The following is a 72,089-nucleotide window of genomic DNA, read 5'->3' as shown; positions in this document are numbered from 1 at the left end:
CCTACAGAGCAACACTAAATTCCTAAACATTTCCTAAGTACTAAAAGAAGTCGATAAAGACTCCAGTCTTCAAGCTCGAGCGCAAGCCCAAAGTCTACAACATGGGACTCTCATAAGTTATTTTATGTTGAGTTGAATTAACATAGTCCAAGTTGCCTATTTACTAAGTGTCAATTCGATGATAATAGTGAAATCACGGCAATAAAGTTGTAATGCCCTACTACCTTAGATTCGTTCCCATGTTATTTATTAATGTGCAATTAGCTCACTAATTGAGGTTTTAGGTTAAACATTGTGATTAAATTGAAATAGAGACTCACTTGACAACATTAGTTATAAAAGATTTGGACATTAATTAAAATCATAAAAGTTATACATTTGGGATCCCAAAATACTATTTGAAAATGTTGTACAACTCAAAATGGGAATTCAGTCGACCTAGGTGACAAAATAAATCATTACAACATATTTCTCAAAATAACCCTGGTCATGGCAGCTAGGTAGGTCGAACAAGTACACACATCTCCATGCTCTCCAACTCATGGTTGATCGACCTTTCCCTTGCTCTTACCTGCACCATAGAACACCCGTGAGTCGAAGCCCAGCAAGAAAACTCAACGCATAACATATACAATTCAGTTCACTAATTAAATAGTTCAAATAGTCAACAAATTAAACATGTAGCGGCCTAAGTCAACCCAAGTGCTTTACCACGCCCTCAGTTCGCAGTCTTCACCGAGAGGGTGGTAACAGCACCCTAGAGGGTCTTGCCGTAGTGGCTTGCACTCAGCGTGCTTAACGTCAATCTTGGCCTTTGTCGTTCTCGGTCTTTGTCGTTCTCAGCCTTCACCTTTCTCATACTCTTGCCGTTCTCGGCCCTTTGTCGTTCTTGGCCTTCGCCGTACATTCATAACCATGCACAACATAGCATAATATTTACAAATATTCACACATACATTAGACAGAAATATAGGGGCCATGCCCTAAAACATAAAGAATAGGGTCATGCCCTGCTCTACAAGCACCAACAATTTTCTTACATGTATCCCAAGCTGACATATTAACGCGATCCCGAGCACGATCCTCTAATCCGAGCTTTGACATAAACCTAGTCACAATGCATCCTTAATAACAATCCATAAAGCCCTGAACCAAATAAGAACTTCAGACTATTATCCTAGCCTCCAGGATCTCGAATCCTACTAAATCGGGCAGTAGGATCCTTCTCGAGCCCTAAGATTTGGGTTCCCAAGCTTAAAACCCCACATTGGCCATAATTTCCTATTGGCTCCATAGTGCCTCCAATTAGAGTCGCAGGACCCCATCAATTAGGGTCATGGTCCTCTCTAAGTCAGAGAGCCAAGCCTGAATTTTCCTAGACATGTGTCGCGGCGCGCCCTAGAGGGCCGCAACACTAAGGGGATTCAGCAAACCCCCAAGGCCCCTGAGTTCATGCATATTTAATTCACCTAAACATGCATTTCTAATCACATAATCATTTAATCCACATAATAAAATAATTAAATCAATTATTGCTCTCCTGGCACGCTAATCAAGGCACTAAGACTTATTAACAAATTTGGGACGTTACAACTATCCCCTGCGTACAAAAATTTCATCCAGAAAATTTACCTGAATAACTTGAAATATCGGTCTCGCACCTCAGCCTCAAGCTCCAAAGTTGCCTCTTCCACTTTGTTGTTCCTCCACAACAATTTTACTAAGTCAATGGTCTTGTTCCGCAAGACTTTATCTTTCCGGTCTAGAATCTGAATTGGCTATTCCTCATAAGACAAATGTTGATCCAGCTCCAGGTTCTCATAGCTTAGCACATGCGTAGAATTCGATACATACTTCCAGAGTCTTGACACATGAAATACATTGTGAACCCCTGATAAGGCTAGAGGCATAGCCAATCTGTAAGCTACCTCCCCAACTCATTCCAGAATCTCAAAGGGGCCAACGAACATCGGGCTTAACTTGCCCCTCACTCCAAATTGTTTCACCCCTCTCAAGGGAGAAACTCTGAGAAACACAGGATCACCGACTTGAAACTATACACTCCTGTGTCTCAAGTCTGAGTAACTCTTTTGTCGACTCTGGGAGGCAAATTCAAGCTCTAATCTTCTCAATTGCCTCATTGGTCCTCTGAAAAGCCTTAGGACCTAAATACTTTCTATCACCCGTCTCATCCCAATGGATGGGCGATATGCACTTCCTCCCATATAACATTTCATACGGAGCCACTACGATAGTTGCTTGATAGAAGTTATTGTATGAAAACTCAATCAAATGGAGATACTTACTCCAAGATCCCCCAAAATCCAGCACACAGGCTTGTAGCATGTCCTTCAGTATTTGAATTGTCCTCTTAGACTGTCCATCCGTCTGAGGATGATAAGCGGTACTAAACTGTAACTGTGTACCCATAGCCTTCTGCAGTCTCTCCACAAACTTGGAGGTGAAGGTGGGGTCCCTGTCGCATACTATAGGCCTAAAAGCCCCATGGAGTCGCACAATGTCCTACACATACAACTCAACATACTATTCCACTATATAAGTTGTCTTAACATACAAAAAGTGGGTAGATTTGGTATACCTATCCACAATCACCCACACAGAATCATACTGTCCTGCAGTCTTCGGTAATCCAACCACAAATTCCATGGTGATATCCTCCCACTTCCACTCTGGAATCCCTAAAGGCTATAGCAACCCTGCTGGCCTTTGATGCTCAGACTTCACCTGCTGACAGTCAAAAACTTGGCCACATAATCTACTACATCCCTCTTCATCCCCAGCAACCAATACAAGGTTCTCAAGTCTTGGTACATCTTCATCATACCTTGATGTAAGGAATAGATAGTGGTATGGGACTCATCTAAAATCTCTCGTCAGATACTGAAATCCATCATAATGCAAATCCGACCCTTGTACCTCAGTAAACCCATCTATGAAATAGAAAATTCCTTAGCCACTCTGCCTAAGACATCCTCTGTATGCTTCTTTAATCGCGGATCCTCCTTCTACGCTTCCTTGATCCTCTCAAGGAGCATGGATTGAAGTGTAATATTGGCTAGCTAACCAACTACCAATTCAATTCATGCTCTGGTCATCTCCTCAGTCAACCTTTTTGACATCTGCCTCGAATTGAATAACTGCCTGGCCCTTCCGACTCAATGCGTCGGCCACCACATTAGCCTTCCCAGGATGGTATAGAATGTCGCAGTCATAATCCTTTACCAATTCCAGCCAACGCCTCTAGCACATATTCAGATCCTTCTAATCGAAGAAGTACTTTAAACTTTTATGGTCGGTGTATATTTCGCACTTCTCTCCATACAGATAATGCCTCCAAACCTTTAGTGCAAATACCACCGCCGCCAATTCCAGATCATGAGTGGGATACCTCTGCTCGACTCCTTCAGATGTCTCGACGCATAGGCTATCACCTTTCCAGCTTGCATCAATACACATCCCAAACCCTGCCTCGAAGCGTCACAGTAGACTACAAACTTCTCATTGTCTGACGACAAACTCAATGCTGGAGCGGTGACCAGTCATCGGTTCAACTCCTTGAAACTGTTCTCGCATCTATCTATCCTGACATACTTGGTCTTCTTATGCATCATCTCAGTCAATGGTGTGGCTATTCTGTAGAATCCCTCAAGGAACCGCTGATAGTACCCTATTAATCCCAAGAAACTCCTAGCCTCTGGTACACTACTCGGCCTGGGCCAATCTCTTACTGCCTCAATCTTGCTTGGGTCAACCAGAATCCCCTCCTTACTCACAACATGTCCCATAAATGTTACTTGGGGTAACCAAAACTCATATTTACTGAACTTAGCATATAGCCTATGCTCTCTCAACCATTGTAGTACCAGGCGAAGATGCTACTCGTGCTTTGTCTCTGATTGGGAGTACACTAGTGTATTGTCGATGAATACGATAACAAAATTATCCAAATAATCCTTGAAGGCCTTATTCAATAAGTCCATAAAGGCTTCTAGGGCATTGGTTAATCCAAAGGACACGACCAAGAATTCATAATGTCCTCCTCTCGTGTGGAATGAGATCTTTGGTATGCCCTCCTCTCTAATCCTTAACTGGTGGTAGCCGAACCGAAGGTCAATCTTTGAGATCACTGTCTTCCCCTGTAGCTGGTCAAACAAGTCATCAATCCTAGGCAGTGGGTACTTGTTCTTAATGGTCAACTTGTTCAGTTCTCTATAATCGATGCACATCCTTAAGGATCCATCCTTCTTCTTGACGAACAACACTAGAGCACCCCATGGTGAAAAATTGGGTCTGATGAATCCTAAATCCAATAACTCCTACAGCTGAATCTTCAATTCTTTCAAGAGCCATTCTATAAAGGTGTCCTAGATACTGGCTCCACCCTTGGTGCCAACTCTATGACGAACTCGATCTCCTGGTGTGGTGGCAACCCGGGCAGGTCTGCTAGAAACATATCATGAAACTCGCATACTAATCTAGTCTCATCCAGTCCAACTAAAACAACCCTAGAGGTATCCATTATGTTTACTAGGAATCCTATGCAACCTTCTTGCATTAGGTCTCTAGCCTTCAATGTAGAAATCATTGGCACTTGCAGTCCATTCACTGTCCCCACAAATACAAAGGGTACCTCCCCTTCCGATTCAAAGGTCACCATCCTTCACTTACAGTTTATCGTTGCCCTATACATTGATAACCAATCCATTCCCATAATCATATCAAAGTCATCCATCTCTAGCTCAATCAGATCCACAGACAACTCCCTACTTCTATCTCTACTGGTAATGCTCTAACCCATCTCCTAGAGACTACCAGTTCCCCAGTTGGCAACAAAGTCCTGAATCCCCTAGTATACATATCACAAGGCCTGCACAGACGATCTATCACTCTAGCATATACAAATGAATGAGTAGCTCCTGAATCAATCAATGCTGTAAATGAAGAACCGGCACTAGAAATCTGACTTGTCACTACCAAGGGACTAGCCTCAGCCTCTTTCTGGGTCAAGGTGAATACTCTGGATGGAGTGAGGCTGTCACTCTTCTTCGCCTCTTCTTTTCTTGCTTGTGGGCATTCCTTTCTTAGATGACTAACACTCCCATAAGCAAAGCATGCTCTGACTCTGTACTCTCCCTGATGTCATCGCCTGCACCAAGGACACTCTGGGAAACTCCTCCAGTTGTCTCCCCCGCCCTGATGGCCACTAAAAGCACCCCGTGCCCTCCTATCTGAAATAGGAGGAACAAAAGAATCTGGGGCCTTTCTCTTCTACTCACTTGGGTCACTACCTTGGCTAAAACTAGTAAAAGGAGGCACTATCCTCTGAGCATCACCCTCTCGCCATATATGATCCTTGGCCCCCTCACCTGTAGGGCCTTCTCCACTACTTGAGCATAGGTGGTAGTCCTCGGATCTAATGTTATCTTGACGTCATGGGCTATCATGACGTTCAGCCCCTGTACAAACCGATCCATCTATGCCATATTAGTGGGCACCAAGTCCAGTGCGAACTTCACCAACCGGTCAAAATTTAGTGCATATTCTGTAACCGTCAACTAGTTCTGAGTAAGGTTGACAAACTCATCCACCTTTGTAGCTCGGACTGCAACATTGTAGTATTTCTCATTAAAGATGTCCCTAAATTCCACCCAGGTCATAACTGCCATATCCCACCTCTGGGATACAATGTCCCACCAGATGCGAGTGTCTTCCCTCAACATGTAGCTGGCGCAGGCCACTCTCTCATTCCCTTCCACCCTCATGAAATTCAGGATGGAAGAAATCATGTTCATCCACTGCTCTACCCACAGTGGGTCTGGACCGCCCTCAAAGGTGGGAGGATGCTACTTCCTGAATCTTTCATATAAAGGCTCCCACCTATTCTCCATCACAGGCTAGGCTGGCACTAGTGCCACAGCTGATGGAATCTATAACCTAATACCCCGAGGAGGGGCCTTTTGCCTCAATTCTCGAAGCTCATCTTCTGTTCGTTGAAGTCTGGCTTCCATTTCGGCAAACAACTGTTGCCATTTTTGTGGAGTAGGTGGAGGGTCCTGACCCTCATTGTCATATTTGGCCCTATTATCACGGAGTCTAATTGATCACCGAGGCATAACTGCAATATGCCTGCAATCAATGACGTCGCACATCAGGCATGATAAAAACAATCAAAAACCACCCCCAGTCCCATCAATCAACACATCGCACACAACATATAGCATATAGCAATCAAGGGGTCGTGCCCTAGCATCATACATATATCAACACATTCATCATGGTCTATCTATAACATTCAGGCAAACAGGGCAACTTAAACAAGCAGTTAAGAATGTAATTCATTTAATACCGACCAGCCCTGAGTCGAGCATGTCACTGTAGTGAGCTTACATGTTTGGTCGATCTCCAGGAACCATAAACCTTAGCACACTCTGATACCAAGTTGTAACGCCCTACTACCTTAGAGTCGTTACCATGTGATTTATAAATGTGTCATTAGCTCACTAATCGAGGTTTTAAGTTAAATAGTGTGATTAAATTGAAATAGAGACTCATTTGACAACATTAGTTATAAAAGATTTGGACATTCATTAAAATCATAAAAGTTATACATTTAGGATTCCAAAATACTATTTGAAAATGTTTTAAATCTCAAAATGGCAATACAGTTGACCTAGATGACAAAACAAATCATTCCAATTCATGTACACACCGCTCCATGCTCTCCAATTCATGGTTGATCGACCTTTCCCTTGCCTTACCTGCACCATAGAGCACCCGTGAGCTGAAGCCCAGCAAGAAAACTCAATGCATAACAAATACAATTCAATTCAGTAATTAAACAACTCAAACAGTCAATTGATTAAACATGTAGCAACCTATGCCGACCCAGGCGCTTTACCAGGCCCTGAGTTCATGGTCTTCACTGAGCGGGTGGTAACAACACCCAAGAGGATCTCGCCCTAGCAGTGTAACGACCCAAATTCGCTAATAAGGCTTAAGGGCCTTGATTAGTGTGCCAGGAGGGCAGGTTGGGATTTATGTGTGATAATTGTATTCTGTGAATTGTACCACGTGAGTGTGGTTTTATTATTGTGATGCACGTGCCGAGACAGTCCTAGAGAGCTAGTTAACTCAAGAGTCACAACGGGATTTCTATACCCGGCTCGGGAGGAGCCTAGGGGTACCTCGGGAATTTTATGGTTAAGTTGAGATTTAGCGAGTAATGGTTATTGGAGATTTAGTAACCTGGGTAACCATTAGTTACTGCTGTGGGTAACAAGTTTTAAGGTAAAAAGTGATAGAATTGAAATGAAGTGTAAAGACTTAAGTGCCCTTTGAGGTTTAGCTAAGGAGGATTAGTAGGAAAGGGTAAAATGGTCATTTGGCAAGGGTAATAGGCAATTCTCAGCTGGGTTTTAGTGGGTCACGGTTTGGGCATTTGGGTTATATGATGGCTTTGCTAAAAATAAAGAGAAGGAGAGTTAGGGCAATGAAAAGAAGAAGAAGAAGAGGAAAATGGGCTGAAGTGGGAGCTTAGGAGGTGAATCAAGGGAGCTTGTAGGGTGGATTCTCCACTTGAGGTATGGATTTTATGAGCAATTAAGTTTGATTTCTGTTTTGAATTGTGAAATCTATAGCTTGAGTTAAGTTTTAATGTTTGAGTTTGAAGTTGCTGATTTTTGCAATCTAAGGGTGGATTGTTGGGTATGTTTGTGTTTTGAGCTTGAATCTACAGTTTATGAGTTGTTGGACGGTTCATTTGATGTTTGAAATTGATTTTGGGGTTTAGGTATTGGTTTAGGGTGATTTGGGGAAGTTGAAGCTCGGGAAAACGCGAAGGAAAAACCCAGAATTCTGGGTCTGCGAGGGCGTGCCACGGCACGGGTTTTGCATGCCGCGGCGAGGAGGCTCTGGTTATCTGGGTGTCGCGGCACAAGAAAGTTGTGCCGCGGCACAAGGCTAATTTCAGGATGGAATTTTTAGGCAATTTTAGGCCTTTTCTCCGGGGGATGTCTCCGGGGTGTTGTTTTAAGGTTTTAGAGGTCCCGGGAGTGCGGGATTGGTCCCGGGAAGCGGTCTTTGATTTGATTAGTGTTGAGGGATGTTTCTTGTGTGTTGTGACTAGGTTATTGGAGAGGCTCGTGCTAAAGGACCGTGCTTGCGGCGTGAGTGCATCAGGAGGCTCGGAATACAGGTAAGAAAACCGTAACACCCGAGAATAGGGCATGGCCCCACTGTGTGATTGCAGGGCATGGCCCCAGATTGTATTATGTGCATATGTTTAACCTTAAATGAATCATGATGTGTGTGAATGATTATTCGAACGTACTATATGTGTGATTATAATGAAATGAACGGCAAGGGCCGAGTGCGGCGTAGGCCGGGTACGGCCGTGGGGCCGAAAGTAACACACAGCACATGGGATGCTTATATTCAGGGTGGGACCCAAGGGATACATGAGTTATCCTCACGGTGAGAACCGAAACCCCAGGCTTTAGTAAGGCCTCTGGGGCGGCATGGCCGTGCTTGTTTATTATGATGGCTTTCCTATTTATCAGTGATTTATGCCAGCTATATGAATTGCATATGTTATGTATTATTTGGGTTTTCTTGCTGGGCTTCGGCTCACGGGTGCTCCGTGTGGCAGGTAGAAGCAAGGACTGAGTCAACCAACCATGAGTACGGAGAGCGTGAAGCGACGCGTACATGTTTGGCCTACCCGACTGCTTTGGTTGGGGGTTTATTCGAAAATGGATGTAATAATCTATGATTTTATGATTTCTCAACTGTAACCTTATTTCAAGATGTAATTAGTTTTCAAACCTTATTTTGGGATCCCAAATGTTTAATAATAGAAGTTTTAATGAAACGACGCATTTTCAAAGATTACAGCCTTAACTTTTAATTAGTCACACTTTTGTTTCAAAACCTCGGTTAGCGAGTTCATTGCACACTGTTTTGTCTTAAAAACTCACTTAGTAACGGCTCTAAGGAAGTAGGGCGTTACAAGCAGCCTGCACTCAACGTGCTTAACGCTGATCCCGGCCTTTGCCATTCTCAGCCTTCGTCTTTCTCGACCCCTTGCCATTCTCAACCCTTTGTTATTCTTGGCCTTCGTTATTCATTCATAAGCATGCACAACATAGCATAATATTTACAAATATTCACACATACATTAGACATAAATATAGGGGCCACGCCCTAAAACACAAATAATAAGGTCATGCCCTGATCTACGAGCACCAACAATTTTCTTACTTGTGTCCCGAGCTGACAGATTAACGCGATCCCGAGCACGATCCCCTAATCCGAGCTTTGACGTAAACCTAGTCACAATGCACCCATAATAGCAATCCATCAAGCCCTAAACCAAATAAGAACTTTGGAATATTATTCTAGCCTCCGGGACCTCGAATCCTACTAAACCGGCCCTAAGATTTGGGTTCCGAGCTTAAAACCCCACATTGGCCATAATTTCCTATTGGCTCCGCAGTTCCCCCAATTAGAGTCGTGGCACCCAGTAATTAGGGTCGTGACCCTCTCTAAGTAAAAGAGCCACGCCTGAATTTTTGTGGATACGCGCCGCGACGCACCCTACCTAGGGTTGCGGTGCTAAGGGGATTTGCGAACCCCCAAGGCCTCTGAGTTCATGCAGGTCGCGATGCTTAAGAACAGCACCGCGACGCGACCCCACGAACCCAAAATTTCTACCATTTCAGATTTCTAAACCTCCTGCAAATCAACACAAACACAATCTAATGCCAGAATTGAGTCTCAAATCACTTACACTACACTCAAAGCAGTACATAAACCTAAAGAAATTGAACAAAACCTCATCACAATCCAAATTCAATCACCAAAATCCCAAAACTCTAAAAAAAAAAAAAAAATTTACTAAAAAAAACTTGTTCTAAACCTTACCTTTGTGTTAATTATGACCCTGAGCTAGTTCCCCAATACCTCTAGTTGCAAATCCTCAACTTCCTGCCTCAAGTCTCCAAATTTTTGAGCAAATTCCTTCAAGGTTCCCAAAACCCTTACAAAGACCAAGAGAGAGAGAGGGAAACGTGAAGGAGAGAGAGATATGAGTTTGAGGTGTTTATAGAGTCCTATTTTGGTTTGAGTCTATCTTTAGCTGCCTATGTCCAAAATGCCCTTAAGTCTGTCCATAATCCTTTAATGTCACTAAGGGCAATCCTGCCATTTGCCACATCCTGCTAATTCCTCGAGTGTTCCTATAAATCCCCATTTACTCCTGACACATTTAAACAATCACTAAATAATTACCAATTACCCAATAACCCTGAACACATGCTATGTTCCCAAAATACCTTTAGGCTCACCTCGAGCTGGTTATTCGACCCCGTTGTGACTATTTCACTATTTCGCTCCCTAGGACCGTCTCGAATCACACATCAAAAATATATCACCACAATCTCGTGGTCTCAAGCACAACACACATATAATTCACATTTATTCCCTCAGGTCAAAATTATAAATATGCCCCTAATAACCAAATTGGGCCCACATGCATATTTAATTCACCTAAACATGCATCTCTAATCACATAATCATTTAATCCACATAATAACATAATTAAATCAATTATTTCCCTCCCGGCACACTAATCAAGGAACTAAGCCTTATTAGTGAATTTGGGACATTACAACTAATCCCCTTTGTACAAAAAATTCATCCTCGAAATTTACCTGAATAACTTGGGATATCAGTCTCGCATCTCAACCTCAAGCTCCCAAGTTGCCTCTTCCGCTTTGTTGTTCCTCCACAACACTTTTACTAAGGCAATTGTCTTATTCTGCAAGACATTATCTTTCCAGTCTAGAATCTGAACCAGCTTTTCCTCATAAGACAAATCTTGATCCAGCTCCAAGTTCTCATAGCTCAGCACATGCGTAGAATCTGATACGAACTTCCAGAGCATGGAAACATGAAATACGTTGTGAACCCCTGATAAGGCTGGAGGCATAGCCAATTTGTAGGCTACCTCCCCAACTCGTTCCAGAATCTCAAAGGGCCAACGAACCTCGGGCTCAACTTGCCCCTGAGTCCAAATCGTTTCACTCTTCTCAAGGGAGAAACTCTGAGAACCACATGATCACCGACTTGAAACTCTACGCTCTTGTGTCTCAAGTCTGAGTAACTCTTCTGTCGACTCTGGGAGGCAAGCATTCAAGCTCTAATCTTCTTAATCGCCTCATTGGTCCTCTGAACAGCCTTAGTGTAATGCCTCGAATTCTCCGACGTGGTTTAATGGCGGGATTAGTAGGCCGGGAGGGCCATACTTGTTTAATTAAGCCATTAAATGATATTATGCATGCATATGTGAATTATATTATAATATGATGTTAAATGCATGCATGTGAGTCCACATTTTAATTACAGGGGTGTGATGGTAATTTGGCCCGTTGAGGGTATAATTGTATAATTGTATGCATGTCAATGATATGTGTTGAGACCACATTATAATGTGGGTTTGTTCGAGCTATTCGGCATGAGACGATCCTGGATTACTAGTTAGCAGTCTGGTCATAACAGGTTTAAGTTCGAGTTCGGGTTGGGTCTCGGGGTGATTTTAAAGATTAGAACATTGCCGGGAGTAAAAGGGCAACATGTTATGAATTATTGGTGTTTGGGATTATTGATAATAGCAGGAATTGGAGAGCGTTAATTACGATTAACGAGATAGGTTGGAAAGGATAGATTTTCCCTTAGGAGCCTTTAGAAACCCATAATTGACCTAGGGGTATAATGGTCTTTTACCCCTAGGATAGATATAAACTGAGTTCAGCAGTAAAATTGATGAGAAAAACAGAGCAAGTTTGGAGCTTACCCGTACCTTCCTTCCCCTTCATCTTCTTTGTGATTTTTGGTGATCTTGTTGAGGATTCAAGCTTGAGAAATAGACCTTGGGATTTTGGGAGAGTTTTCCATCATTGAAGAGCATCACAACCTGAGTTTGAGGTAAGTTTTCAGCCATTAGTTTTCTGGTATGCTTCTTTTTGGTGTTAGTTTTCAGCTTGTGATTTTGTTGTGGATAGTTGGAATTGATGGAAATTTTGGTTGGGATTTCACTTGGGTTTCGATGAGGGAGTGTTATAGATCAAGTTTAGGGATTGTATTGGAGGTTTAAGTGATGTTTAAGCTTGGTTTGAAAGGTTGGTTCTAAGAGAAATCGCAAGGGAAGGAAAACAGGGATTTTGGCTGAACTGGAGGTTGGGCTGCGACATGGCCAGGGAGGGCCGCGACCCTTGAAGAGTGCTGAAGTTGGCCGCCTCTGTTTGAGGGGCGAGCCACAGCATGGCGAAGGAGGGTCGCGGCCCTTAGTGGCTTTTTGGCCAGAAATGGCTTTTTGGCTTAGGGATGCAAGCCTTAGGCCTCGGGGTCGATCCTACTACCCGGTTTAGTAGTATTTGATGTCTCAGAGGCTAGGTTTTGGTTTGGGAACCCTTTATTATTCATTTTATTGATGGAATCCCGTAATTGGTTATGACCAGGTAATCGCTAAAGGACCAAAAGGTTGATCGTTCTCAAGGGTCGTTCTTATTATTAATTCTCGCTCGAACAGGAGGTAAGAAAACTGCACCCTGTGTATATGTGACATGCGAGTTTGGTATTGAGGCATGTTGATTGATAAATGTGGACATGGATTGCATATTAAATGCTAGTGAATATTGATTATCTGTATGTGGCACTGACTTATTAGTCAGAATCGGCAACGGTGTTAGATCCATTTGTAAAGCTGTGATTTATTAGTCAAGTTCACAATGAGTTGACCACTGGTCGTGTTTTACTGACCTAAGAGTCAGAAATGGCATAGCGTCATGAACGCCGAGCCAAATGAAGATTAGATCTAATCTATATCAGTGTTGAATGACTCATATGGGGTATTAATGCTGGACCGACCAGAAGGTCGATGAAAATTATAAGCGCTTGGCTAGTCAAAGACTAGTTATTCAGAGCCAGGGCATATGGCCCCGGTGACTGTTTGTCACATGGCTAAAGGGTGTTGTCCCCACTTTTGTGAATTTTGCGACTGTCACCTATTTGTTTGGACTGGTGGTCCTGAATGATTATTATGATCATTGTTGATATTATATCATGCTTTATTGTGTTTTTCTTGCTGGGCCTTGGCTCATGGGTGCTATGTGGTGCAGGTAAAGGGAAAGAAAAGCTCACCCAGCCTTGAGTGGAGAGCTTAGGTGGTGATGTGTACATATGCGGCTACTTGACCACCACGGCCAAGGCGTTCTCAGAGGAACTACGGGGTTTACCCTATTTTTGCCGCTTAGGTCGGAGGGGTTGTAAATTTGAAACAATAATAACCATTTTGTACTGAGAACTACTTGTAAATGTTTTGATTAGCTCTGCAGAGCAGTTTGTATGAAAAATATTCATTCCTTTTTATTAGTTTTCCACCTTAACCTGTTAATTACACTTAGAGCACATTTTTTTTAACCAAGGGACTCGGGTACCGGGTCAAATTTCTGGTTCACCGTTCACCGTAATTGTTCTGGGGTAACCAGGGCGTTACACTCAGGACCTAAATACTTTCTCTCACTCGTCTCATTCCAATGGATGGGCGATCTGCACTTCCTCCCATATAACATTTCATACAAAGACAATCCGATAGTCGCCTAATAGCAGTTATTTTATGAAAACTCAATCAAAGGGAGATACTTACTCCAAGATCCCCCAAAATCTAGCACACATACCCGTAGCATGTCCTCTAGTATCTGAATTGTCCTCTCGGATTGTCCATCTGTCTGAGGATGATAAGTGGTACTAAACCGTAACTATGTACCCATAACCTTCTGTAGACTCTCCCAAAACTTGGAGGTGAAGGTGGGGTCCCTGTCGGATAATATTGACCTCGGAGCCCCATGGAGTTGCACAATTTCCTACACATACAACTCAGCATACTATTCCACTATATAAGTTGTCTTAATAGACAAAAGTTGGCTGTTTTGGTGTACCTATCATAATCACCCACATATAATCATATTGTCCTACAATCTTCGATAGTCCAACTACAAAGTCCATGGTGATATCCTCCCACTTCCTCTCCGTCATGATATCTCCTAAGCGTTGACAAGCCAAGGCAGGCTGCATAAAAAGAAAAATTAGTTCAAGTAGTGTGGCGGGTAAGTAAAGTAAGATCTCGAGAAGTTGTGACTTACCCGAATAGTGGCATACCGACATGAAGCAAAAAGAGAGGCCTCATTGCTATCACCTAGCTGGGCAAAGTCACAGGCAATCAGCTCGCACAAGGTGGAGCTAACACCCTGGAGGAGCTCAGCTGTGAGAGGTGCAACAACTTCCCCTAGCTTGGTGGAGAAAAGAGTCTCCAGCTCAACCCAACCTATCAGAGGCATGATAGGTCGCTCTCTCAGAGGCTTTACTTGGTGTAGGGCCTTTGTAGTATCATGAAGGAGTCTGTTACACTCCGCCTCCTCGCATCAAAATGCTGGAGCATCGCCTAATATTGTTCTAGCAGGTCCCTCTTATTCCTCTCGGGGTATACTAGGAGTCAGGGACGAGAAGCCAACTCTTGTTGGTCCGGGCCTTGGACCACTTCACCAGCCTTGGAGGAGGGAGAAACCTTTTGCCTCTTGGCTGGTGTAGGGGAGTCGGGATCCTCCCGAGAACGTGATGGTTTCCTGGTGGGCGAAGAGCTTGGGGTGCTCCCAGCCTCAGAGTTGATTGGGCCATATCAGCTAGCCTCATGTGATCTACAAGAACAAAGAAATTGTTAACACAAATGCCAAAATGGAGACATAAAATAGTACTATAGGCTTCTCGAAAGCCCGCCATAAGTTATGTCTTGGTGCAAGCATTGGAGGTGTGCAACTTTGTCTCCTATCTCACAACTCAATTCGGCGCCATATTGGCAAAACCAGTTGGAGTTGAGGGATGTCACACAGTCTATGGGTATAAAGCCTTGACGAGGTGAATGTCTCCTCGGGTAGTGAAGATAGACATCTATCAGATCTAAGTAATCCTGAAACTTTTCCTTAGTCCAATTTCAGTGTGCAATTTGGCAACAATGGAGAAGTGCGGGAGAAGCCCAAAATTCTCGGGACTTACCCTATCCCCTTCATGTGTGGTATGGTATAGAGTAAGGGGAGATTTACCTGGGGAAAGATGAGAAACCTCCAACCCCGCCTGAAGTTCCTCCTCGAGCTCTCGGTCTTCTTGGGCTTCTCGAGCTGCTTCTGCGGTCCGAATATTCTCCAGCCACTCCTTCTGCAGCTGCTGATTCAGCATTTCTAGGGTGCGCCCATCAATATAATTGATGTGTCGGGATGCCAGCTCCCGAGATTCCCTGGATTCGCGGTATTTGGTCAACTCTAGATTGCTGATTTTCTGCCCTGCGCGAAGGAGTCCCAACCCGATGAGGTTTTTCTCCATCACCAAAAAGTTGAGCTTCAGGTCTTTCTCAGGAAGTGATTTCATCTCCTAGAGATGGTCCTAAAAAATTTGGACATATGGAGTGTAACGTCCCAAATTACCTAATAAGGCTTAGGGCCTTGATTAGAGGGCCAGGATGACAAACCATGGAAAATTATGTGCTTATGTGATATTTATGTGTATCATTGTATAATTATGTGAGTTATATTATAATATGACTTGATATGCATGTTTAGGTGTATTAAATATGCATGTGGACCTGTTTCTTATCAGAATGGCATTTTTTGTAATTTGGCCCGTTATGGGTATATTTGGCATATATGTGATATATGTGTGAGAACACATTATTATGTTGATATATTTGGGTTACTCGGCACGAGGCAATCCTAGGGAGCAAGTTAGCGGGAAAGTCATAACGGGATCAATACTTGACTGGGGGTGAGTCAAGGGATATTTTGGGTATTTAGTACATTACCAAGATATTGGGCAATGGGAATGAATATTCGAGGATATATTTGGAGTTAGTGATATTAGGAGGAAGTTCTGGGACTTTTGATTATTTTACCCCCGGGAACGTTTTTGGTACCCTGAGCCTTGGGATTTGCTTAAGGTTACTTGAACCCAAAGTAACCTGAATTTTGATTATTTTACCCCTGGGGACATTTTTGGTACCCCAATCCTTGGGATTTGCTTAAGGTTATGTGAACCCTAAGTAACTTTTCATAAACAGAAAACACATTTAGTACTCTTGTTCTCTCTCCTGTTCTCACACTTATCGCTCGTTTTATTTTCGAAGGAAACTCGAGTTTTAGGGCTCAGATTCAAGCGAGGTTAGAGTCATAACGATTCTAGGGAGGATTAAAAGCTTGATAGCTGGAGGATTTAGCTGGAAAACAACTTAATCAGAGATAATTTGAGCTTTGAATTTCTGAGTTTCTGTTTCCTTAAGATTCTTAAGTTTTGATTTGGATTTTATGGTTTGGTGAGTTTTTGATCCATTTGAATAGTGGGTTTTGTTGCCTGGGATGTTCTAGGGATATTTTGAGATTGAATTGTGGGTTTGGTACAGTTTTGGGGTGGGTTTTGGGAGGAAGTAGATTAGAGAAAGCTGGGTTCGTGGGGTTGCGCTGCGGCCCTATTCTTGGGCGCCGCAGCCCTCATGAACCCAGGGGCCTGGGTGGTTCTCTGAACCGCTATCGCGCCATGGCGCTTGTGGAGCTGTGTCGTGGCCCAAATCCAGTATAATTAGGGGCTAGTCTCTCTGTTTGCGAGAGTCGCGGCTCTAATTGTGGGGTGTCATGCCACTTATTGGGGGCGCCGCGTGCAAATGGAGGATTTGGCCAAAGAGGGCTTTGAGTGCGGGAAATCAAACCTAAGGGCTCGGGATCGATCCTACTACTCGATTTAGTAAAATTCGACGTCCCAAAGGCTAGGACTTGGTTCTGAAGCCTTTATTCACTCATTATTGACGGGATTCTATACTTGGTTGTTACTAGGTTATCGCTAGGGGCTCGGAATCAGTACCGTGCTCGAGGGTCGTTCTTATTATACATTACACTCGGGCCTAAGGTAAGAAACTGCACCTAATACGTGATGTACGTGATCAGGGTTTGGCCTGAATGTTGAATATGGATTTGATTAGGGCTTGGGCCCTTGTAAATGTGCATGATTATGATTATGATTATGATTATGCCTGTGACTGTTAATTAAGCATGATGAATGCTGTGTATCTGGATATTTGGTATATGATATATGCTTGTACGCATTATCTGATTGAAAAGACTTGACTTATAAGTCAAGAATGGCAATAGCGCACTGAGAGTTGGTCGAAAGCATTGACTTATAAGTCAAGGGCAGAAATAGCGCGCTGAGCGCTGGTCGATATGGTTAGGCCTAATCAGGAGTGAATCATACACTTGTCTGACCCAATGGTCGTGGAATTAAGCGCCAGGTTCGCTGGGCCAGTTCCAAGGCTAGTTATATAGAGGATAAGGCAATGGGCCCCGGGGTGACTTATTAGTCCCATATCCTAGGGCTGGGACCCCAATATGATTCATTAATCATGTATTTTGGGTAACGAGCCCCAGAATGATTCATTAATCATGTAATTAGGGCAGTTGGCCCCATATGACATTGTTATCATTTATATGAATGGTATACATGCATGAGTAAAGTTATTACTACTAGGCATGCCTATTGTGATTTGGTAATGTGTTATTAACTGCTTATGAGCATGTTTAAGTTTTCTTGTTGAGTCTTGGCTCACGGGTGCTATGTGGTGTAGGTAAGGGGAAAGGGAAGCTATACCAGTCATGAGTTGGAGAGCTTCGGTGGTGACATGTACATATGCGGCCGCTTGACCACCACATCCAAGGTTTCTCAGTGGAACTAGGGTTAAACCTTATTTTTGTCGCTTAGGCCGGCGAGTTGTAACTTTTGAGTTGTAATTACCCTTTTGAAACTATAAACTACTTTGTAAACGTTTATTATGGGATCTCATGTACAACTTAACATTTTAACGAAATGTTTATTCCTTTTTACTGAAATTTTTAACCCTAAACCATTAATCGCGTTTAGTTACACGGTTATGGCCAAATGACTCAATTAGTGAGTTTAGCACTATTTAAAATACACAATGTAACAGTCTTGGCTAATCAGTGTGTTACAAAGAGTCCGGCGGAAAAGACCTATTCAAAGGAATGACTAAGTATAGAGAACGAAGTGATCAAGAAAACAAAGAAAAAAAAGAATGGTTGGAAAGATACTCACTGTTGACCCTCGATTTAGCCAACTGACACGGAGTCAAAATATGAATGATATAGACGAATATGTATAGATAATAACGTAATGACAAAAGTAAAGAAAACACAGTAATTTATAGTGGTTCGGCCCCAGAATCTGGTAATGACCTACGTCCACTTAGAATGATATTGATATGGGAACAAAAGTGTGATCAGAGAACTTGGGCTCAATGAGTTTCAACACTCCTCCTAAACAATACTAGTTTTCACAGATAATTTCTATATTTCTATGATTTCCCGGGCTCAAAAAGTCCCTTCCCATGAGCCATCTCCTGCTTTTTATAGGCTCATGGAGGGTTGCCCAATATTGTTACAGATATTATCCCCTGAATCATGGGATATTCAGAAGATTGTATGAAATAAATTCGGGATACATAAGATCTTTCCATAAATGTTGCTTTGCCAGCGGAACCACCGACCAGTCTGGTCGTGGTAAAGACAGGTCTATCCTGCTTCTGGTGTGTCTCCTGGTCTATACTCTAGCAGACGCTCCAGGTGTCAGCCACGTGTCAAGAGATTATTCGCCTCGTCACAAATGCTAATTTATTGGATAACATTTGCCCCCCAAAGTTTATTTACCACGAACAGTAAATAAACTTTGAGCGAACGACCCTTCGGTAACCCCTCCTGACGTGTCAGAGCCCTTCGTGCGTTCTTGAAAAAAGCAAACCACTCCTGTCTAATCAAGGCTTTTCAGTTTCCCAGAAATAATTTTGACGGCCATTACGCTTCCCCATACTTCGAAAATGGAAAACTAATGATCACGCCTTTTGAATACCAAAGACAAACTTATATAAGGTTACTTGAACCACTTCTTTCCTTTTTACGCACGCCACCTCTCTGTCGAAAACCCTAAAAAACCAGAGCTTTACCCTCTCCGGCGAACCTTCCTTTGTGTTGTAGGATCAGACGGTGGGCTCATTAACTCCCGAAACTTTCACTTCCATCTTCACGACCACTTTCCTTGGTAAGTTACTCTGAAACTCCATGCTTCTAACCTTTTGTGTTGCATGCTCTTAAATGGTGTACTGTTCGAATCTCTTGGTTTCTGGTTTTTTTTTTTTCTTTGAACGCCTGTAGATAAGATGTCTTTGTAGGCAACGTAGGCTTATGAGTAGGTTTAAAACCCAGGATTAGCGCTTTTTAGGACGTAGGATCGAAGTAGCATTTCGATTTTTTAAACCAGTTGGAAATAATTTCTTTCCGTTGTGAGGGGAGTCGAAAAAGCTTTTCAGGAAAACTTTTCACTTTTACCCTTTTGGTCCGTTTTTTAAACTGTTTGCGCAGAGAGACTTAGTTAGAATGCTGTTATATAAAGGCTTAGCTTTTATACTTCGACCAGCGTTACTTTAAGAATCTCCTAGATCCCTCTGACCTCGCCTCCCCATTCTTCTGTTTGCAGATTTTAATGCCAGATTTGTGGGGAGGTGAGAGACCCATCGACGACGACCTCCTTGCCCAACTGCTCGAGGGAGAAGAACAACTAGCCGATCGCATCCACCAGATACCCTTCTCACGAGCCTCTTCCAGACCGCACCCTTCTCCTTCAATGGCCCGTTCAAAATCCTCTAGCAAGAAAAGGCCCGAATCTGAAAGTAACCCTTCTCCTTCTGCCCAGCCTGATTCGCAGGCGGGGGCTCCCTCGACCAGTGGTCGAGAGAATCTTACTCCTGACCCCAATATCCAAACTAGGGCTCGTCCTCGTCATCGCAATCCGCCTGATGTCGAGTGGTACACTCCTCCAGCCAGTTCGATGACCCTTCGGATGGTCGCGAACTGCTTCAGAAAATACCCCCTAACGGGGGTAACCATTACACGTCCTACTGCGGAGCAGAGGGCTAACCGTCCAGGAGGGGCAAACAGCGCCTGGTCCCGGTATCACATTGAAGCGGGGGCTTATCTCCCTCTTCATCCTTTCTTTGTGGGGGTGGCCAATTATTTCGGCGTCGCTCCCTTTCAAATAACCCCTAATGGATATAGGATGTTGGCTGCACTCTATGTCCTGTACAAACTTAACAAATGGCCAGAACCTTCACCTCATGAGGTTAATTACCTCTTTGACCTTAAGTCCAATCCTCAACACAACGGGACGGGCTTTTTTCACTTCTGTCATCAGGAAACTGGCCGGACGTTTTTGAGTGGCACCACCCACATATCAAACGTGGGACATTACAACAAGGAGTACTTCTTGACTCCGGATATATCCAGCAACAACTTGGCTTTCGCGAGAGGAGGTACAATTTTGTCTTTGCCTTGGTCGATACTTTATCATAGAGTATTTCCTTTCGTCATTTCTCAAACTCGACTTGCTTTTCAGGCCCCTGGTTGCGCCCGACCCCAACACCAGATACGGTGTCGAGGTCTGACACTCTGGCCAAGATGTCTGCCGCTACCAAATGTGTCAAGACCTTGACACAAGAAAAGAATTTGAGGTCGTCTGGCCTTCTGGCTCCTCGCCATGACAATAGAGGGTCCGAAACGGACGAACCCACTGCCGGGGGGGTTCCCGAGCAGCAACTTCCTGTGCCCCATGCCTCTTAATTTATTTAGCTGTTCTTCTTTCTTTTTAAACACGCGACCCACGGGTCGCAATGTAAAGACAATAATTTCTTTTTAAACTTTGCTGCACGGGCAGTAAATCTTTTTGTTTGAACAATTACATCCAAGCAGCAATGCTTGCGGTGTAAAAGCTTGACTCTTGGTGTTATAATATTTTTACTTATTATAACGTTTGTCCGTATGACCGAACTTAGCATAGTACTTTTGACATCATATATTTTGAAAAAATACTCTAAGTACTTGAAGCATGCTTTCACTCATTTTGTTCATGTGTTTACATACCTTGAGAGTATGCTTTGCTATCGATGTGCCTTATATGCCCCCCAAGTGATCGAGGAGCTCTTAGGTCCTTGGTCACTTGCCTTGACCATGGCCTGTCCGAACATTCCTGTTCGCGCGAAAAAATTATACTTGTAATACAGCAAAACAACACACGTAATGAACAAATACTTGTAAATGTAAATTCACAAAGGTTGGCAAGAACGACTGGCTGAGCACAGTCCCTTATAATTTCGTATTAAAAATGGACTAATCATGTCTTTACGAATGATTCTGAAACAGAATCTTACATATACGAGCAGTTAGCCATACACCGTGGCTAACCCTCTTTGCAAAACTTGTAAAAATTAATGGGAAAATTTGAACAAGCCAGTCCTTTAAGAAGGGCTGTTTATTGATAATACTTGCGCAGGTGTTCTCCATTCCAGTAACGTGGAACGAGATCTCCGTTTAAGCGTGCAAGTTTGTAGGTGCCTGGGTGAAGGACTTCTTCAATCTGGTAAGGTCCTTCCCAGTTAGGTCCGAGCACGCCAGCAGTGGGGTCGCGGGTATTCAAGAAGACTCGTCGTAACACCAAGTCTCCGACGTTGAATCTTCTTTCTTTAACTTTGGAGTTAAAGTACCGGGCGACTTTTTGTTGATAAGCAGCAACTCGGAGTTGAGACTTTTCTCGTATCTCATCAATTGAGTCTAAGGACTCCAGTATTAGCTGGCTGTTTTTCTCTTGATCATACGTTAAACGCCGATGTGAAGGGGGATCTATCTCGACGGGTATCATGGCCTCATACCCATAGGCTAAGGAAAATGGGGTACGCCCTGTGGCTGTTCGATGAGATGTTCTATATGACCAGAGGACTTCCGGTAGTTGTTCTGGCCATGCTCCTTTCGCTTCTTCAAGTCTTTTCTTCAGGGTGTCCTTGAGGGTTTTGTTTACAGCTTCGACTTGCCCATTCGCTTGGGGGTGTGCGACTGAAGAAAAGCTCTTGATTACCCCATGCCTTTCGCAGAAATCGGTGAACAGGTCGCTGTCAAATTGGGTTCCGTTGTCTGAAACTATCTTTCTGGGCAAACCATACCGGCACACAATGTTCTTGATGACAAAGTCGAGAACTTTCTTGGTCGTTATGGTTGCGAGTGGTTCAGCTTCGACCCATTTTGTAAAGTAATCGACTGCCACAACTGCGTACTTTACTCCTCCTTTTCCTGTCGGTAGTGATCCAATTAAATCTATTCCCCATATTGCGAAAGGCCACGGGCTTTGCATCTGCTTTAGCTCGTTTGGAGCTGCTCGTGGGATTTTGGAGAACCTCTGACATTTATCACACCTTCGTACGTACTCCATTGAATCCTCGTTCATCGTTGGCCAAAAATAGCCCTGTTGAAGAATTTTTTTCGCCAAACTCTGCCCCCCAGCGTGATCTCCGCAGAAGCCTTCATGCACCTCTTTCATGAGTTCCTTAGCTTTTTCTGATGTAATGCACCTGAGCAGTATGTACCTAGCAGCTTGTCTTTGCAGAGTTCTGGCTTTGTTTCTATCTACTGGCAATGTCCCATTTGTCAGATACTCCAGGTAAGGTGCCATCCATGTATCTTCTACTCGAATTTCCATGCTGGCTTCGGCCGCATCAATGCTTGGTTCACTTAATCTCTCTACTGGGACTATGTTCAAGGTGTCAGCATCTTTGGCACTTGCAAGTTTGGCCAAGGCGTCTGCATTCGAATTTTGGTCTCGCGGAATTTGCTGGAGGGTGTATTTTGTAAACTGTGCTAGCAAATCTTTTGTTTTATTAAGGTAGGCCATCATTTTTAACCCTCGCGCTTGATATTCTCCCAGGACTTGATTCACGACCAGCTGAGAGTCGCTGAAAATATCGAGCGCTTTTGTGTTCATCTCCCTGCCCATTTTCAGTCCAGCGAGGAGTGCTTCGTATTCCGCTTCATTGTTTGACGCTGCGAAATCAAACCTGATTGTGCAGTGAAATCGATGCCCATCGGGCGTTATCAATATCACTCCCGCTCCAGCGTGAGATTCATTAGATGATCCATCTGTGAATAGTTTCCACGAAGGAGTCTTGTCTTGAGGCATGGGCGCCTCAGGTTTTTCGCACAACTCGTTGCTGGGGAGTTCAGTGAACTCCGCAATAAAATCGGCTAAGGCTTGCCCTTTTATTGCTGCTCGCGGTGAATAAGTTACGTCGAACTGTCCCAATTCGACCGCCCATTTTAACAGTCGTCCAGCCGCCTCAGGTTTTTGGAGGACCTGCCGAAGGGGCTGGTCGGTCAAAACCGTGATAGGATGTGCTTGGAAGTACGGTCGCAACTTTCGGGAGGCTAGAATTAGGCAATATGCTAATCTTTCGATCGGTGGGTATTTTAATTCTGCACCGATCAGCCTTTTGCTGACGTAGTAAACAGCTTTCTGCACGCCTTCTTCTTCCCGTATCAGTACCGCACTAGCAGCAACTTCGGTAATCGCCAGATAAATATACAAAGTCTCTCCTTCCATTGGTTTTGATAGGATAGGAGGTTGCGACATATGAGCCTTTATTGTCTGGAATGCTTGCTCGCAGTCTTCCGTCCATTCAAACTTTTTATTTCCCCTAAGTAGATTGAAGAATGGAACGCACTTGTCAGTTGATTTTGAGATGAATCTACTAAGGGCAGCTATCCTTCCGGTCAGGCTTTGGACATCCTTGATCTTTTCTGGCGACTTCATATCGATCAGGGCTTTTATCTTGTCGGGGTTGGCCTCGATTCCCCTTGAATTCACTATAAATCCCAAAAACTTTCCTGACCCGACTCCAAAGGAACATTTGAGGGGATTCAACTTCATATGGTACTTGTTTAACACATCAAAGCACCTTTGCAAATCCTTCACATGTCCTTCAGCCTTCTTGGACTTTACCAGCATGTCATCCACATATACTTCCATGCTTACTCCGATCAGCTCCTTGAACATGTGGTTGACCAATCGTTGGTAAGTTTCACCTGCGTTTTTCAGTCCAAAGGGCATTACTTTGTAACAATATAAGCCCGTATCGGTCCGAAAGCTGGTATGATCCTCATCAGGGGGATGCATGCTGATCTGATTGTAGCCTGAATACGCATCCATGAACGAAAGGGTCTCATGCCCAGCGGTTGCATCGACTAGCTGGTCGATCCTCGGGAGTGGGAAGCAGTCTTTTGGGCAGGCCTTATTGAGGTCTGTAAAATCCACACAGGTCCGCCATTTGCCGTTAGGCTTGGGGACCAACACCGGATTGGAGACCCATGATGGATAAAACGCCATCCTGATGAACCCATTTTCTTTAAGTCTTTTGACTTCTTCTTTCAAGGCTCTTGATCTGTCTTTATCGAGCAGCCTTCTTTTTTGTTGCACCGGTGGAAAGACTTTGTTTATGTTCAGGACAAGGCTGATCACCGCAGGGTCTATTCCGACCATGTCTTTATGTGACCAGGCGAAAACTCCCTGGTTCTCTTGCAAGAATTCCACCAGCGCCTGTTTCGCGGTAGGTTCTAAATTCTTCCCAATCCTTACAATTCGAGTCGGGTCTTTTTCATCGAGATGGACCTCCTCCAGGTCCTCGACGGGTCCAACATTTTCTTCAAAATCCCCAAAGCGAGGATCCAAATCTATATCCTCACTTTGGGCAACACCCTATTTGGTGACTTTTCCACCTGATTGGGTTTGTCTGTCTTCCGTCATCTGTAATCGTTCTGGAGTAGCGCTCCTCGATGCTCCACTTTTTGCCTTTGTGATCGAGGCGTTATAGCACTCCCTGGCCTCCCTTTGGTTTCCCAAAACGCATCCTACTCCTGCGTCCGTTGGGAATTTCATGGCTAGATGCCACATGGAGATGATTGCCCTTAGTTCAACCAGTATGGGTCTTCCAATAACGGCGTTATACGCTGAAGGACAATCGACCACTACAAAAGTGGCGAGTAATGTCCTTGAGGCAGGCGCTGTACCCGTTGTTACTGGGAGTTTGATCATTCCGGCTGGTGCGAGTCCTTCTCCAGAGAAGCCGTATATGGTTTGATTGCAGGGCTCCAAGTCCTTCACGGACAGCTTCATGCGTTCCAGCGTTGATTTATACAGGATATTCACTGAACTCCCTGTATCGACCAGTACTCTTTTTACCATCATATTGGCCATTTGGATATCCACGACCAGCGGATCGGAATGTGGGAACCGGACGTGTTGGACATCGCCCTCAGAGAAGGTTATCCCGCACTCCTCTGAGCGGGCCTTTTTCGGCGCTCGGTCCTCCACAGTCATCATCTCGATGTCCTGGTCGTGGCGCAGAGTTCGAGCATATCGTTCTCTAGCCTTTCCGCTATTTCCAGCGAGGTGTGGGCCTCCACAGATGGTTAAAAGTGTTCCGGCTACGGGGGCAGGCTGTAATGGTGGCGAGCGTTGGCGTGTGGACGTCTGCTCGTTGCCACCTGGAGCTTCTTGTTGGGAAGTTCCCGAGGCCCGTACGTACCTTCTCAAGTGTCCTTGTCTAATGAGGAACTCGATTTCATCTTTTAGCTGGTTGCATTCATTAGTGTCATGTCCATAGTCGTTATGGTAACGACAGAATTTGGTAGTGTCTCTTTTCGAAATGTCTTTTCGAATGGGCCCAGGCTTCTTGTAGGGCACACTAGAGCTTGTGGCCTGGTAAACCTCTCCTCGAGACTCAACGAGGGCAGTGTAGTTAGTGAACCTAGGTTCATAACGATTACCCTTGGCTCGTTTATTGTCGGAGGTGGAAGGCTCATTGTGTTGCCGTTTCCCACCATTCTTGCCATTACCGCTGCCGTTTCCGTTGCCCTTGCCGTTGCCATTTGGTTTGGTGCCATTGGCGGCTTTGGCGGGTTCGGCAGCCTTCTTGCCCTTGTTCGAGGATTTTCCATCATCGGCAATGGCTTCTTCGAGTTTGATATACCGATCAGCTCGGTCTAAGAATTCCTGGGTGGTTCTGACCCCATCCTTACGAAGACTTTTCCATAGGGGCGAACGGCGCCTCACTCCCGCGGTTATAGCCATCATTTTTCCTTCGTCCCCGACTGTCTTTGCTCCGGCTGCCGCTCGCATAAAGCGCTGGATGTAATCTTTTAGTGATTCTCCATCTTGCTGGCGGATCTCAACCAGTTGGTTTGCTTCGGTCGGGTGGACACGACCTGCGTAGAATTGTCCGTAGAACTCCCTTACGAACATTTCCCAGGAAACTATGCTTGCAGGTGGGAACTTAAAGAACCATTCCTGCGCGGCTTCAGAAAGTGTTGCAGGAAAGATCCTGCACCGAGCGTCTTCGGACACCTTCTGAATGTCCATCTGGATTTCAAACTTATTCACATGCGAGACGGGATCTCCGTATCCATCAAAGTTCGGGAGCGTGGGCATCTTGAACTTGCTGGGAGTCTCTGCGTTGGCTATTCTTTGGATAAATGGAGTGCCTTTTCTTCTATCGTGGTCAATATAAGAGGTCCTTCCTCCGACCAACTGTTGCACAGCCTGATTTAGTGCGTCTATCTGGGCTTGCAACGCAGTAGGAATAGCTACGGTCTCTGCTGCTGGGGGGATGTTCTCACCATGCTTCTCTCGACGATCATTGAGTATGTCTCTTAGATCTTCCTCTCTTCTCCGTTGCTCGCTACCTCCGAGCCGGTTGAAGACATTATTTTGCCGGGGTTGCCCCCCAGCATCTTGTCTATTTGGCTGATCATCTTGAGGTATTTGGCTCCTGCTCTTACCTTTATTTCCGTTCCTCCCATCAGCATTGTTCTTTCCTGAGTCAGCCTCGTTGTAGCCGTGGCCATCTTTGAACTTTGACTGGCTATGGTAAGACTGGTTGTTCCCTCTGTTCCCGTCTCTGGCAGAAACACCCCGAGCGTTAGAGGGTGGCCTGCGCTGGTCGCGATGTCCCCGTGCATTATCATGCTGTTGGGATCCACGGACCGCAGAGCCTAACTCCGAGTCTCTCCTGTTACCAGGAGGGTAGTGACCCCTGTTCGCTTGGTGTGGCCCATCATTCTCGCAGCGTCTAGGACTACGAGGCTGTCGCTCGGCCCTATTCTGCCTTTGCTGCGGGGGATTACCTCGAGCAGCGTGGGATGGTGGATCTGCCTCGGGGTCCAGTGGGACGTCGTCATGGGGCATCTGGGGCTGTTCAGGCCTTTGCGGACTTGAAGGATGGACCGGTGGGCTAGGATTGGGACCTCCCTGGGGTGGCCCAGTTTCAGGTTGATTAGGCTGCGAGGCAGGCGCGGCCTGATTTCTGGCCAACAGCAAGGCCGCTTCAAGGGCTGCCATGGCCTCAGTCTGGCGGCGATCCACCTCCGCTTGTCTCTCGCTTAACTCCGCCCTCTGACGATCAAGTTCCTGCTGCTGCCTTGCCATAGCTTCTGCGGCAGTCTCTTGATTGGCTCTCAGACTAGCCAGCTCTTCCTGCAACGTGCCCAAGGTGCTCCTCAAAGTCGCATCGTCCATTTCCTCCTCTTCAAAATCTAGTTGCGGCTCATCTTCCGCCATGCTTGCAGGGGGAGGAGGAGGTGGCGGATTCGACGGTGCAGCGGCAGCGGTCTGAGCAGCTTTCTTCCCTGCTTTCGCCATTAGTTTTATCAACAATGATGAGTCGTCCTCTCAATGAAAGCACCAGAATGTTGACCCTCGATTTAGCCAACTGACATGGAGTCAAAATATGAATGATATAGACGAATATGTATAGATAATAACGTAATGACAAAAGTAAAGAAAACAAAGTAATTTATAGTGGTTCGGCCCCAGAATCTGGTAATGACCTACGTCCACTTAGAATGATATTGATATGGGAACAAAAGTGTGATCAGAGAACTTGGGCTCAATGAGTTTCAACACTCCTCCTAAACAATACTAGTTTTCACAGATAATTTCTATATTTCTATGATTTCCCGGGCTCAAAAAGTCCCTTCCCATGAGCCATCTCCTGCTTTTTATAGGCTCATGGAGGGTTGCCCAATATTGTTACAGATATTATCCCCTGAATCATGGGATATTCAGAAGATTGTATGAAATAAATTCGGGATACATAAGATCTTTCCATAAATGTTGCTTTGCCAGCGGAACCACCGACCAGTCTGGTCGTGGTAAAGACAGGTCTGTCCTGCTTCTGGTGTGTCTCCTGGTCGATACTCTAGCAGACGCTCCAGGTGTCAGCCACGTGTCAAGAGATTATTCGCCTCGTCACAAATGCTAATTTATTGGATAACACTCACTAACTCTGGAGAAGTCGAGGATCAGGGTCGGGTTATTACGGGTTGGAAACTCGTTTGTGAAAAAGAAGGCATCCATGTAGTCCCATGAATGGTTCTTGTTGTGGTGGGGAGCCTTGTAGTCGATGGATGAATTGGCGTACTTTATCAAAGCGTATTACCCATCCCGATTGACCTTCTTCCTCGGGGTGGTACGAAAACTGTAGAACTACAGGATCTCCGCCGGAGAAGGTGTGAGGCAGTTCCTCCTCCAATACAGAATGTACATCTCCACAAGCACCCGATAAGCATTGGGGGAGAGTTGAAAGGGAGCTATCCCCACAAACTTTAGGAAGTCTACAAAATATTGATGCAGGGGCAGGGTGGCCCCAGCCATCTAGTGGGCTTGGCTCCATGCACCAAGACCATTCACCTTGCGGTGCACCCTCTTGGATTCCCGACAAAGGCGCACCACACATCTTTCCCTGATTGCATAATGCCTCATGATGGCCTCCAAGGCCTCAAAGTGTTGGAGAAAGGTGCGATATTCCTCCGCTTCAAACCTGTCAGCCTCGTACAACTGAGTTGGGTGTGGAACAGGGGCTTGGTTGACTTTCTCCACGATCAACCCCCTATGAACTGGTAGCGCTGGGCTCTCTGCTGCTTGGACATCAACACGGATAATCAGTTTTCTAATTGGTTCTTGGGCCTCCGCCCTCGCGCCATCTTGTTGTACGCAGTGTTCTTGGGCCATGTGGAGGATTTCCTGATCGAAGTGGTAAAAACCTTGTTTGTGTAGCACTCGTAGTTCCTTAGACATTTGAGACGAAAACCAAGCAGTTAGTATTTTGACTGAAGAATAGAGGGCCAAAACACGAGAAACCCTAAGACTACTTCTCAGGGAGAAAATAAGAGGATTTCTAAGGACTTGGGGTGTCCTCGAGGCCAAGGAATCGGCGCTGGAGAACACCACCAGAGATTATGAACATCGCCAAAATCTGGGAATTTTCCAAATTCCAATCGAATGCCCAGATAGGCAAAAATTGCACAAGGTGTGCAGTAGGCCATTTTGGTCACTTCTAACGTCAAAATATGCCTAAGAAGAGCTATAGAAGGTCAAAATTGCCATTCCAGTGCCACAAAAGCATGTCCCTAAGCATGCATCTAAACTCTCAAATGAAACTCGATGCAAATGTAAAGCCAAACATAAAACAAGTAAATACTTACTCGAGATATGGTGTTGGTAGGTGCTGAAACGAGTTTGAACATTGAAGAATTGCTTGCCATTCACCCAGAAATAAGATGATTCTCGCCAACCGTCTAGAATTGCAGAGATAACCCAGAAATTGTTGAAGGTCTGGGAAGCTTAAGAAAGAAGAAATGGTTTTTGAGTTTGGAGATTTTGAATTTCGAATGGGCATGGTGAATACTGAGGCAGTTCTCGAGTTTTTATACTAAAAAAACTTAGGGGGGGGGGGAGCTCTTGGGAGTTGGAGTTTAATGCCATAATTAAAACTCAATTTCTTTGTAATCCCATTTATTATCAATAAAAGAATAGAAATCATTTAAAACCATTTATTTGTTTATTATCAATCACTTTGTAATCCCATTCAAATAGAGCAACTGCAAAAAGAGAGTATGGAGAGTTGAGTTGTGTGTGAATCTATAACCTCAAGCTTTAACCAATCAATTTTCTAAAAAATAAAATTAAGAACTGCACAAAACCAAACTCAAAACTCACCAGTATCAATTGAAGCCTAATGGAATATGAAGACCCATAGCCATGGCAGAACAAACCTTAGCATTTCAAGTCCTTCATTGTGCTCTCTTGAAGCATCAAGCAAGGAAAGATATTAGAAAACTTGGTGCCAGTGCTTCATGTCGGCAATCACCACCAGCGATGGTCCTGGAGGAGAAGGTGAAGGGTACTCAACGCGTCATAGAACTAGTATTGATCGTAGTTTGTAAAAAAAGTTTCAGGTTATATATAAATAAAACAATTTTTTGAATATCGTATAAGTGAAATAAAAGTTTTCTACACATGTATCAGTAAAAAAATCATGTTACATATTGAAACATGTTAAAGATTCGCTAAAATTGTTAAATAGTAAATGTTAGAATTTAACCACTTGGAATAGTTTGTTAGCAACTAACTTAACTGTTTTGACAGTTAGGTAGTTAGGTTGTTAGCTAGTTTTTCCCAACCTCTTGGAGCCCATATAAGTGTCTATATATAGGCCTTTAGTTCTCAGTTCTAGGAGACGATCTAGAGAGAGAATTTGAGATGAAAATGATGAGTGTGGAGGGATGTACGGGTTGTGTGTGTTTGATCACAGCACCCTCAAGTGAGGAAATTTGTAGGTGCATGACACCATTTCGAGTTTGATCTTTGAAGATCATTTCTGTAATTCTGAGCAATACTCTTTCAAATAAAGATTGGTCACAAGGTGGTTCCTCCCGGGGATTAGATCCAAGCAAGAACTTGTTTGTGATTGAACCTCGTTAATTCTGGTGTTTCCTGTGTTTAATGCTACAACATTGTTTCATAGCATCTGTCTGTTATTTTTAGTTATTTTCTGGTTTTACTAAATTGTCATTTTTATGTTATTCCGCATTATTATTGAAACTAAGTCGTTCTTGAATTGTGTTAATTCACAATAGTAAATCTCACTTTAATTATATTTCTTTATAACTTTAATAAATAATAATTAATGTAATCTATAAAAATTAGTAAAATACAAACTAATTAACAACAATTACATACACGTACACATCACATACCAAGTATTTGAGGTGCTTAAGGAGCACAGTTGAGGGATAGTTGGAGGAATGACTTCAACGGTAGTGGAGGGTAGGTTTCTTCCTCAGTAGATCTTGTTTGTCGACGAGTAGGATCTTGTTTATTGATGGAGTCCATGTTCTTGTTTGCTGTGATTCCTATGGTGCAAGACTATCGAAAAATGATACAAAACTAGCATAAGAAGGCACAAAAAAGTCCGAGAAGGTACATGGTTGGCCAAAAAACAATACAGAGAAGCCTAATATGGCATAAGACTAATCGAATCATGGCATCATACAAGTAAAAATTATAAAACACATCAAATATACTACAAAACAATAAATGCACCATACAATCCAAAATGATGTAGAAAAAACATAAAAATCTTCAATATCATATTGAAAACAATGATAACTAAAACAAGATGTATTAATTAATAATATATGACATTTTAAAAAAAAATTACCATTATTTAATATAATTTGTTTTTAATTTTAGAATCCAATTAAATTTAATTTTACAATATTTGTGTAGAGGTCTACATCCTATCAATTATATACAGAATCTAATTAATGTATAAAAAGTATAGATATTTAAAAACAAAGTAAAATATATTTAATAATTCTAATAAAATAAGTTTTATGCTTTAACTAATATTTTATGATTTTTTTATATAGTTAGTTTCAATAAGGATTATGATTATATTGTCTAGCTTTGCCCTTGCCCATAGTAAATGCTTAAAAAAATTAGAAAGAATGGAGCTTAATGGATTTTGTGATGTTGGGCAAAGGTATATACCACTAAATAAATAGGTTTTGTGTATGTAAAATTCTTTCAATTTCTTAAATCCTGAAGTTGATTCTCCATAATTCAACTATTATACAAAATGTATTTCTCTTTTAATACCTTATTTTGACATATTGTAAAGACTTTTTTTGCATGTACCCGTTGTGTGTATTTTCTTGTTCTTCCCTTATATTTAAGGAAGTCTTAGTTCACCTAAAAACCCAAACCACATTGGATCCATTCCTACTCTCGAGAACTACGTACGCATACGTAAACACTTCTTTCTCATGCATATACTCTACTCGTACAAACACCACAAAAGTTGTCAAATTTTTATTATTGTTTTAAGAAAAAATAATGACCATGGTTCATTTACGAAAACACCCTTGGACCAAACTCATTCATGAGTTTAAGTGTCACATCTCCCACGCGCCATCGATTATGAATTTTGGCTTTCAATCTCAACAGATGCTCCAAGTGAGGGTTGGCATGGTGGGACCCGACCCAAGTAAGAGAGGGTACGTAAGAGAAGGTGGTGGGACCAGCGCGTGGGCATGGCAGGCTTTCACTTTTTTCTTTTCACTATTATTTCTCAGTGACTTTTTCCTCAAGAGCATAGAATCATATGAGAGAGGCAAAGAAAAATAAATACATTCAAGTTGTTTGGACAGGGGACAGAGAGGTCAGGCATGGACACACTACACAACTATTATATATCCTTTTTCTTTCCATGTTTTCTCTTTTCCTTTTCATAAAGCACTCTAAGCAACCAAACCAAACAATACCTTGTTTAGATTCTTCTTCTCCTCCTCCTTCTTGCTCTCATTTTTTTTTTTTTATATAGGAAAAGAAAAAAATTGTTTGGAGTAGAATCTCTTGAGCCTTGGCATGCACCAGCATTAGCAAAATCTTCTGTATATGTGGTCAGATATTGTGTTAATTGTCTGTAAGTATGATTTTTAAGTACTTTTCTATATTTCATTTTTTTCAGTTATTTTCTATTTTGTTTTGTTCAAATGGGTTTTCTTTACCATTTACCTCATGCATCAAAGGTTGGAGTTTTAAGGAACTGAGCTATATGTGAAATGTCGTTGAAATATTTTACCTCTTTGGATTCTTCTTGCAATTTGAACTGATGGGTACTAAATGTTTTTGCATTTGTTTGTTTGTTTTTTTTTCTTTTTTGTCCTTCAAATGTGCAGAAAAATTAGCTTCGTATTTTTGGCGTATTTATCCTTTTCATAATTTTTCTCTTTATTAGTTTAAGCTTTTTCTGTATAGAGAAAACTTTAAAATGTGGGTTGATATTCTTTTGAAATGTAGTTTCAAAGGTTAGTAGTTGATACTACATTGGGAAGTGGGAAGCAGTCAGAATGTGTTGTAAAAGTATGCTTTTGCTAATTTTTGATGGTTAACCTTATTATATCTTAATTCACCACATATATACATGTATTTGGCTCTTTTCTGCAATTGGGGTATTATTAAGACTCTGTTCTTAGATGGATTTACTTCTTAAGTGTGTGCCTTACTATAAAGGGGTATCACATGATCATCTAGTAAAGTTTCCTGATTTTTCCTTTTCAAAACATTCAGAGAGATAGTTTTTAGTGAGAGAAGTTTTTTTTTTTTTTTTTGGTAACGTAAGACTTTACTAATGGTTTTACAGATCCAAGATCCAATTTTTCCTATAACATACTTAGTGCAGTGCTTGGTGTATTCATTTTTTTGGAAAGAAAATGTGTGCGAGTTGGTTATTTCAAGAATTGGTTGGATCCAACCAACTGCACTTGATTTTTTTTGGTACAAGTAGGGAAGGAAATGTGCATGATTTGACGAATTACTTCTAAATATATTAAGAAATAATATTTAAGAACTATATCATTTGTTGATTCCTTAGTAAATCAACTTGATTCTCATCAACAAATAATGTGGGACACATCTACTCATACACCTATTGCTTTCATTCAAATTAGAAGAAAATTTGCTTCATGTTTTCTATGATAGAATTGGTGATTGATCAGTGTTTAGTGAACAAGCACACATGTTCTATGCATTAATATCTAGGTGTAGTGATTTCTGCTCTTACGTTCATTGCCGGCAAAAAATGGTGTATTTTAAGGTTTCCCAGGTTGAGTTTTGAAAAATCTAGCATTCAAAGTTCTAATTTGATAATATAAGCTCATGTCATCTGGATAGTCTGTATGATTGATCAAATCCTACTTAAGACGCATGTTTCTTTTGTATTGAACGTTTATTGTTGATTTCCTTATCTGCTGTACAGAAAATACAATCTGACCCAATGACGAAGGTAAGTCCTGAAGTTGTAGCAGTTGATATGGAGGCAGTTCTTCCAGTATCTGCTGATGTGAGCTTTGTAACCAATCACTTTCCGAAGTACAAACTAGGAGCTGATAATCAGATTCTGGAAGAGCCAAAGGAAGACAACAATGGTCCATCCTTGAAGGAGGTTATTGAAGAGGAAACCACTCAGCTGTCAGAGCAGCACAAACGTCTCTCAGTTCGTGATCTTGCCTGTAAATTTGACAAGAACTTGACAGCTGCTGCTAAGTTATCTGAAGAGGTCTCCCGTTATTTGGCTTTATGATTTCTTCTTTGACAAAACAAGTACCATCATTTACGTCACTTTGATAGTTATCAGCTACATTGGATCCATTTAATTCATCATTCTCTCATTTATAGTGGAAGACAATGAATTTTGAAGATGGTGGGTAACAATGATTTTTTGTGCTTCTTATGTGCATTTCAGGCGAAACTTAGAGAAGTGGCCTCATTGGAGGGACATGTTCTATTGAAGAAGCTTAGAGATGCACTGGAGCATCTAAGAGGTCGTATGGCAGGGCGTAACAAAGAGGATGTGGAGAAAGCTATCTCTATGGTCAGTCTTGAGTATTTATTGAGTATATCTTTTTCTTTATTGCTGCATTAAATGAAAATTTTGTTCACAATTTGTGGAAATGTTCGGTGCTACCATATATCTTTATGATATTGTTATTGTCCAAGATAATTTAGCATGTTAGAGATAATATAAACTGCCGAAGCTTGAATAGACAGCCCTACAATTGCTTTTTCAGGTTTCTTGATACATGAAGAAACTTTTCTGTTGTTTTATCTTTTCCTTTTAATGTAGATATTACTTATATTCTAATAGGCCACCACCATTGACATACGTGTATGCCAGAAGGTATAGAGGCAAAAAGAATGCCAAGTCAGCAGTGAGTGACAGAGTTAGAGGGGGAATTGTTGGGTGTATGGGGTACACGGGAGTGAGATAGGCCAGAGTATAAATAGTATTTTGTAAAGTGTTTTGGGTGTCCAATTTCTATTATAAACTCTATTGTGTTTGGAGAGAACCAAGCTCTCGAATTCTTGGTATTTTCTAATGAAAAGTCTAGCTGATTATCCATTTATTGAATTGTGAGTTTGGGTACTGCTATCATAGTGGTATTAGAGTCCAGATCTACTATGGTACCTAAGGCAAATGTTCAGTTGGAAATGGTGGAAGAAAAGCTGGAAGAGGTGCAATCGGAGCTACGTCGGGAGGTTTCGGAAATCAGGGCACAAGTGCAGTAGTTCCCACACGATTTGGAAGCTCTTCGAGCTGACACTCAGAGAATACCCAGTTTGGAGAAGAAGGTGGAGTACTTAATTGGGCACATCACTCAACTCTTACACACTTCACATCGCACGGGAACGGGTGGACCAAGTGAAGGAGATGATCGGCATCGAAAGGCAGTTGATGGAGATAGCTCTTCTTCTCACGTACCGATGGCAGATCCGGTGATGAACCAACCTCTGCCTAGGACGACGACGAGCAGTCCGTTTGCTACGATGGAATCGCAAGGAGGACGAGATTTCCGACCGCCGAGGATGGAGTTACCGTTGTTTTCGGGAGAGAATCCCGATGGGTGGGTTTTCAGAGTAGAGCTATATTTTTTACTGAATCGATTGTCGGAGGCCCATATGCTAGAGGCGGCCATCATCGGCCTAGAAGGTGATGCTCTGACTTGGTTCCAATGGGAGCATCAACGTCGCCCGATTACTTCCTGGTCGGCGCTCAAACACCTTTTGCTGTTACGATTTCGAGAAGTGCCCGTCGGCTCCACAACGGAAGAGCTCTTGTCGGTCCGGCAGGAGTCAACAGTGAAGGCATACCGATTGAAATGGGAAGCTCTGGCTTCGAGAGTGGTCGGCGTACCTGAACACATCTTGGAAGGTAGTTTCATCAAGGGTCTGAAAGAAGAAGTGAAGGGGCCACTGCATGTGCTACAGCCAACGGGCCTAGCCCACATAATGGAGACGGCCCAGAGGATTGAAGAGGGCCATTATTTACTCGGCTTGGGCCTCCATCAGAAGGGAGGAAACAGTAGGTCTACTCCCAGCCCAATTGCGATTCCATGATACACGCCGATACCATCATCCTCAAGGAGCTCGACTTCTTTTTTCCAGGGACCATCTGGGCAATTGACTGGGAGTGCAGGGAACACAGCTGGGAAACCGATTAGCACTGCTGGACAGAGGAGATTGACTGAGGCTGAATACCAGGATAAGAAGAATAGGGGAATATGTTTTAAATGTGATAAAAAATTTCACAGAGGACATGTCTGTGAGCAGAAAACATTGCAGGTGCGGTTAATGGCGGACGACAGTGAAGAGTCCGAAACTCAAGAAACTCCCCCGCTCAGCCCAGATGCCAGTGTCGATGTGGTGTTGGAAGAACAATTGGCAATGTTGTCACTGAACTCATTGGTGGGAATCTCCTCAGCGCATACGATGAAATTATCGGGGACTATAGCTAATCAGTCGGTAACCGTACTCATAGATAGCGGGGCGACCCACAATTTTATATCGAAAGGATTGGTAGAAGCGTCACAGATTCCTATAATAGCTACTACGGCTTATGGCGTGCTATTAGGGACTGGCGGTCGAATTCGAACGGAAGGAATTTGTGCAAATGTAGAGCTGGAATTGGGGTCCTTGCGAGTGGTAACCGATTTCTTACCGTTGGAGTTGGGGGGTGCTGATGCAATTCTGGGAAATCAGTGGTTAGGGACGCTGGGAAATATGCAAGTTAACTGGAAAACAATGGTAATGAAGTTCGAGGTGGGAGGATCTTGGTTGACATTGCAAGGCGACCCGAGCTTGTGTAAATCACAGATATCTTTAAAGGCTATGATTCACTCGGTACAGCAGGAAGGGCAGGGGTATTGGATTCAATTCAATTCTTTAACAGTAGATCCTAATCAGAGCACCATCGATATGCCACCAACAGTAGTAGGATTATTACAAACTTATGATTCGGTTTTTTGCATGCCCGTCGGTCTCCCTCCCCAACGCTGCCATGAGCATCAGATTACACTAAAAGAAGGAGCAGGCCCGATTTCAGTCCGCCGTTACCGATATGCACAGATTCAAAAAGATGAGATAGAGCGGTTAGTGGCTGAGATGTTACACGCTGGAATAGTATAGCCTAGCACAAGCCCTTTTTCGAGCCCAGTGCTCTTGGTAAAGAAAAAAGATGGGAGCTGGAGATTTTGTGTAGATTATAGAGCTCTCAATCGAGAAACGGTTGCTGATAAGTTTCCAATTCCAGTCATCGATGAGCTACTCGATGAACTTTATGGGGCGCAAGTATTTTCTAAACTGGATCTTAAGTCGGGTTACCACCAAATAAGAGTGGCAGCCAAGGATATCGAGAAGACGACTTTCAGAACACACGAGGGGCACTATGAGCTTTTAGTAATGCCGTTTGGGCTTACTAACGCGCCAGCAACATTCCAGTCCTTAATGAATGAAGTTTTTCGCGAATTTTTGCGAAAAATTCGTACTAGTATTTTTCGATGACATTCTCATCTACAGTGCGTCGATGGAGCAACACCTACAACACCTGGAAATTGTCCTTTTTCGCCTTAGCCAGCATCAGTTATATGCAAATAAAAAGAAATGTTTATTTGCTCAATCACAGCTGGAATATTTGGGCCACATCGTCTCAGCGGAAGGGGTTTCTGCCGACCCACTCAAGTTGGCTGCAATGGCTCAATGGCCGGTACCGAAAACAATTAAAGAGCTGCGGGGATTTCTGGGTTTGACTGGGTACTACAGGAAATTTGTAAGGGGGTATGGACAGCTAGCACGACCCTTGACTGACCAGTTAAAAAAAGACTCTTTCGGCTGGAGCATAGAGGCGCATGAATCTTTCAGCAAATTGAAGCAAGCTATGTGCAACATTCCCGTGCTAGCTTTGCCAAATTTTTCGATCCCTTTTGTAGTAGAAACAGATGCGTCGGGCACGGGCATTGGAACTGTTTTGATGCAACAACAGCGTCCAATTGCTTATTTCAGCAAAGCCTTGTCACCCCGAGCTTGCTGCAAATCAGTGTATGAGCGAGAGTTAATGGCGATTGTGCTCGCGATACAAAAGTGGCGTCCTTATCTATTGGGCCGCCAATTCATTGTTCGAACCGATCAAAGGAGCTTAAGATATTTACTACAACAGTGGGTGGTCACAACTGAACACCAGAAGTGGCTCATGAAGTTGCTAGGATATGACTTTCAGATTCAATATAGACCTGGGTTGGAAAACAAAGCTGTCGATGCTTTATCCAGGATGCCGCCAATGATAGAGTGCCACACAATTTCCTATCCTAATCTACTCTCTATTGTCGATGTGAGGAGCCATGTAGCGACGGATCTTGTTTTGTCCAGAATAGTTCAGCAGATTCAGGCAGGAAACGCACCCTCGGGATACTCATACACTCAAGGCTGTCTGAATTTAAAGGCAGGTTGGTTGTTCCCTCGGCTTCACCTTTTATTCCGCTATTACTACATGAGTATCATGACAGCAATGTGGGGGGTCACACAGGAGTATTTCGAACCTTTCAAAGAGTTGCTGCTGATTTTTATTGGCAAGGAATGAGGGGAGATATACAGAAGTATGTGGCTGAATGTCATATATTCCAGCAGAACAAATATTTGGCCCAGTCCCCGACAGGTTTGCTCCAGCCCCTCCCTATTCCGGAGCAAGTTTGGGACGATATATCGATGGATTTTATAGAAGGACTGCCACAATCTAATGGGTTCGATTCCATCCTCGCTGTAGTGGATCGCCTCTCCAAATATGGACATTTTATCCCTCTTAGACACCCATATACAGCCGCTACTGTAGCTTCAGTTTTTGTGAAAGAAGTAGTTAAACTTCACGACATTCCACGGTCGATTGTCACCGATAGGGATAAAATATTTCTCAGCCTTTTTTGGAAGGAACTCTTCAAGTTACAAGGGACAATGCTCAAGCGCAGCTGAGCGTACCACCCACAAACAGATGGCCAAACGGAGGTGGTCAACCAATGCGTGGAAACATATCTTCGCTGTTTTGTCAGCTCAAAACTAGCACAGTGGGTTAAGTGGTTAGCTTGGGCAGAATATTGGCATAATATGTCGTATCACTCCGTTGCTGGAATGACGCCATTTAAGGCTGTGTATCACAGAGATCCACCACCCCTATTGCGTTTGGAAGGCAATCAGACAATTGTTTCAGCGGTAGAACAGAATTTACAAGCTCGCGATGAGATTTTGGATTTGCTGAAAATGAATCTTCAACGGGCTCAGCAGAAAATGAAGCACCAGGCGGACAAAAAGAGAAGGGACATCAAGTATGCGGTGGGAGACAAGGTATACGTCAAACTTAAGCCATATCGACAGCGAACTTTGGCAAAACGACACAATCAAAAGTTAGGACCTCTGTTCTTTGGACCATTCCAGATTCTGTCACAAATTGGGGAGACCGCCCATAAATTACAGCTTCCAACGGATGCCAAAATACATCCTGTCTTCCATGTTTCCATGCTTCGACCAGCCTTGGGCCCTCACCAAACAGCAACACCGCTTCCTAAGGACCTGACAGCGGAAATGGCTCTTAGAACCGGAAGCTGTATTGGATATGCGACCAGGAACGCACAAGGAGCAGCCGCAGGTATTGATTAAATGGATGCAAGATTTTGAGTCCACTTGGGAGAACTTTATGACGATCCAGCAGCAATTTCCCACTTTTCACCTTGAGGACAAGGTGCGTCTTTGGGCCGGGGATAATGATAGGCCACCACCATTGACATATGTGTATGCCAGAAGGTATAGAGGCAAAAAGAATGCCAAGTCAGCAGTGAGTGACAGAGTTAGTTAGAGGGGGAATTGTTGGGTGTATGGGGTACACGGGAGTGAGATAAGCCAGAGCATAAATAGTATTTTGTTATAAACTCTATTGTGTTTGGAGAGAACCAAGCTTTCGAATTCTTGGTATTTTCTAATGAAAAGTCTGGCTGATTATCCATTTATTGAATTGTGAGTTTGGGTACTGCTATCATATTCTTGCTATCTTATAAAGATTTTTCACTTTTAAATTATTGTAGTACATTTCTGAAAGTCTCTTTTGTTTGAAAAATCTCTTCAAACCACTGTTGTGCCAAAGATATTGCTCTTTAAATAAGTTGACTCTATATAGCTATCTGCACTCACCATATAAATTTGTTTATGCATGGTATATTTTTTATTTTCTAATAATATAGATACATGTATTGTGAATGATTTAACTTGTAGTGTTACAGTTTGAAGTGTACACTTTATATTGATGTTGTGATTCTACTCAACTGTAATCTTCATCCAGGTTGAAGCTTTAGCTGTTAAGTTGACTCAAAATGAGGGAGAATTAATTCAGGAGAAGTTCGAAGTGAAAAAGCTAGCAAACTTCCTAAAACAGGTTGTTATTGGTGTCTTAAATTTGTGCATGAACTTATATTTAACTTTTATAAGAATAATGATTTTTCGTAGCAACTTTGGAATGCTTTGGATAATCCAATGCATTTTGATATTCTGTATCATTGTTTGATTGTTTGCAAAAATTGACAGGCTTCTGAAGATGCTAAAAAGTTGGTTAACCAAGAAAAATCTTTTGCTTGTGCTGAAATTGAGAGTGCACGGGCTGTAGTCCAGAGAATTGGAGAGGCACTCGACGAGCAAGCAAGAGTTTCACAAGCTTCTAAGGATCAGGCTCCTGTAAGATTATTTTTCAATCAATCTTATGTGATTATATTAAGTGTGGATAGATATGTCATTGAATCAACTAGTACCCTTACCCACTTACATGCATTCACAGGCACAAGTTCGCACATGTCTTAATGAGTCTGTTTGTTAATTTGATACTGCCACTTTATTTATTGCTCAATGTGTTCACTATGTCATCTACATGTCTGTTTTTTTCACAAGCACTTCTAAAATTGTCTTGTAACCTCAAGTTCCTTTTGTTTTAACATCTTTTGCTTTTGAAACATAATTTTGATAATTCTAACCAGTTCTTTCCCTTTAATTTAATGAATTAGTTTCATAGTTTCCTGAAGGGGCAATGTCGAAGCTATGCTTACAATATATACTCATAAATGTATAAGATTTTAGGCAGTAGTTTCGAAGTTATCAATGCTCTTCTATCACTATATATTTAGCCTATGTGTATGAGAGACGGAATGAACCTTTGGACATAATAAATATCACCAAAATGCTACTGTGCTTTGGATTGTTGTACTTGATTCAGCTGTAGGGTAGAGTGTTTTCAGTCCGACAGTGATCATACCTCCTTCTAGATTTTAAGGGCCAGAAACTGTTGCTTTTTCAATATGAGGCCTTTTAATGGTTTTCTGCAATTTGATATATCTGTTCAGTATAGTAGTCTCATAAGAATTATGTTATAAATATCATGAATCAATAAGTGGGAGAAAACATGAACAATGCATAGTTGATCTAGTTATTTACTACATGAATTATTCATAGTATCTGTTTTGATCATATATAATTTCAGGATGTTGAGGGATTAGTTGAGGAGGTTCAGGAAGCTAGAAGAATCCAATTATTGCACCAGCCAATCAAGGTGCGGTTTGGTGTTCTTAACTTTATTTCTCCCCACAGGTTTATGTGATGCGCTGTGATTACATTTACAAAGAATTAACTACTAAGTACAATTACAAAGGTGCAGGTTTGAACTTTATTTATTGACTGGTTTAAATATTTTATACAGCTACTTCTATGCTTTTGCTTTTCTTATGTGGAATTTCCATTTTATTTATTTTCAAAATTCTTACGGGTTTTGCTTTTTTTTACTTTGAATATTTATATATATAATGTATTTTTGTGTGCATGAGTATAAGATAGGATTTTGTAAACAGAATTATGGTTAAATTGACTTTTTTGATTCTTAGGAAATGTTTAATGCTTGCAGGTGATGGAGATGGAACATGAACTTCGTGCACTACGAACTCAAATTAGGGAGAAATTTATATTTTCAGTCAAGCTTCAGAAAGAGGTCTGTATATTTTACAAATAACGATATGTTCCTTTCAAATGAGGAGAATACTGTTTTATGAATTTCTTAGGTTTATGTTCAGATAGGAGGATACATTGCCTTACTTTGTTTATTGTTCTTTCACTGATTAATCACTGTTGGATTATGCTATTGTAACAAATTAATGATAAAAAATATTTAGACCAAAATAAGAAAATCTAGGTAGTAATATGTTGGCTAGTGTGCCTTAATCTGATGGTCAGTACAAAAATTAATACTAAGCTCAGTATTAACTGTTTCATGCATATTTTATCCAATATTTTATTTTAACCTCATAAAAATAACCAATATTTATTTCTTTGACTTTCACATACTATGTTTATCATGAATTGTTATTTAAACATTGTGATGAGGTTTTGGTTTTGAATCTCTGGCATTGTCATCTTTTTCCCCCCTTTCTCCCTGCATTCTTAATGTCTCTTATGACAGTCATTGATCTTTTGAGTAGTTTAAACTAGTCAGTTTGTCACAACAAAATACTTTGAAGTTATATGAACTTGATTTTCAAGAGCTCCCATTTTTATCAGCTGGCAATAAGCAAGAGGGCAGAGGAGAACAAAACTCGTTTATATGGTCTAGATGGTGGAGGAATCCTGGGTTCCTGTCTTAGAATCCAGATTTGCTCGGATGACGCTCCACAGCTTTCAAAATGTTCAATCCAATGGTGTCGTGTATCTCTAGAATGCAGCAGAGATGAAGTTATCTTAGGCAAGCTGTCTTTCAAACTTTTACTTTCGGGTTCAACTTCTAATTATATCAAAGCTGGACATTCTTGATTAATCCATCTCTACTAGAACACGATAATTGCCTGACATATTTATCTTTGTATATTCCATCTTTTGTTGTTGTTATTATTATTATTATTGTTATTATTATTATTATTATTATTTTTGATATTATGAATTTCATTTGAAGTATAATTTTGTCCCATAGATGAATAAACTAATTTGCTCAATTTTCTTCACTAGGTGCCGATAAAGCAATGTACGCTCCTGAACCTTTAGATGTTGGAAGAATCCTACAAGCAGACATCATTTCAAATGGCCAAAAAGTCTCAGTAATGACTGCTGGTCCCATTGATTCTGGTCAGCTCTCAAATCTTTTTCATCTGGTCCAGTTTACTAGTTTTAAGTCCATACTTGTAATTTTCTACCCATGCCAATATTCACGCTGTTACTCAGAGAAGTGGACAGAAGGTCTAATTATGTTACTTTTAACAGCTGCGGGACTTGGAAGTTACATAGAGACACTTGTGAAAAAATCAAATACTGATTTTAGTGTAAGATTCTACTTCTTTCTTCTTGCTTGCACTTTACTCTACTACTTGAAGTTCTATGTTTTTTCCATAGTGAAGTTGAAGTAAGTAATATATCATCTTCCGTTGTCTGTAATACACACATAATTAATTGAAGCTAAACAACAATATGCTGTAGCTCTGCTTGTCCACACTTGGTCACTATATGTATACTTAGTGATTATTCACTGCATTAATCAGGAATCAGCGTGGCATGAACTAAAGTGGGATATTAAACTTTTGGAGAAAGTGACTGAACAATCATTAAGACATCAAATTATTTGTGTTGACAGAGAACTTTTAGTCATCGATTAAAATGTTTGACGCCCTTTTCATCGATTAGAATACTACATTCTGCTCCTATGTAATATCCTTATGTAGTAATTTCCAAACCTGATTTTGACAGCCCAAGATATTCACTAATTGGTTTACAACAAGTGATTGCTAATTTATCAGTAGTTGTTTGAGAGGTTGTGGGGAAGAAGGTTAGTATGGTGGGTTACATCACAAATTTCAGAGCACAGTTTTATCTCCGTGAAATAGAGAAAACAATGAATATCTACAATGGTATAATTTCTAGCATAAAACTCTATTGTAAACCTATAAATTCTTGTTGTAGCAAATTATATGCAAGTATTGACAAAATGGAGATGGATGTTTGCCCGTCCCTGTGTGTATGCCTAAGGATTCAATTCTTGTCTAACCCAACATTTGTTTTTTGTAGGTTACCATTTCCCAAATGAATGGACAAAATTATTCATCGAACTCCGTACATGTACTTCATGTTGGAAAGATGAGAATGAAGCTTTCAAGAGGGTGGATTACAAAGGCTAGAGAAATTTATTCCGCACCAATGCAGGTACATTTTGAGGTCAAGGTGTAACATTTTGTCAACAAATAGTTGGACAGGGAAAGGTGAAGCTAGTTTATGATGTGCTTGGTCCCTTTAAAGTATTATAAATGAAAGTGCATTCTGCATTCTGATGCCATGTATAGCTCTTAAAATAATTCACACAAAGATGAACAGATGAAAGTGTATTGGCGAATATGCGAGGAAATTGCATTATTCTTTTTCCTTTGACCCTGTTCTTTTAAATTAAAGTAAACACCTGAGGTGAAAGCTTTGAAAGCTGTCGGAATGAAGCCTTATTTTTGAGATAATTCATATTTCCTCACTAGATAGAACTTCACTTTCAAGCCTTACCATTCAGTTTAAGTGATACTATTGTAGCATGGAGTAATGGTATGGTTTTCACTGAACCCCACATTTACTTTCTTTTGGTTTACAGTTATGCGGCTACAGAGGTGAAAGTAATACTGCAGCAAGATCATTGTTTTGGCAAGCGAGAAAGGGGCTCTCGTTCACGTTAACATTTGAATCAGAGCGGGATAGGAATGCAGCTATTATGCTTGCCAGAAAATATGCTCTTGACTGCAATGTAAGTACCTTCTTAGCAGAACATTTGCTTGCTTAGCTACCTATGTTGTTTTTATCCAACAAGAGACTTTGGTCATTACATAGTTGGTGCTGAAAGGTTCCATTTAGAGAGTCATGGATTTTTCTTTAAACAATACATTTTCCCCCAACATTTTTTTTAATTCAAGTAATCATCTGTCTAACTATTGTTATGTTTGTCACACTTGGAAACATGATAACCTTCCTTTATAATATCATTTTTATGAAAGTGAACGAACAAGATGATTCAATGGTGAAAGCTTTTACTAGTATCTATCTCTTCATCTTCTTAGACTTCTTAATCAATATTTTCAATGACAGGTCATGCTTGCTGGTCCAGATGATCAAGTATAGAAGCAAATCTAACTGATAGTTTTTTTTAATTACCAGTTGTGAGTAAACTCAGGTTTTGTTACAGTGTGATTATTATTATGTGTGCATGTGTGTCTGCATTGATAGAGAAAAAAGATTAAAACAGTTGTATGCTATAGTGATTGGGTGTTTTTCCACTAATCATGGTTGTGTTTTAGGCATTTTTTTTTGGTTTGCCTAATCATCCGTTGTAACGAATCGCCAATTTATAATTGATTTGTTCTTTGTGGCTGATTTGCATACTCTAGCTGTTTTCCTTCGTTAACTTGGCCCCATATCTGTAATTTGAGATGGTGACCATCCTTTCTACTTGCAAATTGTTCTTACATTGTCTCCAATGCTCATTTATTTGTTTTTTAATTTTTGCCATACACAAACATGTAGAAGTTACTTTTTTTTTTTTATATAATATCTCTCGTTCTTTATTTATTAATTAACTTTGGATACTAATTTCATTAATAATCATTTGAGACTTGAAGATGTCTTCTTTTGTCTTACAAATTCAGCAAGTATTGCTTGATTAAATTCAATATGTATTAATTTTCTTAATTTAATGTGGTAGCAAAATAGAAGAGAAATAGACAATAACAACGCAAATTTATGCAGAAGGCCCTTTTTTATTTAGATCAAGGGAGGGGGAAATTGAACAATTTAGAGTAAGGTATGGTTTTTTATCTTACCGGTAGGGTACCATCTTATTTTAGTAATGTAAATCAATTCTAATGTTAATTTTTTTTTCTTTTCAACGATGATGTTTATAGTAATCATAGCAAATTTCAAGAAAATTTTGGACAATTATTCAAAAAATTGCAAAATTCTGCAAGAGAACTATAACTACAATAAAAATTGTCATGAAAATAAATATATAAAAAATAATTTTATAATTGATTTACGTTCCCAAAATAGAGTTGTACCTAACCTAAGGTAGAAAATCACGTTGTAAATTTTTCCTATAATTTTAATTTATTCAACTCTGTCATAACACACCACAATCACATAAAAGAGAATTAAAAATATAGAAATAATAATTAATGCATTTTTTCGGGTTTTTTTTTCTTTTTCCAATTATATACAACAATGATGAAAGATATTACACTATTGGTACAAAGAAATAATATTACAAAAATAATACATTGTATACCAGTAAATGGAAAATATTTTTCCCACAATCAATGGTTATCAAATAAAAGCATTCCATAAATATGCTAATAAGTTTACCATTAATTAAGAAACATAATTCATTCCATAAATATTGTTTTTATAGCATTCATTGAAAAACTAAATGGACAACTCTCCAAAAATAATGTATAACAAAATTAGAAAATAAAAAGAATTTAAATTTTTATAAAAATACTCTCAAAATGTTATTTTGAGTCTCATACCTACCTAAAATACAAAATCACATAAAGTAATTACTAACAATCAATTACAAAAATGTTTAAAACATAATATATATATTCAAAAACAAAAAATAGACTAAAAAGTGAATGTCCTAATATTGACATAGAAGTTTCAAAACAAATTCCAAACAATTAGTGAGTGTAACATACATTTTAGTTTCTACAATTAAATGCATAACCTACTATAAACAAGTATGTTTACAATAATATAAATGAATCATATCATTTTAGTGCTATGTTATTTATTTTAAACTTATTACCATATTGTTTAATTATTGTTAATACTATTTTGGACTCTTTGTTTATACTATATACCTGTTTAGACACTATGTTTTAAAAAAATACTTTTTCATACCTCAAACCATTTTTTAATATAACCCTGTAAAAATTAATGCTTGTCGAAGATCCACGTGTTTATCAGGTCAATAGTATATAAAGAATGATGAAAAAAATATTTTGACCAAAATCAAGTTTAGGAGACTATTGTGAACTAATTTACAAAACACGAGGTCCAAAAAAGTATTTTTCAAACTAGAGGGTCCAAATAGATATTTAACAAAAGTAAAATAACCAAAATGATATTATTTCTTTAATTAATACCATTTTAGTATACTTTGTATATGACAAATAAGTTCAAAATTATACCTTGTTATTTATTTAGTATTGTAGACGATAAAATCTACAATGATAAGAATGAATGTCTATGGGCACTGAGAACTTGTCAAACAAAGACAAGAGAAGACTGTGAAAACCTTGGAACACTGGTGCCAATCGAAGGTCATTAAGTCAGTAAACTTGCGATGAAAAGTAAAGAGAAAAATAAAGATAGAAAAGTCAGAGTACTCTCTGTTTCAATGTTTGATCGGTGACCAAGAGTCAAATCTTGTTTTTCGGAGTGTAAAAGTGTGAGTGAGAGTGTAAAGAGAGTGAATCAATATTCTTCTATGGTTTCTATAGTCAAAGAGTCGTCCCCTCCCTAGTCCGAGAGAGGTCTTTATTGTAGGCTATCTTGGGAGAGCAGTTGATCTCCAAGACGTGGCTCTTGGAGAAGCGATCTCCCTCCATTCTCAAAGCGAAGACTGTTATTCACTAGGTCAGTTGAAGGCTGGGCGCTGTAACGCCCTGTTGACGGTAAGAACTCGTCAACGAAGTTAAATTAGAAAAATCAAAGTATAGAGATTACCAATGAAGAACTTCAAAAATCTAAACAAAAATTTAGAGAATAGTTGCAGAAAGAAAATGGTGAAAAGAACTTGTATTTCTTATGGCATGATCCTACAATGTTTTTTCCAACCCCCTTCCATGTGGAAATGGGGTTCCAGGGGACCAGATGGTACACAAGTACACTGTCAGGAGAGTGGTCTCAGGGGTAGTGGTGTTGGCTCCAGTACGTGGTCAGATACCATGAGGATGTCTCCACCACTTGTTTCGTACGAATGTCAGAGGAGTGGTACCAGGCGTAGAGGTGCTGGTGGTGTCGACTCTAACATCTGGTTAGAAGCATACAAGCCATGTCCCCTCTCTCAGTGCTCCCACTATTTGTCTGGCATGAGTATTTGGATCAGACATATGGGGTCTTACAGGTCGTACCCCGTATGAGCTCCGCACTTGTATGATCTTTTTGAATTATACTTGTTCTTTTACCTCTAAACGTTGGAGTTTCTGCAGGTCCTCATAGGATACATCGCCTTGAGGTGCCAGGCACGAGGCCACCTGGGAAGCCTTGGGTCGTTGGTGTGTGGCGCTTGTAGGTGGAGGCGAGACATCGTCTCGCGAAGCCCATGGCGCGGGGCCTTGGGTACGCGGCCGAGGCAAGGGCAAGACACCGTCTTGTGAAGCCCATGGAGCGGGCCTTGGGTGTGCGGCCGAGGCGAGGGCGAGACATTGTCTCGCGAAGCCCATGGCGCGGGGCCTTGGGTGCATGGTCGAGGCGAGGTTAGGAGCGAGGCGCCTCCTTGCGTGGGGCTCTTCCTGGTGCGAGATGCTTGTGGGCAAGGAGAATGGCGAGGTGAGGTGAGGGCATAACTGCCTCGCGGAGATGTGGGGGTGACGACCTCGTGTAGGTGCCTGAGGGGCTTGAGCGGCACACTTCCTAGGCTCGCGAGGCGCGAGACGGGGGGCCCTGGGTGGCACACTTTCTGAGGCTACGTTTGTCAAGATTTCCCAATACACATCTAGGGACATGGGTCCTAAGCACGTACTTTGAGTCTTTCATCAACGTGGAATTTTGAGCATCTACACTTTCACCCCAGTCTAGGAGAGGGCCTTTAGGCGCTCTGGTAGACTTTTCGATATGTTGTCTTGAAAACACGGGTGGTGTTAGTGGTGATCCTTGTGATTTCTTGAGATTGATCGTGAGCCTATCGTCTTGCTTCGTGGATCTCAATCTAGATGCCAAGCTCCCTTCTTGGCCACTGATCAGTCTTGAAGTTCGATGGTTGAGATGAGCTTGTGGCTCCTATAAATAAGCCTTCACATCTAGCCTATTATTTACACTCCATCTCCTTAGCTTAGTGGTTTTTAGATCCTTGCTCCTTTCAAGAGGTAAGGGGTTCAATCCCCCATAACCTCACTTTTGCTATCTCTTTTTATATATATATATATTTGAGTTCATTTCTTGTATGTCTATATCCATGCAGGCATTTGAGGACTAAAACACATTTTCCCTTTATTTTTGCAGATGCGTACTTTCGACCACTTGCCTCTATTTGACCGTGATGGTGCTTTTGGTCCTCGATCTCCTTTTGACCACAACAGTGCCCAATTTTACTTGATTGAGGTATACTTTCTTTCCCCCTTATGTTTATTGGGTTGAAATTAGCACCACTCGGGAAGGAGTATTTTGGCCTGAGCTTGTCGTGAGTTAACCTAACTGCATGCCCTTATTCATATCCCGTAGTGGGTTATTTAGAGCGCTTGTACCTAGAGGTTTTGAGCCCATTCCTTTGTGTTTTGTAGCAATCCTCTCATTTATACGTGAACCCTTTTTGCTTTCGGGACGAGGTCTCATGGCATGTGAAGGTCCATTCGACCCTCCCCTGGGGGTCGAGTTTGTTGACTTGTCTTCAGACGCGGAGTCCCCCGAGGAAAATCCTCACCATGACTACGACACCTTAAGGCAGGCCCGTATTCATCATCTTGAGCATATGGCTGTACTTAGGCGTAAAATTTGGGTGGTAGAGAGAGAAATAGACTCGGTCTAGAGGGGAGACGGAGTACCTTTCCCCCTTGGCCTTAACGACCGTGTAGCGAGCCTTAGGGTGACCCTTTTAGACTTGCAGATGGAGTTAGAGTTTATGGAGGGAAATGTCCCGCCTGAGCCTCCTACCCTGTTTTCCCCTAATGACTGTTATGGGGCCGTCTCGTCTTCTCCTCAACCCTTGTTCTCAATCTACCCTTGCTTAGCGCTTTCACATTCGGTGCCTCGATGGAAGACCCTTGCTAGGAAGAAAAAATGGAGGGTAAAGTGCCCTGTTTCCACCTCACCTTTTTCTTTTGGTTTTGCAGATATGCCAAAGAGAGGGCGACAACAGGTGACTGTTGATGATCAGGACACTGGCCCCCTGTTGGCATCCACTCTAGTGTCCCATGTGTCCGAAAATAAATTGTTGGAGATAATGGAGAACTACCGTGTTGGCCCAGAATAAACATTATACGTGTAACGCCCTGGATAGCCAAGACTGTTACACTGTGTGTTTATAAAGTGCCAGACTTGCTAATCAAGTCATTAAAGTAAAAGCGTGTTACTGAAATAGTAGAGGAACTAGGGTTAAAAGTGTTTTGGTCTCAAAAGTACGTTTTCATTACTAAACATCGTTTACGTACATGGGATCCCAAAATTGACAGTTTAAAAGCCATTTACAAAAGTTACAACGTTTAGATACATCAACTGGCCATACTAAGGCAAAAGCGAGCTGTTAGGTAATCTCTGTCCTGACACACTTCTCGACCGTGGTGATCGAACGGCTGGCTATGTACATTTCACCTTGGAGCTCTCCACCTCAGGCCTGGTCCAGCTTGCCCTTGCCCTTACCTGCACCACGAAGCACCCGTGAGCCAAGGCCCAGCAAGAAAACACAGAAACAACAGAGCATGAACAACTAGCAACAAATCAATTTCACATATAGCATCTCATCAACTCAAGTGTATCATCAATCAAGTATTTCATATACTAAGCATCTCAGCTCAAATACATAATGCACAGACGATAACCAGGGCTAGCGCTCACAGGAAGCTCCCTCTGTTATCCTATTATTTCCGGCACTCAATGGCCAATTCGCGCTCCGTGCGCTAAACTCATGAACGGTACTCTTAGACCACGTATACGCGTCCCTTGGCATAATACCAACGATGACACAATACAACTTTCGGGAGCACTTAGTCCCATTCACAGCCATACATTCGGGTGCAGTGTTCTTACCTTTCAATTCAATAGCTTTAATCCCTCGACACCTTGAGCACGATCCCACTCGAGCCCTAGCGCTCACCTAAACATAATCATGGCCAAAGTCAACATCAACCCTCAAGTTCAAAACCTAGCCCCGGGGCCAATCCCAAGCCCCCGGGATGTCCTAGTTCCACCAAACAAGGTGGTGGAACCAAACCCCAAACCTTAGGTCAAAAACCCTTGCAAATTACCCTAAAATCCCCTTCAGAAGGCAGGGTAGCGCTACAGCGCTCTTGGGAGGGCGCTATAGCGCTACAGACAGAACCCAAAAACCCTTCAGCAAGATGGCCTAGCGCTACAGCGCCCAAAGGCTAGCGCTAGTCACAGACAGCCCAACACCCAAAATTTCCCTTATGCGATTTTCTCGAGCCATCCTCAACCAAACCTCTTCCAACTCTTGCCCAAACTTAAAAACAACCTCATAACCACACTCCACTCATCCCAAACACCCTCACCATCTAAAATCCAAGCACATGCAATCACAAACTCAAAATTCACCATAGCCACCTCCAAACTCTAAAACCCAACATAAACCAGCTGAACATCAGAACTAAAGCTTAGAATTCATACCTTTGATAGAATTTCGCCCACAAGCTATCCCTAGGCTCCCTTGGCTTGCTACTCCTCAGCCCTAAGCCTGAATTCCCCAAAGTTCCATTCAATTCAATTCAAGCACCACAACTTAAAAACCAGAAACAGAAATGGATGAACTCTAGAACCTTACCTCAAGTGTTGGTGAAACCCTGCTAAACCTCTGTCAATTCCTTATTCTTAGGTCAAGATCCTTGATGTTTAGTTATCCCAGCTCTCCTCTAAGCTTTACTCCAGAAATTCTCAAGAAACAGATGAAGGAAAGTGTAAACCGACTTTAGAGAAACTCTCTCTGTTTTTCCCTCTTCCTTTTCCCTTCTTTTTCTGACTTCCTTGATATTCTATAAATTCCACTAACTTAAAACCTCAGTAATACCCATCCTTAAGAGTCCAATGACCTTTATGCCCTCCCAATTAACTCTAATCCTTTAGTCCACTTAAGGGCATTTTAGTCATTTTACCTAATTCCCGCTACTTCCTCGAATGTCTCTATTATTTCCCGCTTAATTCCCGATACCTAATTAATCACCAATAGCATTCCTCAATGTTACAATAATCTCCAGCTCATCCACTAAATTCCCATTTACACCCGTGAGCTCACCCCGAGCCGGGTATAAATCCCCGCTATGACTTTTCCGCTACTTAGCTCACTAGGATCGTCTCGAGTCACAGATCGCAGATATATCCACATAATAATGTGGTCTCAACAATTATCACATATATCAAAGCAGTTATGCCCTTAATGGCCAAAATTACGATTATGCCCTTCTACCCTAATCTGGGCCTACATGCATACAAACACGCATAGTCATGCATCTCAAGTACTCAAGTAATCATATAACATGCTTTAAATCATAATTATACATCTTAATCACTAAAATCACACGTAATCTCCATTATGCCCTCCAGGCATGCAAATCAAGGTCCTTAAGCCTTATTAGCGAATTTGGGTCGTTACAATACGTTCCTTCGAACAAGTGCCGAGTTGATTGCCCAAATCTAGGTTACGTGGCTATGAGCGAGCATATCTTGAAAGCGGGTGGTACAATCCCATTACACTCGTTTTTCGTCATGGTTCTAAATTATTTTGACCTTGCTCCACTCCAGCTGGCGCCCAACAGCTGGCTGACCTTGAGTTACCTCTTCATCTCGTTTATGGATCGTTTCGAGCGTGCTCCTACGACCCAAGAGGTGCATTTCATGTACAATATCATGCCCTCTCCTATATCCAAGGGATTTTAATTCCTGCAAAAAGCCAATACTTCGGTCTCCTTGATAGATGGCTCTGTATCCAACCCAGGGTCTTGGAAACAGGACTTTTTCTTTGTGAAGGGTCCCCTCTCTGTTCGTGAGCACTTTCGCTCTGCTCCTAGTAAGTACTTCAAGCCCTTTTTTTTTTAAACTTACTGTTTTGGAACTTATGTTTGTGTCAGCAACTGTGTGGATTGTGCAGAGCATTTCACCATGCTTGGAGTTGTTGGGTTGGAGGTGAATGCAGTGGATGAATTTCTCGAGGCTAACCCTGCCGAGAAAATGGCTATACACCTCTTCACTGTGGATAAACTCAACTTTCACAAGCTGTCCCCAGTTTCGGATCCCGGGTTGTTGTGGACTATTTCTGGAACAAAGAAGAAGAAGGCTGCTTCGGCTGAACATCACTCGAATGGGGGTGAGGTTGAGCGTGTGCCAGAGGGGGTCTCCCCTGGACATGGGCAACCCCACCAACCGTCTTTGTCTCCCAGGGGGTGCCCTCCTTTAGCCCCTACAGACCGTGACATGGCCACCCACTCCTAGGATCAATAGGGCATGCCGAGGGGTTTCGCCTGTCTTTATTCTGAGGACTTCGATGCTTTTCCTCAGGCTTCCCTTGACCCTGGTCCATCGGGGGCTCATTTTCTCGATCTTCCTGGGCCCCTTCTCCTTCGGCGAGCGGGTCATCTGTCCTTACCCAGCCAAGTGCCCTTGGCTCAGAAGGGGCACCCTGGGTGGGCCGCATGGCGACCTTTTATGGGCGACGATATGTCTAGGTCGCCACGAATCTTCCTGAGGCTGATTGGAGTGGTCTTGGGAGTTTTGCCATGTCGGAGCTCGGGGAGACTCTTACGCGTTCTGCCACTTGGGTGATTTCATGCATCTTAAGTCGGCCTTATCCCTTTTCTCTCTCTTTTTTTTGTTGCTTATCATTGTTATTGTCATTTTTCTTGTGCAGACCTATACAGTGGCTCAGCGATTTGCCGACTCGGCTCAAGACCTCTCCATGTCGAATGCTGAGAGGGGCCATCTTACGGTCCAGGTCCAGGGGCTCGAGAGGGAACTTGCTGAAGCCAGGCTTAAGCTAGAGGAGGCCCTGGCGAAGGTCTCTTCCTCATCAAAAAAGAAGAAGAGGGCGATTGCCAAGGTCACAATGCTGCAGGAAAAGGTCACTTGCTTAGAGACCGAACTTGAGGGTGCCAAGGATACTATTGTAGTGTTGCAGGGGAGGGTTGCTTCCTTAGAGGCGGACAAGGCGACTATAGAGTATAGATCTATAGAGCGCGCCCTTTACGGAGTATGGAGGCAGAATCCTAACTTTGATTTCTCCTCCTTTGGTGAGCACGCTGTTGCCTGGGCGGCTGAGCGGAACGTTATGGCAGGAGGCCTTGAGATTATCATTCTGCGATTTTTTCCAATTAGTCCAATGTGGATGTATGCTCATTCGAGCCCTATTTTGCTTGTAATTTCTCCGAGTCCTGTTATGTTATCAAAACTATATATTTTTTTTATATATATATATACATATGTGATCATTCATCTTTATTCCTCTATGTTCGAGGTCCTTTTGAGCCCGCACGATGGGGTTCGATAGGTTCTCTTTTTAATTTATCAGGCTTGAGGTCCTTTGGAGCCCATGCGAAAGGGTTCAATAGGTCCCTCTTTGGTGCCTCTTGATTGTTCCAATAAGGATATATTGACCCCTTGGGTTCTAGTTATAACGCCCTGGATAACCAAGACCGTTACACTGTGTGTTTAAAATAGTGCAAGACTTGCTAATCAAGTCATTCAGACAAAGTGTAAACTCTATACCATTATCAGAGTAGGAATAAAAAGATTTTGGGTTACAAACGGGCTATTTTCATTAAAAATGACGATTTAATACATGGAGACTCGAAATAGGGTTTAGATGTCTTAATTACAACAAATTCTAGAAGTTACAAATAGTTCAAGCCACTCTAATGGCAAAATATACATTTTAGGTTTCCGTCCTGTACAATGTGTCGACCGTGGCGGCCGAGCAGCTGACAATGTACACCTCACCCCCAGAGCTCTCCAACTCATGGTTGATTCAGCCTACCCTTGCCTTTACCTGCACCACGTAGCACCCGTGAGCCAGGGCCCATCAAGAAAGCATAATAACATAGCAAGATTAACATCAATAATCAAATATTCCACAGTGCATAATCAGAAGTTCATCAGTTCATAACACCTATCCACGTAGTGATAACAATTGTCATCCAGACAGTCAATCAACTATATTCATAGCACAATATTCACGTTCATAAGTAATAGATTGTCATATCCATCAAATAACATTCAGGGTTGGCGCCCTTAGTCGCACCCTCTATTTAACACACTGTCTTCGGCTCAATAGTGCCGCCCCCAGTGTAATACTCACTGACTCCGGTCAGCTTAACCGAGCCCAGTGATAAATAAGCTGCCTCAGCTCCCAGTGGCTGAGCCGCGCCCCAGTGCGCAAATAATGATTCCGACACCCTTAGGCCGGTAATCGCATGTCCCATGGCGTAATAACACCATCTCATGACATGATATACAAATATTGGGAACTCTTAGTCCCATCGTGACCACATGGTTAATCACATTCACATAATAATGCATACAAACATAGGGAACACTTAGTCCCAACCTAACCACATACTCAGGTGCAGCTTTCTTACCTGTATCCCGAGCTTCCGATGCCCCAACGCCGCGAGCACGGTCCTCTATCCCGAGCCTCACCAAAGACCTAGTCACAACACAAGCAAAACATCCTTTATCACTAACCAATCCAAATCTACTTCCCGGAACCAATCCCACACTCTCTGAATGCCCCAAATCCCTAAAACAATGCACCAAAGACATCCCCCAATTCCCCGGAGCAAAAGCTCAAAACTGCAAAATATCACATTCTGGAAATGGCCTAGCGCCGCGGCGCCCAGCAAGTCAGAGAGCACACGCACCGCCCAGAAACAGCCTTGCGCCGCGGCGCGCTAGAACAGCGCCGCGGCGCTCCTTCGCGAGCCCAGAATTCTGGGTTTTTCCCCTGCGTTTTCCCGAACCCAAAACACTCCAAATCACCCCAAACTTATACCTAAGCCTCAAAATCAATTCAGAACCCCAAATGAACCCCTTTAACAACCTATAAACATCACAAACAACCCCAATCACACAAACACACCCCAAAATTCTATCTTGAGTTTCAAATTCCTAAAACTTTAACCATGGCTTCCAAAACTACAAATCATGCTTCAAAAGTCTTAAGCCACACCAATTACGAAATTAAACATGCTAAAGATTCTTACCTCAATCAAACTCAGCTTGAACTCCTCCCAATTCCAGCTCCCAACCTCTTTGCTCTTGATTACCCTAATTGAATTTCAAAGTAAAACCAGCCATATTCCCTTTGAGTTTTCTCACTTAATCTCTGAAAATTCAGACTTAAATTCAACTTAAACAGAGCACAATTCTTACCTTTGAGAAATCCTAGCTTAAACCTGGTTTTGATTGCCTCAAACTCCCTTTGAGTCTCCTCCTAGGTCCCAAGTTCAGCCCCTTCTTCATTTCCCTTTTCTTTCTAGCCCTTTCTTTCAAATTCAGCATAAACCAAAATATAACAAAGTATAATACGTATTCCCTTTTCCTACAGCTGAAGTAATCCTAATCCTTGCCTAATGACCATTTTACCCTTCCATCTAACTCCCATTCCAACTAAACCTCAAGGCCCTTCTTGACATTCCTACTTCCTTACAATTCTACCACTTCTTTTAACCAATCTTGTTACTCTCTATGGTTACTAACAGCCACACAAGTTACCAAACCACCGGTTACCAATATCTCACAAGAACTAAACTACAAAATCCCCAAAATACCCCTAGGCTCCTCCCGAGCCGGGTATGAAATCCCGTTGTGACTTTTGAGTTATCTAGCTCTCTAGGACCGTCTCGGCACGTGCATCGCATTAATATCACCACACCCACGTGGTACAAATCACATCACATAATTATCACACGTATGCCCTCAACGGGCTAGAATTATCACATACCATAGTACACATAATCATGCATCTCAAATACTCAAATAGTCATATAACATGCTTAAAATCATAATCCTGCGTCTTAATCATTAAATTCACGCATACTTCCCATTATGCCCTCCATGCACGCTAATCAAGGCCCTTAAGCCTTATTAGCAAATTTGGGTCGTTACAACTATTCCCCCCTTACAGAAATTTCGTCCTCGAAATTTTATCTGTACCACATTCTACTTAACTGACTCCAACCACTCTGGTCATTCCTTGACCTTACCATTCTAGAACGTTACCTTAACTCAAGGTACAATCCTGTTCCTTAAACCTTTTGCTTTCTATCTCATAATCGAACTGGTCGCTCCCCATGGAGTAACTCCACCTTAACTGCAAATTTCCTATCAATCAATGTATGAGTTTCCCAATTCAATAAAGCGTTTCCATTTACTTTAAAAAGTGAATTTCCACGTTCCAATCTTCTAATAATCCCAATGATTCCCTGAACTATCTCCGAATCCAAATACAACATCTCACTTATCTTATTCCCATGAACGAGTGATATACAATCTTTATAACACCCCATCTTATCAAATGCTCTTCCAACATCTGAATAACTCCCTTTTTCTCTGATTTACCGTCAGTCTGAAAGTAATAAAATTCATCAGATTCCGATTCTCTATTCATCGCCTTCCTTAACCTTCCCAAGACCTGAGAATAAAATAAAGTCCTCTCTCAATGAAATTAATCCCTAAATTCCATGGAGGCTTACCATCCATCTCCCTCAGAGTTCTGAGTACTGGTCAGTTGTACCAATTATCCTTACTGACAAAAGCAAGTTCTCCCCAGACGCTGGTCCATGATGACCTAACCATCTTGGTAGTCTCTCCACGATACCTTTCACGACATTTCCTTATTCCCATTATAACATACTCAAAGGCTGCGATGCCTATCACAAACTACTATCAAGTTACGAATTTTGTTCCTCATTCATTGTATTCCTCTCCACCTAGGCCTCCAATACAAAACCTTCAGATTATTGTACCGTTTTTCCTAATATCCGGATGAAAAGACCAAAAGAGTAGTATGAGATTCATCCAGAATTTTTTGCGTAATTTCGGTGTCCATCAGAATCCAGATTTGGTCCTTATATCATGATAAACTTATACACAACATGGTAAAATCCTTAGCTAACTCAATTAAGACTTGTCTTTAATTCCTTTCGTCTGGGATTTCCTTAGCTGTTGCTCTTGCTCCCTTATACGATAATAATTCCAAGTATCCTTTGGCTATTAAGCAAACTATAAACTCTACTCCAATTCTAGTCAAGTCCTTTAACCAACATCACGCATAGACCATCACTTCCTCCTGTCTTGAGGTGTCTTAGCAACCCAACAATTGATTCTAATCTGTAAGAAGACATGGGATTTCACCCAACCACATGTACCATCTTGCTCGCCTAGGGAAACTCTCACTTCCCAGGCATTCTTCAACCTTAATGACGTTCCAACCAGATTATATCATTGTGCCGTCAATCCAGACAATCACAAGTTCAATTCAGATATTCTTTGAATACTCCTTTCACCTATCTCACGGAAATAATTTGGCATTGACCAAACCCTCAACACATAACTCAGCATCCTCAGTGCTCTTATCCAATATAACAGCAACCCCTTGCCTATCCTCTTCCCTGATTTCCAACTGGTAATAACCAGATCAAAGATCTCTAACTACACCCAACCTCTAGCTGGTAATTACCAGATCAAAGATCTCTAACTATTCCTGATCTCTAGCTGGTAATAACCAGATCAAAGATCCTTCCTGAAGTATGTCATCCTACTCAACAATTAAGACCTTAATTCTCACCGTTTTGTTAAAACCATTCAATACAGCATCTTTAGATCTGATTCTATCACTGAAGCCAATCTTGTCACCACCCCATCTCTTTACGCAGACGTACTTCATGACGAACTTCTTGAATACTCATCTGGAATCCCACAAACTAATCCAGTCTATCTTGTCCCACTGATACCACCCAAGTAGTATCTGTTACACTAGCTAGGGTTCTGACCTTTCCCCTACAACAGATTTTCCACTCCAGTTACAACTGCTAAACACTACGAGGATCTCCCCTTTTAAACTTAAGAGTTACCACTCTTTTCATACATTCCATCACTATTCCCTATACTTAACCAACTCTTCATACTCAAAATTCTTACGTTATAACTATCTTTGAGGATACTTCAAGTAGTAGCTAATGTGTTCATTGGTTTTAGTGTGCTTCCAATCAAGTCTCTTTCATATCTGATCTCTTCTCTTCCTGTAGCTTAACCTTAAATACCTTTGAAGAATGAAATTAATACCTTCTGAAACCTTACCTCTGACCCTGCTACTTAGTCACGATGTCATCAGTATGGTAGTCGTTCACGTTCCACCTCAAGCTGGGGAGTGCTTAACCCTATCCCAGTGAATCTGAATACAACCCATCCATGTCATTTCTCTATTCTCTGCCTGTCAAACTTGCCCACATTATTGAAGTACCAAGCGATTAGGAATCCTTACTGTTAATATATCACACCCCTCTCGGGACAAGTAATAATTTCCTAAGATGTCTCTTTCCTTGATCCTTATCTAGTAATAACCAGACCGATAATCAACTCCTAAAGACACCGTCCTGTCTTGTAACGAGGCATTTAAACTCTTCATCCTTAGCCGGCAATATCCACGAATCCCACGACACACTACTCTACCCGATTCGCTCACAAGTCGCATACTTTTCCAGGTGACTCGATAATTCCTTAAGCCAACCAATATCATCTCTCATTGCGTCCCTGATACCAACTTCTTCCATACCCAAGTTCCAAACTGTGCCCGAAAGCTGCATTCTCACCTACATCCTTGTTGACTAATTTAATTTCCATTCGGTCCAATCAATATTCTTCAAGGGATACTCATGACTGTCCAGGGTTGTCTCTTATATAACATATTAACTTTCCTCAACAAATACTCATCTGAATCCTTTCTAATAGTCGCACGGTACCAATCCTCTCAACTCTTTCCTCAACCAAAGCAAAGGCTATCCAATTCACTGGTCCCCTCTGGGAAACTAACCTTGAGCTTTAGCTGAGTAAACTATCCCGGTCTTCCCCGTCTTGACGGCCAACCTGTAAAACTGAACCCCCTTCCTGTCCAAACCAGGAGCCATAAAACCACCAAAGGTTCTCATTCTTCCGATCACTGAGTAGCCATACTGACTACATTTCCACAAACGAAAATATCATCACATATACTTCTTTCATTTTAGATAATGAGGCCTTTTCCCTACTGCCCAAGCACAAACAACCATCTCAGATTTTAACTCACAAATGACTTATCATTCCCGGCTTCATCCATTTATACCATAATCCAAAGTGGACCGACCAACCCACCAAACTCAGCAATATGTACTATCGCTATCTTGCCCCTTTCGACATCCTCTTACCACATATGCCTAGTACGACTACTTTGTCCCAGTTTATCCTTCTCATATCACTAAGAAAAGAATTAACCACACCCATTCATTAATCGATTCCTGAACAAACCCAAACCTTCCTCGAAACTAGAGGATAATACTTCCTTACAATAATTCTTGTCTGTTCCTCCTCAATAACTTGCCTTTTACATCCATCCAACCCATTCCATCAGACCTCACAGCCTGACTCATACATCAGCAACCATCCGCTGCGAATCCCAAGGGCAGGTGGAGGATTCCAACCCCCAACTGTCATCTTCTATCCTTACCAAAACCAAAACTGAATCCGATTGACCATTCTGAATACATACACCCTAAATTAATCTGTCTTCACCGACTAAACTTCTTAGCCCTGACGTCTATACCCAAAACCATCTCAATGGCAGATCCAAATAATCATAACAATCAAACACACATAAAGCATATCAAGCACCCATATTATACATAAATTATCAAATTTCTTTATCACCAAATGCATTCATACCTATTATGCCCTCCATGCCAATAAACAGGTATAGCATATACGTTCAATTTAAACATATAATAACCCACAATCCATATATCATCATCATCCATGTACTCATCCACATGCAAGGGCAATGCTAATCAGCATGCCTTAATATCATCACACAGCAGTCAAGGGCTAGGCCCTATCAGTATCTCATGCTCCCTATTAATCATACCAATTAATACACTAATATTTTATTCAAGCACTTAAACATACAATTTCATGTAGTCCACTACAAACCCATGAGTCGAGCTTGTCTTTAGCGGCGAGTGTACATGTCCAGCTAATCTTCAGGAACCCATAAACCCAGACGGCTCTGATACCAAGTTGTAACGCCCTGGATAACCAAGACCGTTACACTGTGTGTTTAAAATAGTGCAAGACTTGCTAATCAAGTCATTCAGACAAAGTGTAAACTCTATACCATTATCAGAGTAGGAATAAAAAGATTTTGGGTTACAAACGGGCTATTTTCATTAAAAATGACGATTTAATACATGGAGACTCGAAATAGGGTTTAGATGTCTTAATTACAACAAATTCTAGAAGTTACAAATAGTTCAAGCCACTCTAATGGCAAAATATACATTTTAGGTTTCCGTCCTGTACAATGTGTCGACCGTGGCGGCCGAGCAGCTGACAATGTACACCTCGCCCCCAGAGCTCTCCAACTCATGGTTGATTCAGCCTACCCTTGCCTTTACCTGCACCACGTAGCACCCGTGAGCCAGGGCCCATCAAGAAAGCATAATAACATAGCAAGATTAACATCAATAATCAAATATTCCACAGTGCATAATCAGAAGTTCATCAGTTCATAACACCTATCCACGTAGTGATAACAATTGTCATCCAGACAGTCAATCAACTATATTCATAGCACAATATTCACGTTCATAAGTAATAGATTGTCATATCCATCAAATAACATTCAGGGTTGGCGCCCTTAGTCGCACCCTCTATTTAACACACTGTCTTCAGCTCAATAGTGCCGCCCCCAGTGTAATACTCACTGACTCCGGTCAGCTTAACCGAGCCCAGTGATAAATAAGCTGCCTCAGCTCCCAGTGGCTGAGCCGCGCCCCAGTGCGCAAATAATGATTCCGACACCCTTAGGCCGGTAATCGCATGTCCCATGGCGTAATAACACCATCTCATGACATGATATACAAATATTGGGAACTCTTAGTCCCATCGTGACCACATGGTTAATCACATTCACATAATAATGCATACAAACATAGGGAACACTTAGTCCCAACCTAACCACATACTCAAGTGCAGCTTTCTTACCTGTATCCCGAGCTTCCGATGCCCCAACGCCGCGAGCACGGTCCTCTATCCCGAGCCTCACCAAAGACCTAGTCACAACACAAGCAAGACATCCTTTATCACTAACCAATCCAAATCTACTTCCCGGAACCAATCCCACACTCTCTGAATGCCCCAAATCCCTAAAACAATGCACCAAAGACATCCCCCGAATCCCCGGAGCAAAAGCTCAAAACTGCAAAATATCACATTCTGGAAATGGCCTAGCGCCGCGGCGCCCAGCAAGTCAGAGAGCACACGCGCCGCCCAGAAACAGCCTTGCGCCGCGGCGCGCTAGAACAGCGCCGCGGCGCTCCTTCGCGAGCCCAGAATTCTGGGTTTTTCCCCTGCGTTTTCCCGAACCCAAAACACTCCAAATCACCCCAAACTTATACCTAAGCCTCAAAATCAATTCAGAACCCCAAATGAACCCCTTTAACAACCTATAAACATCACAAACAACCCCAATCACACAAACACACCCCAAAATCCTATCTTGAGTTTCAAATTCCTAAAACTTTAACCATGGCTTCCAAAACTACAAATCATGCTTCAAAAGTCTTAAGCCACACCAATTACGAAATTAAACATGCTAAAGATCCTTACCTCAATCAAACTCAGCTTGAACTCCTCCCAATTCCAGCTCCCAACCTCTTTGCTCTTGATTACCCTAATTGAATTTCAAAGTAAAACCAGCCATATTCCCTTTGAGTTTTCTCACTTAATATCTGAAAATTCAGACTTAAATTCAACTTAAACAGAGCACAATTCTTACCTTTGAGAAATCCTAGCTTAAACCTGGTTTTGATTGCCTCAAACTCCCTTTGAGTCTCCTCCTAGGTCCCAAGTTCAGCCCCTTCTTCATTTCCCTTTTCTTTCTTGCCCTTTCTTTCAAATTCAGCATAAACCAAAATATAACAAAGTATAATATGTATTCCCTTTTCCTACAGCTGAAGTAATCCTAATCCTTGCCTAATGACCATTTTACCCTTCCATCTAACTCCCATTCCAACTAAACCTCAAGGCCCTTCTTGTCATTCCTACTTCCTTACAATTCTACCACTTCTTTTAACCAATCTTGTTACTCTCTATGGTTACTAACAGCTGCACAAGTTACCAAACCACCGGTTACCAATATCTCACAAGAACTAAACTACAAAATCCCCAAAATACCCCTAGGCTCCTCCCGAGCCGGGTATGAAATCCCGTTGTGACTTTTGAGTTATCTAGCTCTCTAGGACCGTCTCGGCACGTGCATCGCATTAATATCACCACACCCACGTGGTACAAATCACATCACATAATTATCACACGTATGCCCTCAACGGGCTAGAATTATCACATACCATAGTACACATAATCATGCATCTCAAATACTCAAATAGTCATATAACATGCTTAAAATCATAATCCCGCGTCTTAATCATTAAATTCACGCATACTTCCCATTATGCCCTCCAGGCACGCTAATCAAGGCCCTTAAGCCTTATTAGCAAATTTGGGTCGTTACACTAGTTATCCTTTTATATATTTTTGCGCGTGCTTATTGCTTCTTACGAGAAGCATCTGTAACGACCCCAAATTCGCTATTAAGGCTTAAGGGCCTGGAGTAGTGTGCCTGGAGGGCATAATGGGATTCTGTGTGTAACTTTTATGAATTTAATGCATGATTATGATTTAATGCACGTTATATGACTATTTGATTAATTGTGATGCATGACTATGTGAATTAGTATGCATGTAGACCTGATTGAGCATATTTATAATTTGGCCATGTTGGGCATGACTATGTTGATACCTGTGATCTATGACTCGAGACGATCCTAGAATGAGCGGGTTAGCGGAAAGTCAAAGCGGGAGCCTGTACCCGGCTTGGGTTAAGCCTGGGGAGTTTAATTGAGAATTTGGGAATATATATATATTTGATGATTAATCAGGTATTGGGTAGCGAGCGGGAATTATTAGGAACACTTGAGGAATTAGTGGGAATTTGGGTAATATGACTAAAATGCCCCTTTATGGACATAAAGGTTTAGAATTAGTAAGGGAGGGCATTTTGGTCATTAGGCTTGTAAGAGATAAATTAAAGAAGGGCTTTATACTTAGTGGATTTAGTAGAGAAAGTTATAGGCTGAAAAGAAAGAAAGAAAGAAGAGAAAAGAAAAGAGAGGGAAAGCTGAAGGGTTTTGTCCAAGAACGGTTTGTGGCTCTCCCAACCTAATTCCTTCATTTTTTCTTGGAGTCAAGCTCAGTGGAGAGCTAGGGTAGGCTGAGCATCAAGGATCCTAAGCTAGGCTTGAGGATTGGCAAGGGGTTAGCAAGATCACATTTGAATTTGAGGTAAGTTCTTGGGGATTTTCTGTTTTAGGGTTTGACTGGTTTTGAGTTGAGTTTTGAGCTAAATGGATGGGATTTTTGGGGAAAACAGGTCAAGGTTGTGAAGGTGCAAGCCAAGGAGGTCTAGGGTTCGATTCGAGGTCGAAATTCCACCCACGGTATGATTTCTAAGACCCTATCCTTGTTGTTTGAGTGATTTTCTGGTTTTTGGGTTCATTGTGTTAGATTTTGAGTTGTGGGTTGCTTGAGCTTGGGATTGAGTTCATGGGGTGCTTGGGATGAGTGTGAGGTGTGGTTGTGTGTGTTTTTGGGTTTGGAAAAGGTTTGGGCAAGATTGGTGTTGAAATGGGAGAAGAAAATCGCAAAATGCGATTTTGGGTTTGGGCTGGCTGCAACTAGCGCTACATCGCTAGTCAGGGGGCGCTGTAGCGCTAGCCCCTGTTCTGGTGGGGTGGTTCTGCTTGTAGCGCTACAGCGCCCTCTTTTGAGCGCTGTAGCGCTGCACTGTTCACAGAGGGGATTTTTGGGCTTTTGTGAGGGGATTTTTGACCTAGGGTTCGGGGCTTGATTCCGCCACTTTGTTTTGGGGATCTAGGACTTCCCGGGGGCTCGGGATTAGTCCCGAGGCTAGGTTTTGGACTTGAGGATTGGTGATGATTTTGACTTGTGGATTTTGCTTAGGTAAGCGCTAGGGCTCGGGTAAGATCGTGCTCAAGGAGTCAGGTTGATCAAGGCTACTGAATCTAAAGGTAAGAAAACCGTAACACCCGAGACTAGGGCATGGCCCCATTGTGTGATTGCAGGGCATGGCCCTAGATTGTATTATGTGCAAATGTTTAACCTTAAATGAATCATGATGTGTGTGAATGATTATTTCGAATGTACTACATGTGTGATTATAATGAAATGAACGGCAAGGGCCGAGTGCGGCGTAGGCCGGGTACGGCCGTGGGGCCGAAAGTAACACTCAGCACATGGGATGCTTATAGTCAGGGTGGGACCCAATGGATACATGAGTTATCCTCGCGGTGAGAACCGAAACCCCAGGCTTTGGTAAGGCCTCTGGGGCGGCATGGCCGTACTTGTTTATTATGATGGTTTTCCTATTTATCAGTGAATTAAGCCAGCTATATGATTTGCATATGTTATGTACTATTTGGGTTTTCTTGCTGGGCTTCGGCTCACGGGTGCTCCGTGTGGCAGGTAAAAGCAAGGAGTCAGTCAACCGGCCATGAGTATGGAGAGCGTGGGGGCGGCGCGTACATGTTCGGCCTGCCCGACTACTTTGGTTGGGGGCATTTTGTAAATGGCTGTATTAATCCATTCTTTTGATAGTTAACCTGGTGTAAATCTATTTTTGAGTTGTAAATATTTTGTAAACCTTATTTTGGGATCCCAGATGTTTTATACTTAACGTTTTCAATGAAGTTAAACATTTTAAAAGAGTACAGCCTTAAATTCTGATTTATCCACACTTTTGGTTTTAGAAACCACTTAGAGTCAATTAAAAGCACGATTTCTGTTTTAAACTCACTAGGTAACGACTCTAAGGTAGTAGGGCGTTACAGCATCCTTCTCGTCATTATTCATAGTACTATTTTTGCAAGGGTCTCTTTTAGGACCCTTTTTGGCTAGACGGCTTGGTGGCCGCTCTAGGCTTATCGGAGTGTGCTTCCCCTGAGGCATTTTCTCTTGTGGAAGCATTTACTCTTATTTATGTGTTTTTCTTGTAGGACCTTTTGGTCTCCTTGATGTTCATAAGGGTAGCTAATCCTTGTGAACTCTAGCGATACCTTACAAGGTCTTCTTCTTGATTTATAAGGGGTTTTCTATATATATATATAAGGGTCTCGTTTAGGATCCTGAGATAAGGGTTCTCTTTAGGGTCCTCCTGATAAGGGGGTCCTTTTAGGATCCTCTTGATAGGGGGTCCTTTTAGGGTCCCTTTGGTATAAGGGATCCTTTTAGGGTCCTCCTGATAAGGGGGTCCTTTTGGGGTCCTCCCGATAAGGGGGTCCTTTTAGGATCCTCCTGATAGGGGGTCCTTTTAGGGTCTTTCTGATATAAGGGGTCCTTTTAGGGTCCTCTCGATAAAGGGGTCCTTTTAGGATCCTCCTGATAGGGGGTCCTTTTAGGGTCCTTCTGATATAAGGGGTCCTTTTAGGGTCCTCCTGATAGGGGGTCCTTTTAGGATCCCTCTGATATAAGGGGTCTTTTAGGATCCTCTAGATATCAGGGTCCTTTTAGGATCCCTTTTGATATCAGGGGTCCTTTTCTTTGTTATATATTTTGCCTCCTGTCCTACCCCCCCCCAAGTGCTTGGTGAAATTTATTTCAGCAGGCACTTTGGTGGATGCTATAGAGAAGAAGAATGACACGTGAAGTTGTGAACATTTTCATTCATAGCGTGCAGGTTACAATGACATATATGAAAGGGTTACATCTAATTAGGAGGTTACCCAGATAGCCTCTTTGATTCCTACCTACTAAGTGAATATAACAAGGAACAAACTAAGCATAGGTCTTCTTTGCATCGGATGCAGAAGTCTCACTGGCAGTATTTCTTGAGGTGTTCCGCATTCCATGATCGAGGTATGACGGTGTTATCCATGTAGGCCAATTTGTAGGTGTTTGGTGGTATGCATTGAGCAACCTGGTAGGGTCCTTCCCAGTTCGCCCCTAGTACCCCCGCCCCCGGGTCTCACGTGTTGGGGAGTACTTTTCTTAGCACCAAGTCTCATACCTTGAACATTCTCACTCACACCCTTGAGTTGTAGTACCTCGCTGCTTGTTGTTGATACGTGGCTAGCCTCAGTTGTGCCCTTTCTCTTTTGGCTTCCAGCAGGTCCAAATTCTCGACCAATGCTGCGATATTAGCCTGGTCATCATATGCTTACGTGCGGATGGATTTAATCTTCATTTCTATCAAAAGGACAACCTCGTAGCCGTAGGCCAAAGCGAAAGGCGTCTCCCCAATGGTGGAATGAGGGGTGGTCCTGTAGGCCCAGAGTACATTGGGGAGTTCCTCGACCTAGGCCCCTTTCAATTTTTCCAACTTTGTTTTCAAGTTCCTTTTTAGGACCTTGTTGATGGCCTCTACTTGTCCATTGGCTTGTGGGTGTACTACTGCGGAGAAACTCCTCTTGATTCCTTTTTCCTTGCAGTATCCCTCGAACATTCCTCCTTCAAATTGTGTCCATTGTCGGAGATAATCTTGTAGGGTACTCCAAAGCTGCAGACGATATACTTATTGACAAAGGTGGTGATATGCTTAGCCGTTATGTTGACTAAAGGCTCTGCTTCCACCCACTTAGTGAAATAATCGAATGCTACCACCGCATATTTAGCTCCTCTTCTCCCTGTTGGCAATGCTCCAATCAATTCAATTCCCCACACAATGAAGGGCCACGGACTGGTCATGCTCACCAGCTCATTTGGTGACTGTCAGGGGTAATTTGCATGTCTCTGGCACTTGTCACACCTTTTCGCAATGTCGCTCGCATCCTTCTCCATGCTAGGCCAATAATACCCCTGACAGATGGCCTTTTTTGCCGTGGACTGCCCCCTAACATGATTTCCACATTCCCCTTCGTGTATTTCTTGTAAAAATTTTAAAGTCTCTCCCCTATCTACGCACCGCAGGAGTGGGGTAGAGAAGCCTCTCTTATATAAGGTTCCATATACTAGGGTGTACTGAGCGGCTTTGTAAGTCAGTTTGCGGGCCTCTTTTTTGTCCAAAGGCAAGGTCCCGTCATTTAAGTACCTCACGATGGGTGCAAACCATGACTCCTCAGTGCTATTGACCATGTTGATCCTTTCCTTTGCTATGCTTGGCTTGGGGAAGTATTCGACCAGGATGGACTCAAGCGTGCCTTCGTCTCGTGTGGAGGCGAGTTTCGCGAGTGCATCAGCGTTTGTGTTTTGCTCTCTTGGGATCTGTTCTATGGTGCATTTTTCGAACTGCTCCAAATACTCCTTCACCTTGGCGAGATATGCAGCCATTTTCGGCCCTCTAGCTAGGTATTCACCCTTCACCTGAAACACCACCAGCTGTGAGTCACTAAAGACATGCAAATGGGTTACCTTCAACTCTCTAGCGAGCCGCAGGCCGGTCAACAATGCCTCATACTCTGCCTCATTGTTGGAAGCTTCGAATCCAAATCTCAAGGCGCAATACATCTTGTGCCCCTCAGGTCCCGTCATCACTATGCCAGCGCCGGCTCCCCCTTCGTTAGACGCCCCGTCTACATGGAGGCTCCATTCTTCAGGGTGCTTTTCCTTATCATGCACCGGTTCATTCTCTTTTATTTCTCCCTCCTCATGGTGTCGGTATGCAAACTTGACTATAAAATCTGCAAGTACTTGCCCGTTGATTGAGGTCCTTGAGGTGTAAGTGATGTCAAATTGACTCAATTCAATCGACCATTTTAACAACCTTCCTGAAGTCTTCGGCTTGTGCAAGAATTGACGCAGGGGGTGTTTATGAGCACCTCGATAGCATGATCATGAAAATAGGGCCTCAACTTTTGAGAAGCCACTATTAAGGCATATGCTAACTTCTCTATCTCTAGGTACCGAGCTTCTGCGTCTATTAACCATTTGCTCACATAGTACACGAGCTGCTGGTGCTTCTTTTCCCCTTTGACCAAGGTGGTGCTTATAGCATGCTTTGACACAGCTAGATACAAATACAACTTCTCCCCTCTTTCTGGCTTGGCCAAAAGGGGTGGTTTTCCAAGGTGTTCCTTTAGCTTTGTGAAGGCATCCTGGCATTCATCATCCCAAGCGAACTTTTTGTTCCCTTTTAGGATGTTGAAGAAAGGGAGGCATTTTCCAGTAGACCTAGAGATGAACCTATTGAGGGCTGCTACCCTCCCTGTTAAGCATTGCACCTCCTTCTTGTTTCGTGGTAGGCTCATTTCCAGCAATGCCTTGATCTTTTTAGGGTTAGCCTCGATACCTCGGGAATTCACCATAAAACCCAGAAACTTTCCTGACGAGACTCCGAAGGTGCACTTGAGCGGGTTTAGCTTCATTCTAAACTTTCCAAGGGTGTCGAACATCTCCATGAGATTGTTGGTGAGCTCTCCCGCATTCTTTGTCTTTACCAACATATCGTCCATGTATACTTCCATATTCCTTCCTATTTGATTTGCAAACATTTTGTTCACTAGCCTTTGATAAGTAGCACCTGCGTTCTTTAAACCAAAAGGCATCACTTTGTAGCAATACAGCCCCTTGTCTGTTATGAACGAAGTGTGCTCTTCATCAGCCGGGTTCATTTGGTTGTACCCGAAATATGCATCCATGAAGCTAAGTAGTTTGTGCCCCCCTGTGGCGTCTACTAACTGGTCTATCCTAGGAAGCGGGAAGCTATCCTTAGAGCATTCCTTATTGAGGCTAGTAAAGTCCACACAAGTCCTCCATTTTCTGTTGGGCTTCGGGAATAGCACTGGGTTTGATACCCATAGTGGGTAAAATGCCTCTCGGATGAATCCATTTGCCTTCAACTTGTCAACCTCCTCTTTTAGGGCCGCGTATCTTTCTGGGTCTAGCGCTCTCCTTTTCTACCTCATAGGCCTTGCTTTTGGGTCGATGTTCAGGTGGTGGCACATGACCACTGGGTCTATTCCTACCATATCCTCATGACTCCAAGCGAATACGTCGAGGTTGGCTTTCAAGAATTCAACTAGCTTCTCCTTCACGTCACCCATAAGGTTTTTTCCTACCTTCAACTTTCTTAACGACTCATTCATGACCGTGACTTCCTCCAACTCCTCTACTGGTTCAGCTCTGGGTTCTTCTGTGACTCGTGGGTCTAACTCATGCGGGTTCGCGTCTTCATGCACAACCATTGCCATAGGCGTTGATGGCTTTGTGGTCGTGCAGAGGGATGTGTTATAGCATTCTCTCGCTTCCTTCTGCTTTCCTTTCATGCATACTATTCCCCCGGGAGTTGGGAATTTCATAGCTAAGTGGTATATAGAAGTTATCGCCTTCAATTCTCTTAGGGAAGGTCTCCCTAATACAACATTGAAGGCTGAGGCGCAATCTACCACAACAAAGTTTGCCATTATGGTGGTTTGTCTGGGCTGTTCTCCCATAGTGAGGGCTAACTCGATTGCCCCTAGGGGTTGTATTGAATCTCCCGTAAATCCATACAAGGAGGTACTGCAAGGCTTTAGGTGCCAGATGTTTAGTCCCATCTTCTCCAGAGCTGGGCGATATAAGATGTCCACAGAGCTTCCGTTATCCACCAAGACCTGATGAACCCTCATGTTAGCAAGCTGGACAGTCAACACTAGGGGGTCATTATGGGGGAAATGTACACCCCGGGCGTCTTCCTCAGTGAAGGTTATTGAGTCATTTTCACCCTTAAAACTCTCTGGGGGGGGGGGGGGGGAGGGGCGTTGCTCCAGACTTAAGATGCACGATGGTGGGCTTCGTCTAGCCTCCCTGGCATATTTATCTCGCCCCTTCCTTGATTTCTGAATCCTAGTCCTCCAAAGATGGTCCTGACCTCTCCTTGTACTTCCGGGGCCACCTCCCGTGCTTGCAGCGAGGATGCTCCTTCTTCCGGCCTTTAGCTCTCCTTGCGGACATATCTGCCAAATGTCCTCTGCGTATAAGCTCCTCGATTTCTACTTTAAAATGGTTGCATTCCGCGGTGGTGTGGCCGATATCTTTGTGATACTGGCAATATTTGCTGGGATCTCTTTTAGACCGGTCTTTTTTCATTGGCGGGGGTCTTCTAAAAGGGACCTGGTTTTCATTCGTGACGAAGATATGTTCTCTAGCATGGGTGAGGTCAGTATAAAAGGTGTAGGGGCCCTGTCTGCGCTCATCAGTGCGCTGATGCTTCTGGGGTCGATCATCTCTTGTTCCTTCATATACCCTCTTCTTCTTTGCACCACTTTGGCTTTCTCAAATTGAGGGTTTTGGTGGCGATTGGCCTTTTTCCGGCCTTGAGGCTTTCATGACCATCCTCCACGTGAATATATTTCTGCGCCCTCTCATAGAAGTCGTCCAAATCTGTAACCTCCCTCTTGAGCATGTTATCCCATAACTTGCTCCCCGGGCGTACTCCAGCTGTGATGGCCATTTTTAGCTCTCTACGGGTCAAACTCCCTACTTTGGCCACCTCCATATTGAACCCGTGGATGTAGCTCTTTAGACTCTCATTTTCTCCTTGCTTCACATTGGCGAGGCTGGTGCCCGACATCGTGTAGTCCCACACAGCATGGTGTTGTTGGAGAAATTCATCGGAAAATTGTTGCCAATATCTGATGGACCCTGGTCTCAGTCTTTTGAACCAT

General features: G+C 42.5%; 1 protein-coding gene across 1 annotated transcript; it reads left to right on the top strand.

Annotated features, from left to right (window-relative positions):
- The first annotated feature begins 32,527 nt into the window (after positions 1–32,527).
- On the top strand, positions 32,528–45,635 carry LOC133823266 (stomatal closure-related actin-binding protein 3-like). The gene is made up of 13 exons (XM_062255932.1): positions 32,528–32,815; positions 34,151–34,450; positions 34,637–34,765; positions 40,547–40,639; positions 40,789–40,935; positions 41,732–41,800; positions 42,149–42,232; positions 42,799–42,979; positions 43,240–43,356; positions 43,492–43,550; positions 44,290–44,424; positions 44,855–45,004; positions 45,343–45,635. Exons 2-13 carry the CDS (start codon positions 34,169–34,171, stop codon positions 45,373–45,375), a joined length of 1,479 nt encoding a protein of 492 aa, XP_062111916.1. The 5' UTR covers positions 32,528–32,815; positions 34,151–34,168; the 3' UTR covers positions 45,376–45,635.
- The last annotated feature ends 26,454 nt before the right edge of the window (positions 45,636–72,089 follow it).

This window comes from Humulus lupulus, chromosome 3 (genome assembly GCF_963169125.1).
Source record: "Humulus lupulus chromosome 3, drHumLupu1.1, whole genome shotgun sequence".
NCBI lineage: Eukaryota > Viridiplantae > Streptophyta > Magnoliopsida > Rosales > Cannabaceae > Humulus > Humulus lupulus.
Note: the sequence above shows the minus strand (reverse complement) of the source record. Positions and strands in the feature narration are given on the sequence as shown.

Excerpts from the sequence above, each read along its gene's own strand:
- LOC133823266 (XM_062255932.1), top strand. The coding sequence starts at position 34,169 with ATGACGAAGGTAAGTCCTGAAGTTGTAGCAGTTGATATGGAGGCAGTT. Across the intron at positions 34,451-34,636 it reads CTGCTAAGTTATCTGAAGAG|GCGAAACTTAGAGAAGTGGC; the intron begins GTCTCCCGTTAT and ends TGTGCATTTCAG. Across the intron at positions 41,801-42,148 it reads TATTGCACCAGCCAATCAAG|GTGATGGAGATGGAACATGA; the intron begins GTGCGGTTTGGT and ends TAATGCTTGCAG.